The following is a 72,089-nucleotide window of genomic DNA, read 5'->3' as shown; positions in this document are numbered from 1 at the left end:
GTGTGGAGGCCTTGAGGATTTCTCTGACAATATGGGAAACCTTGCTAGCTTCATCAATGCTTCTAGCCTTATGGATATTGACCTTCAGGGTGATCCATTCACTTGGTCAAACAACAAGAAAGGCAAACATCTTATTCAAGTCAGACTGGATAGATTCTTGATTTCCACTAATTGGGACATCAGACATAGCTCCTATCTGAAACCCTCCCTAGGACTGCATCAGATCAAAACCCCCTCCTTCTCCACTGGAAAGACAAACCCTACCAAGGTCCCCCCCCTTTCACTATGAGATCATGTGGGTGTCTCATTCCAACTTCAAGGAGCTAGTTAGATTTTGGTGGACCACCCCAATCCAAGGGACTGCTATGTTCAGAATTATGGAAAAGTTAAAACTAATCAATAGGGAAGTCAAAGGTTGGAATAGGACCACCTTTGGAGACATCTTCAAAAGAAAGAAGGACTTGGGTTGCAGACTGGAACAACTTCAGAATATCATGGCTACTGGTAACCCCCCGGATCCCATTCTGAAGGAGGAGGAAGACTGCCGCAAGAACTAGAAAGATACCCTCTCCAAGGAAGAAGTGTATTGGAAGCAAAGATCCAGAATCCATTGGTTGAAGGAAGGGGACAAAAATTCTGCTTTCTTCCATAGATCAGCTTGTATCCATAGGAGAAGGAACTACATAAAAAGTATTAAGGATGAAACTGACCAAGAGATCACTGAAGATTCCCTAATTGGACAGAGTGCGGTGGACTTCTTCACTAGAGTGTATGTGGATAAGGGTGAAAGTGATACTCCACTCTAGGACTGCCTTGTTAGTAAACTTCTGAAGGTTATCAAAGAGGACGACAATCGATAACTTATGGTCCCCATCTCTATTGATGAAGTCCACTGGGTGGTCTTTGCTATGGAGGCCTACAAGACTTCAGACCTGGATGGCTTCCCCCTGACCTTCTTCTAGGATTTTTGGGACATTGTCAGCTACGATGTCACCAAAGTTATTCAAGATTTCTTTAAGACAGGGAGATTGCTGAAAAAGATCAACAACACTTTCATTGTCCTCATCCCTAAGACCACTACTCCCAGCTGCTGGAAGGAATATCGTCCCATAAGCCTCTATAATACCATTTATAAGATACTCTCCAAGGTCCCGGTGAATAGGATTAAGCCCCTTCTAGAAAAATTTATCAGCCCGTCCCAGAAAGGCTTTGTTCCGGGTCACCAAATTTTGGATGTTGCCATTGCCACTCATGAAATTATCCACTCCATGGATAGAAGCAAAATACCAGGTATGGCCTTTAAACTTGATATATCTAAAGCTTATGACAAGGTTAATTGGGATTTTCTTTTCAAAGTTCTTCTTAAACTGGGCTTTAACCAAAAGATGGTGAGTATGATTCAGGAATGTGTCACCATGGTTCAGTTCTCACTTCTGATTAATGGGACCCCTAGGGGCTGCTACAAAGTTGAAAAAGGCATCCGACAGGGTGACCCTCTATCCCCTTATCTATTTATCATGATAGCTAAGGTCTTAAGCATAAATGTGACCCATCAAGTCACCAATGGTAAACTCCAAGGGTTTAGAGAGGCCTCTACGCTCCCCCCCTCTAATACTCAATAGTTTGTGGATGACACCTTCCTATTTGGTAAGTCTTTAGTCATGGATGCGAAAGGATGGAAAGTCTTACTTGCTGATTACCCCAAGGCCTTGGGACAATGATTCAACTATGAGAAGAGTAATCTCTTCTTCTTCAACACTCCAAATGACCTCCAACTCAAAATCCTCTCTATCCTCAAGTGCAAGGTGGCGAATCTTCCGAGGACCTACCTGGGCCTTCCCCTCACGGTTAAGGAAGTCACCCCCTCCTTCTGGAACTCTATTCTGGAAAGGATGTAGAAAAAACTTGCGGGATGGAAAGGGAAATTCCTCAATAGTGCGGGGAAGCTCCAGCTTCTTGCTGCCTCCCTACAGGGAATTTCGGTGTACTTCCTTTCCATGTTTAAAATATCAGGGACCATGGGGGAAAAACTTGAGAAAATCCAAAGAACCTTCCTATGGACAGGTCTAGAAGAGAAAAAATGCCTTGCCCTGGTTAAATGGGATATCGTGTCCCTACCAAAATCTATGGGAGGTCTGGGTATAAGAAAGATGAATGCCCTCAATAAGGTGCTAATTGCCAAGATTGGATGGACTCTGGCTAAAGGTGAGGCAGACTGGTGCAACTTCATCAAAGAAAAGTACCTAGACCGGGAGCATTTCTATTATAATATGAGTACTGTTGACCTTCCCCAAGGATCCAAGCTATGGAACAACATCCTAAAGAACAGAGTGATGGTTAGAGAGTGTCTGAAATGGCAGCTGGCAGATGGCAGAAAGGTGAGATTCTGGGAAGATTTTTGGATAGAGGATAGGCCTTTGGTCAACACCCGCTTCCATCAAATTATGAACCACCTTAAAGGTGTCTTGGGGGATTATATTGTGGATTATTTGGTTCCAGGATGTTTCTACTAGAAAGACATTGTTCACTTCTTCACCAACAGACCTAACCTGGTCCCCCTGGCCTAGGATCTGCAACACATATTGTTGGAAACCAGAATCCCCCTGGCCCCGAATGAAGACAACTTCATCTGGAAAGAGACCCAATCGGGCTTGTTCTCAGTTAAATCTTCTTACAATCAGCTCCTTAAACCCCTTGTGGACATTGAATGCTGGAAGAAAGTTTGGAACCCTCAGCTAATCCCTAAAATCAACTTCTTCTAGTGGACCCTCATGCATGGTAAAACCCTCACGCTGGATAACTTAAAGAAGAGGGGATTCCATCTCCCCAATAGATGTAGTCTGTGTAAAGTAGATGAGGAATCTATTGACCACCTTTTTGTCCTATGTCCCTTTGTGGCTCATCTTTGGTCTACCACTCTTCAGAAATGCAGTTTTTGTTGGGTCTTCCAGAAGGATATTAAAAAGTTTGCTTCTGACTGGATTCCCCCCTCCCATCACCCCCTCATTATTCAGCTATGGAAACAAATACCACCACACATTTGCTGGGCCTTATGGAGAGAAAGAAACAACAGAATTTTCAGAGAAACTGAGACCCCCTCGGACACTGTGGCACACATTTGCTTCAAGATGATCTCTAAAAAACTTAGAAGTTACAAAATGGAAAATTCCCCCTTATCCTCCCAATGAGGTTGAGAAAAAAAATTTTGTTGGCTGGAAGCTCCCCCCTAGTTTTGATTGCTTCAACAACAGTACCAAGAACAAAAGAAGGATGACCAGATGGTCAACTCCCAGGTTACATTGGTTTAAACTGAATTTTGATGGTTCCACCCAAAGCAATTGCCAAGCGGGGGGTGGAGTCATTCAAGACCATTGGGGGAACACATTTGCAGCCTATGCTGGCAACCTAAGGAATAATACGGTCACTCAAGATGAAGGAATGACCCTCCTCTAGGGTCTAAAAAGGGCTAATTCTATAGGAATAAAATAGCTGGAAATTGAAGGAAACTCCCAAATCATTGTGGAATCAATTAAAGGGAACTCATTGGTGGGATGGACAGTGGGATCCATTCTGAGGGATATCAAGTGCCTCTTGGTCAGAATGGAGGACTTCACCATTTGCCACATCTTTAGAGAAGGAAACAAAGCTACTGATTCCATGGCGGCTGTTGGAAGGTTGCAAAATGGCTTACAATGTTGGAGGGACCCCAGTCTACTGCCGATCACCACAAAGTTAATCTTGGAAAAGGAGAAGGCCTTTACCTAGGAACAAACCGTCTTATCTGCTCAGTGATGAAGGAAACCATTATTCAAATTTCAAATTGGCGTGGGAATTGCGCCAATTACTATCCTAGACAACCATGTGTAAAAGGTAGGCCGAGTCACCACTACCACATCGGATGGATTTATGATGAAAATACAAACATTAGGAATGATTACTCCCTAATTACTACCCGGATGAAGCCAACTAGCGACGATAAAGGTGGTGTTGGGAACCTGTCAACTCACATTGGCTTGAATGAAGGCTCCCACGTTCCGAGTAGATCGTCGGCTTTCAATATCTATTTGATCTTAAGGGATAATAATCACTCTGATTATTATGACCGTTTATTTCAAGTCCAGCACAATTTTTTTTACAATTCCTCCCTAAGCTTGCTTCAGCTCTGTGTTTTTTTTTAAAGTTATTTTCAATCTATTAAATTGGAGGATTCAAGAATGGGGGGGGATAGGCTCAGACTAGAACCCAATAAAGTGGATGAATTCAAAGCGAAATCGGTGGCCTGGTTTGTGTGCACTGAAGGCGGTATTGACAAATTCATGGAGAGCATGAAGGGAAATGATGAAAGACTATCCAAACAATTTGTGACTTCCTTGGAAGATAGAAGGGTGACCATGGGGGGAATCTCCTTCGAAATTAACAAAGAGGTTATATCTCAGGCGACAGGCCTTTCTATGGAGGGAAAGAAGTGGAAGAAGTAGAGTCGAATTGCAGATTATACTAGCCTTAACCAATTATTCCGCCAGGGGGAAAACCCTATCAAAAGGGTGGGAGGATTCAACAGGGAGGAGCTCCCTCACTTGTGGGATGAGGTCTACTATATCGTGATGAAGTACTTTACGCTGGAGGGAAGGAATGGTATTTTCTACTACTACCATCTCCCGTTCCTTAACCATTTGAGGAATAAAGACCTCATTTCCATTCCATTCTTTTTACTACATTCCATGGATGCTAACATTAAAGATATAGTCGAAGCTAAGAAGAAAAGGAAAGACTTTCCCATCCTAGATCAGGGCCTTATCCTCTGTCTGTATAAATTTCACCTCACCCTCTGCCCACCCTATTTCATCTCTGTGCAAAATGTGAGTCCCTCGACCCACCCTCCTGCCATTATTGATTCAAGCCCTCGGTGCCCAGAAATTGGCTCCTCCAGCAAGAAAACCAAGAATCATTCCTCGGAGGAGGTCAGAACCCCCAAAAGAGTCAAAATCCAAGAGATTGACTCTGATTTGGAAATTACTGAAGAAGCCAATACCCCCCGTCGCTCTAGCAGTTTGTCCTCTAAACCCTCAGATAAATCCCTGAGAGACCCCTCCTCCTCGCACGACACGGGTAATTCATTCCCAACTGATAAAACAAACCTGACCCAGCATAATCCGACCCCTCATTCTGTGAGCTCCACCCAGATTTTTGAAAGGCCCTTATCCTCCAAGAGTCTAGAGCCATCCAATTTCCCCTCCCCAACCTTCAAGATGGAAAAAATGTTGGTCATTGAAGAGGCCAATAGCATGAAGGAGGAGGAATCCAACCTGGCTGAGCTTGAGAAAAATTGGAGGCCCTCTCTGACAATGTGAAGGTGATCACAAGCTGACTGGAAGCAGTGGAGTCCAAGATGCATGATGTTTCCATGTTTGCTCTGAATGTTACGCGCTGCTCGGCTACCATGTTGTGACTTATGCAGGAAAGCATGGCCAAAGGGAAAGGAAAGGAGGATGATGACTACAAAGGCTTGTTCAAGTTCCTCACTTAGGAATGGGCCAAAAAGTTGCTCCCTAAGAAGAGCCAAGGGAAAAAGAAATAACTTTCTGCATGTGGAGGAGTTTTTTGACAATTTTGTGTATCTGCTGGACGGTCAAGCCTAGTTTATGGTTTTGTTTATACATTGTTGTTTACTGCCCTGTGTGGCAGAGGACTTATAATCTGATTTGTAGTTTTTTATTATTGATAAACTCTCGTAGTATGGATTTTGTGTTTGATAGAGGTAAAAGGCTAGTACTTTGTTGATTTTATACAGACAATGGTTTTGCCACTGTCTTCCTAATTGTTCCTATGGGTCAGCCCCCTTGTTTTTTGGTTGCTTTTAATATCAAAAACATAATTGTTCTAAAATTTAATCAACTAAAACAACATGAAAAATTATTATTTTATTGTAATGTACTTAATCATACAATTTTTGTGTATAACATGTTGTGAAAACACATTTCTCTCATGTTTCTCTATTGGTTAGTTTTTTAATGAAATATTATGGTTTGTTATACCTCAATAGCAAAGTAAAAAATTCTTAAGCAATATTATCATAAGTTGCTTAATTTCCTACATGGAGTTGGTTATTTTCTTCTCGAACATGTTATTAATTAATAAAATATTATTGTAGATGAATGTTGTTATAGAAAGATTAAAAATGAAGAAAAGAATCTAATTTTCAATTTAGAAAGATTAAAAAGGATTGGAATATTGAAAATAGAAGCAATATTTAAAAAAAAAAAAGAATGAAAGAATCTTAATTTTCAATTTGGAAAGATCAAAAAGAATTTTATATTTCTAAATTTCAATAAAATATAATGTTTCTAAATTCAAAAATTCAAAATTATGTTCATACATAAATATTTTAAAATCTATATAATATTTCAGATATAAGAATATTTAGTATCAAAAGCTTCTAATTTATCATATAGATGTGATTTTTCTATTTTAGTTGAGTTATAACAATATTTCAAAAATAACATATGATTATTAATTTAGAAAGTTCAAAAAGAATTTTTATGTTAATTATATAAAAATTAAAATGTTAAAAGAAAATAATTTTAATTAAAGAAAAACTTTAAGCTATTTTAAAATGTTTTAATTTTATTAGAGAAAAGTTTAAAGGTATTTATTGAAAAATGTACATAGTAATGAAGGTTTTTATTAATATTTTATAAGAAATAGATAATAAGTATTATGAATGCATAATCTTGTACAATATTAACCCTAATTGTAGCATAATCTTAATGCTAAACTTAATCTTACCATAATGAAACCCTAAACTTAACTCTAACTTTAAATTTAAAAGTGAAACATAATTGGACCCTAAACTTAACTCTAACCCTAGAATTAAATGTGACCTTAGCTGAACCCTGATCCTAATTGAATTCTAGCCCAAACCCTTACCCTAATTTAACCCTAAGCCTAAAGTAATTGAATCATAATCATAATTCTAAAGCTAATTGAAATCTAATAATAATCATAGCTATCATCAACCACTTATCATAATCAAACCCTAACCTTGACAATATCCCTAATCTAGATCCAATTGAACCCTAACCCTAACCTAACCCTAAACTTGTATATAACCTTATAATTAAGCCCTAATTATAAGTTAAACTATAATTCAACAATAATTAAACTATAGCCCTATATTTAACCCTAACCGTAATTGAACTCTACCCCTAAACTTAAGCCTAACCCTAATTAAACTTTAATCTACCCAAAACCTTGATCCTAATTAAGCCCTTACCATAATCAAATGCTAAACATAATTGAACTATAACTTTAATTAACTATAACCTTGACCCTTAACCCTAAATCTAACTCTTACTTAACTATAACCCTAAACCCTAACGCTAATAATAATCCTTAGTCCTCACCCTAACTAGAACTCAAAATGTATCTCTAACCCTAACCCTAACCCTAACCTAAACATAACCATTATTTAAACCCTAACCCTAATCATTGTTTAGACTCTTATATCATAAAACTAAGGCCTAACCATAATTCTAACCCAATCACTAAACATGATGTAAACCCAAACTATAATCCTAATCCTAACACTAACCCCTAATGCAAGTCATAACCTAAACCATAAACTATCCCTAAACTTAAATCTAAACCTAATTGAATTCCAACCATTACCTAACCCTAAGCATAACTCTAACTATAGAATTAAACCCTACCTACAACTTCAACCTTAATCTAACCCTAATTGAAACCTAACCTAATCCAAACCCTAACATTTATTGAACCCTAATCCTAATTGAATTCTTGCCCAAACCCTAAGCCTAATTAAACTTTAATCTTAAATTAATTGTAACCCTAATGTAATTGAATCATAAAACTAATTCCAACCCTCATTGAAATCTTATACGAACCCTGACTATAATTAAAACTTTACCATAATCAAACCCCAACCTTGACAATATCCCTAATCTAGACCTAATTGGACCCTAAACCATAACCTAATCATAAAATTCAAACTTAATCTAACCATAATTGAAACCTAACCATATCCTAACCCTAAATTTAAATATAACCCTATAATTTATCCCTAACTACAACTTGAACCTTAACCTAAACATACTAAATCCCAACCTAAACTTAATGCTCACCCTAATTAATCTCTAATCATAATTGAACTCCAATCTTAATCTAACCCTTACCATAATGAAATCCTAATCATATTTGAACCCTAACTCTAATTAACTATAACCTTAACTCATAACTATAATCCCTCAAATTGAATCTTAACCCTAACTGAACCCTAAAGTTAACTCTAACCATATAAATAGACCCTACCTACAACTTCAACCTTAATTTAACCCTAATATGAACCCTAACCCTTATTAAATCCTTAACCTAATCTAATACTAACCCTGACCCTCAACATGTCTTATCCTAATGATAACCCTAATTAAACCTTAACTTTGATGTAAAAATCAAGATTTATTATATAATACTAGAACCCTCACATGATTTATCCTTAAACCCTAACCCTAACAACAAAGGCTCAAGGGTTTACATCATGAAATTTATTATATAACTATATTTTGAGGCTATTTTTCTTTTGAAGTTGTTTTTCTTTTGAATGTCACTAAAGTATATAATAATAATTGTCACAATAGATAAGAATTTCATTTCTAATATTAATTGTTCAATATTTTGCAAATCTTTACAATTTTTACACATTTTAACTAATGCTAAAATCAAATTTCAAATGACTTGAAAATTGTTGTTGTAATAATGCTAATATAAATCAAATAAATATAATGTTTGATTTTTATCCACTCACATTATAGAAATTTCCATAATCAAAACACTAATATTAATCATTATCATAATCAAAACCTCAATATTATTCATAATTAATAATTATAATCTTTAACCCTAAACCTAACTATATATCAAACCCTAAACCTAACCCTAACCCTAATTATAATTATAACCCTTACCCTAACCCTTTTCTATCCCCAACCCTAATCCTAACCCAAACACTAACTCTTATAGCTATAATCAAGTACTATATTTAATTGAAATCTTAACCCTAGCCCTAACCCTAATTTTATGTATAATGAATCATTATAATCACTAATGTTAACCACAATCCTAAGCCCAACACTAACTATAGCTGTAACCCTTGACGTAATTATATCATTAACCCTAATAATAATTCTAATCTTAACCCTTATACTAACCCTACCTCAAACATTGAAACTAACACTAACCCTACTTTTACTCATAATTAATAATTATAATATTTACCCTTAAACCTAACTATATATCTAACCCAAAACCTAACCCTTAAGCCTTAACCCTAATCCCTCTAATTGAATGATAACCCTAAAATCAACTCTAACCATAGATTTCAACCCTAAATACAACTTGATCCCTAATCTAAGCATTTAATTGAACCCTATTCTTAAACTTAACCATTTTCCTCAATTATAACCATAATCATATCCTTGCCCTAAACTTAACCCTAACCCTAATTGAACTCTTATCCTAACCCTAATCCAACCCAAACCCTAATCCTATTTGAAGTTTAATAATAATTTGACCCTAACCATAATGTAGTTGAATAACAACACTAATTCTAACCATAATTAAACTCTAGCACTAACTATAATTGAACCCTTATAATAACCTAACCTTAAAATTAACCTTAACCGTAATTATTATTGAGACCCTATTTTGGACCTCAACCATAACCCTAATCTAACCTTGATTGTAAATCCAACCTATGCTTGATGTTATCCCCAATCTTTATGCTAACATAGTCCATAACCCTAATTAAATTTTAACTCTAACCTTCAGATGAAGCTCTATTATATAGCCAAAAACCCAACAACATGCTTTATCCTTAAATCCTTGCCCTTCCTGACTCATAACACTAACTCTAACCTTAATTTAGTTGTAATGATAACCCTAATCCTAATTAAACCCTATCCCTAACCCTAATACTAATTCTAATTGAACCTCAACCCTTACCCCAAGCATTATCCTACAATAATGACTCTAGTCATTAATTAAAACCAAATATAACTATTATTTTATCTATAATACTATAACTCCCTCTAATCTAGACCCTAACCCTAACCCTAACCTGATAATGACCCAAAACCTAACTTTATATCTAATTATTAATTATAATCTTTAACCTAACTTTATATCTAAATATTAATTATATATTACCTTATAATCCTAACTATAGCCCTAACCCTAATCATAATTATAACCCTAACCCAAATTATAATTATAACCCTAACCCTAACCCTAACTCTAACCCTAACCCTAATTATAATTCTAACCTTGACCCTAACCCTATTCTAGCCCCAACCCTAATCCTAACCCAAACCCTAACTCTTATAGCTATCATTATGTACTATCTTTGATTGCAATCTTAACCCTAACCCTAACCCTAACCCTAATTCTAACCCTAACCCTAACCCTAACCCTAACCCTAATTTTATTTATAATTGATAATTATAATCTTTAACCTTAACCCTAATTACAATCACTAACATTAACCCCAATCCTAACTCTTACCCCAACCCTAACCCTAATCCTAAGTATAATACTAACCCTCATTATAATTATAACCCTAACCCTCATTATAATTATATATCTAATGCAAAACGTAATCCTAAGCACAAACCTGACTATGATATTAGCTGTAACCCTAGCCCTAATCTTCAACTAAAGCCCATCATAATTGTTATTCTATCATGATTGTAATGTTATCTATAACCATAGTTCCACCCCTAACCATAATCCTAACCCTAACCATAATCCTAACCCTAACTCTATCCAAGATTTAAATATTATACACTTAATAACTATAAAACAATATTATAGTTCCAAAATAAGAATATAATAGTATTATACTTATCCTATAGCACTCTATTAATATAATATTACTAATAAAACTATAAAAATAATATTATAACTAAAAATAATTTAAAATAATAATATAATACATTTAAAATATTTTAAATTTATATTATGAATATAATTTTCAATAAATTTTAAAATGATATCGTAATAGTCAAAACAATATAAACCAATAAGAATAGTATATTATAATATTATTACACAAACGAATAGAAAATAATAATAATAAGAATAATTGCAATAACAATATTACATATTATTGCAACAAACATTAATAATATAATATTATAAACTTCTATTTTGAATTTTGTTGTCTACTAGCTTACATATATTTGATTTCAATCGAATATATATATAATACGCCAAGAGATATCCTTCTCGAGACGCCTATTTTATCATGTACGCGGAACTCTTATAGGTGCCTCGAGAGGATATCTCTCGGCATATTATATATATATATATAAGCTAGTTTAGTATATAAAAACTAAAATCTATTAGAATATTCTTCCATTATGTTGTAATTAACGAAAAAAAATTATTCCTACTGTAATTAACGACAAAAAAAAATTCCCGTGTGTATAATCGAATTCCCTTGTTAACTATATAAAAACTAAAATTTATACGAATACTCCTCCATGATGTTGTAATTAAGGACAGGAAAATTTCATGTCTGTATAATCGAATTGTTTCTCGTTTTCAGCTCTCTGTGTACTTCTCCGTCACCCATATGAACATCATCGTCATTTTATTTATCCAGCAATATCATACTTCATTGGTACACTCGTAAAGCCCACCGTACAGTAAGTAACAGGGAGGCATGAAAAAATGGCGTGCTAAATTATATATATATATATATATATATATCGTCTTAATTCAATTATCTGTGACAATTCGGGTGCCAATTGTGTTTCAAGGGTAAAAGTCTGTCTTCAAACTGAATTTCTACAATCAATATATTCTTCTGTCTTTATAATCTTTTCTACAGTTAATTATATTGCTCTTTCTGCTAAACATCTGAAGATTTTACGTTGTTGATGTGCCTCGCAGGAAGTTGGGGATAAGAAGACTATAGAAGTGAGAAAATGGTGAAGTTTGAGAAGCAGCTAAAGGGCAGCCTGTTGCAGAGTGGAGAAATGCTTATGTGAACTACAAGCAGCTGAAGGAGGACATCAAACAAATGAGAGAGTTGATTAATGGGCAGGCTCCATGGGCAGAGCATGATCGAGTATTCTTTTCCAGTCTGGATTCTCAGCTTAACATGGTCAAAGAAAAAGAATACATTGTTAGAGGAAAACAGCTCAAATTACAGCTGGAGACTCTCATTGACACAAAACGAGCTCTTCCTGCAAGTAGAATATATGACCATTCAACTGGTCAGGAGATTGATATAGGTACTTCCACAAACAATATTCATCTTTGACTTGAGCCATTTCTATCCATAAATGCTTATGATTTTAAACTAATTTTCTTCTGAACATAACAGAATATGTAATGAATGACGGTGCTTACAAATCTAAAGACCTTAAAACCAGACACAGAGTTGGTCAAGAAAGAAAGAGGTTACGTAAAGCCTTTATCGAATTTTATAAAGGCCTTACTCTTCTCCAGAACTACAGGTTCCTCTACTTACTACAACTTTCACGTTTCAAATAAACTAATATAACAAATATGCCTTAAAATATCCATATTTCTTATCACAACCTCTAATTATATTATTGTGTATATATTACTTTGTAGTGATATGTTTTGTGTATGTGCAGCTCCTTAAACACTCTTGCTTTCACAAAGATACTAAAGAAGTACGATAAGGTAACGTAGAGTTTTAACAACAATTTAATGTGATAATATTTGCTCGAAATGGAATAAAGCTTATTTTTCTCTCTCTCTTTTCTATTGCACACTGTTGTATAGGTTACAGGAAGGAGTGTGATGGATACTTATCTAAGAGAAGTCCAATATTCCTATCTGTCAACAAGATCTCAGAAGGTACCAGTTGTCAATATTCCTAACTACAATGGAACTCTAAATCTAAACATAGAATTTGTTTAATTGTGTTGAAATATAATGTCATAGGTATTACACATAAAGGAGAGAGTAGAGATTTTGTTCACTAAATACTTCAGCGAAAACAAGCGAAGAGATGCTATAAACTCTTTGAGACCTTCTCCCCATCACAAGTCTAATTGCAAAAAAAATTCTTCAGGTTCATTCTACTCTGTTGCTTTTGAGAGTAACTTATTATTGGCTAAATTAATTATTAAAATTCATTAGACATGAAGAAATTTGTCTACATGGCCTTAATACAACCCTATTTTCAAAAGTTAAGTCTTCAGCTCTAATTTAGAAAGTTGTAAAGTACCTAAAGACTTAAGTTAGTCGTAGATTAATCTTTTTTAGGGGGGAGATCTAGAATTATAATCAAATGTACCGTTTTCTGTTCTGGTTTTTTTTTAGGTTGTTCAGCCGGTTTTCTATTGGCATTCGTCCTTGCGCTTTCAAAACATCACATTGTGGTCCAAGTGATAAGAAAAAGAAGACTTCCATGACGTCTATTGATTTTAGTACTTACAATCCATTCATGAAATTTAATTGGTTTTTTCATGCATTGTTTTCATAATTTTGCAAATATGAGAAGAAATTTTATGTTTTTACAATATTATATACATTAAAAATTTCACTTATGATATTTGATACTTTGATATCATATGATGATTTTGTATTAATTTTTGGAGTAATATCTTAAATTGTTTATTACATTTTTTTAATAGTATATTACAAGATATTTTGATAGTATTTGTTGAAAATGGTTTAATAATATTTGATATTTTGATAGTTTATGATGATTATGTATTGATTTTTGGAGTAATATCTTATTATGTAGGATAAGATTGTTTATTATAATTTTTTTCTAATAGTATATAACAAGATATTATAATTCATATTTTAATTGATTTTGATCATTGATATTTATGTATTTTTGTGATTTAAATAATGTAAAATATGATAATGGACATTAATTGTATGTTTTGACATGGATATAGATATGCATTTTTTAGAATTTATAATAGATAACATTTCAGAAAGATAAGCTATACATCAAATATGGCATGTTATTAAAGCTTAAGAAATCTTGCATATCCTTCTTGCTATGATTGATAGAATGATTTCAAAAAATTTACACCCTACTTAATATTTAAACAACTTTATTATATAATCTCTTATGTTCCGTTAGTTTTAAAACATAAAAGTATAATCAGTTAGTCAAATTATTTAAGTATCTTTCCTTTAAACATATTTAAAGACATCATGACCAAAAAGAATAATATAAAACTACCTTAGCAATTCATTGTCATTTTAAATTATTTTTTTAAAACTTGAATTACAATTAATATTATGCATATGGATGCAAGTTGTTATGGCAACATAATCTCTAGTGGTTAAGTTTCACTTTTATAAATGAAATGTATCTAATCTCTTTATGTATTTCAAACTCATTATCTATTATTTTATTTTATTTCCATTGTCAAAGTAAAGAATGTTATGGCTATGTGGTGACAATAATATGCTTCTTCATTAAAAAAAAAACTTTCTAATTAGTTGAATGATAGCTTGTTCTAATCTTCCTTCTAGTCTTTTTATGCATTACAAACCTAACTTTATTATTACCTTGAGATTTATTCTCCATTCTTATTCATTACTCATTAAAATCTAATTATTTTCTTTAATCTCATTGAATTCTACTAAATTTATTGTGGATATACTTTATTTTCTATTGTACTTTATTAACTACCTTAGATTTGATTATTTTTTATATTAAATTATCTTTATTATATTTAGATTAGTATTTTTAATTTTTGTTTTAATCAACCTCTTTTTTCAAAACAATAATCTTTAAACAAAGTGTATGATTCTAATTATCGTATGCATGATTATTAGTCAACAATTTTGTAAGCTAAATAGTTTGATAATAGAATAATTGGTTTTTAATTAATATAAATGGGAAAAGGGACCCCAACTCTTATAGTGTAGAATAAAAAATCATCAAAACCAAAGGGTTGGAGAGCAAGCCAACAAAAATCTTTATAGATAGAACAAATTTTATAACCAATACATATAAGAAACTACTAACGTAGAGTCCAGAGACAACATAACTCAAACAACAATGACCCAAAAAAAAGAGTAATATAATTACCATAAAGACTCTAAAAGATAGAGACCCAATCCTTGGCCATCTGGTCTAGAGTAGCCTCCCAAGCCATAGAAGCTAGAGTCTTCTTCAATTTCATCTTGGCTTCATCCTTATCCTTATGACCATTTTTCTTCACCTTTCCCTCAATTTTACTTTCCATAACAATTATTCCAATAATATTTTTACACATCATATTACTATTAAATATTACTAAGTGTTCAATGACTTTTTCAATGCTATATAATATTTTATTGTTTCTCTCATAAGCAATGCAATTATATGGTGTTTTTAAATTCTCATTTTTGACCCTGAGATCTTCTAGCTCTGTAGCAAGAACCTTCCAAATTTGAGGTGTTTCATTCTTGCTAGTAGCCCCTTTGTTTTTAGGATCCTTGTCCTCCTCTTGGCCATAACATTTTAGAATATTAAGCCCCTCCAAGATTCTTTAGAGTACATTTCATAGGGTGTGGAGTGAGAAAGTGAGTCTTCAAGGATAAGGTTTAGGTAATCATCTAGTTTTTTTCTCACTATCCTTACTTGTATCCTTTTTAGAGGTTGAATCCTCTAGTTGGGCCTCTTTTTCATTTCTAGGGGGATATTAGCAAGTCTAGCAACAATCTTAGCTTTCGTAGTGAACTTAGAAAGTTCTCCATACCACCTATCACCATAAGAGGTAGTAATATTTGCTATAACACATTTCCAATCAAAAATATCAATGGAAGGGGAGGGATGGGTTGAGATAGTTGGGTTGTTATCATAAAGAATTTCGGTAATTTTCCTTTTACTAGTGATGGTCTTTTTGTTACTACCTAAGGGATTGAGCAACATTTTGCCTTTATTATAGGTTTGTGTTGAGCTCCACAATTAATAGGGGGTATCATAACCAAGGTTTAATTTCTACTTCTTTCGGAAATAAAGAAAGGCTTTGTTCAATGAAATGGCTTTGGACGAGGAGGAAGCATCATTTGAAAACTAAAATTTTCTCTTCATTCTCCCACTCTAGGAAGGTCTACAGTTTTGTCTTGAGGGTAATTTATTGTCCCTAAGGTGATTGAGTAGAGGAAAATGATACTTGTGCATAGTGCAAAATCTACCCTTGAGAGTGAAATGCTTTATTAGATGATAACAGACCACCTCCCAAGAGGAGGCAAATCATCCCTACTAAACCCAATCTAGAGTCATTTAATTTTTTTAGCTCTCTCAAGGAATATAGTAATATAGTCTCCATATGCTTTCTTTTGACTAAGATAGGGGACCTTCTTCCCTTGTAGTTTAAATAATTACCAATGAAATGAGCTCCTCAGAAACCATAATTTTAATACTACCAAATTTGACTTTGTTTTCCTACCTGTTCATAAATTAGGATGATGATTCCTCATCCTTTCCATTCATAAACCCAAAGAAAGAGGTAATACCTCCCCTCACAAAAATATCCCAAACCTCAATATTCTTCTCAAGAGAAACAAAATAAGTGGGCTCAACTATTAGAATTTGTTCCCCCATTGTAGCTCTCTTCCTATTCATAAAGATAAACACTAGAAGAAACTTGGGACATAAATAGAAAAGACACCACAAAAAAAACACTTTTAGTAGTGCTTTTGAAAAGGACTTTAATATTAATAAATAAACTATCTTTAAGATTATTTTTTCCTGCCATGTGAGAATGTCATGTCTATATATATAAAACCTAAATGAAATAATTATTATTATTAATATAATAATCATTTGAAATTTATTAAATATTATTAATTAATTCATATTTATTTATTATTAAATATGAATAAATAAGTTTCGATTTCAATTGAAACTTATAAGCTTCCACTGTCTATTCACTTAGTAACGACTAATGAAGTAAAGACAATCAAGTTGACGAATATAAATGGAGTGCATCGAGACCTTTTCCGTGCATACTCCTCCATTTGGAATTATGTGAACCATTCAACACAAGGCAAGTTTGTATAAAACATGATCAAAGAGAAATAAAGATATATTACCAGCCATGTAAACAATGATCTATCAAAATCTAAAAGCAAGAGCCACACGTCAGTGGAAAATAGTAGAATGATACAGACATGATACACACGTATTCAAGCTTTGCACAAATAAGATGAAAGACTTATAATCTCTTATTACTATGTGAGACCCAACTAGTATCGAGAGTTGAAAATCAAGTATTCATCCTAGCCATACACTAAAGAAGAATACCAAAAAGGACATCACTATAGGTGGAATTTAGTATTCCAATATGGACAATGACTTTACCCATATTTGTCCTTTGGTGCTAATGCACTATAGGTGCTTACGGTCAGATCAAACAAATATTAAAAGATTGATGTCAAACTAAGTCAATGGCATTTCGTAGATGAGGAGCATAGCGTGCCATTAGTGCTTAGTATCGTGATGACCTTGCAATGGGACATTATAGTTTGAGTGAAAACCAATAATTAATTACTCACTCAAAGGGATGTGATGGATAGAAGAGACACATCCTTCATACTTAGTCAAACAATTGTCAATTCATCTTATAATTGGTAAATAACTAATATTTATGAAGGAGTCGGATTTAGATAACAAGATGATTGGTATAAGTAATGGAAGGGTGTGAGTAGGGAAGAGATATGTCTCTTCCAATCACATGTTGCAACTATTCCATACCAAAGGTATTTAAAGAGGATCAATACTCATTTCAAGGGGATTCAGAACTTTCATTGAGAAATATTAAGACCTGCAACAATCAATAAAAGAACACAACTCGAGTTTAGTAAAAAAGGATTGGACTTATCATATGATCTGCACACAGCGAATCATCAATCAGGTTAGATCAAAACCATTACTAAGTCATGCGCAGCAACATCCTTGTTGTTGGTGGTTATTAATTTTTGTATTAGAATACATCAGAAAGGACTCCTAAGTTAAATAAGATTAAGAAGAATATGTTTTATATAATTTTTATTATTTTTGTCAGCATTTAAGAAAGTCGGGGGATGGAGATTTGGGGCTCTGCAACCTAGGGTTTCTGACGTGGAGCATGTGTTCAGGCTTGGCGACTAGGTTTCCCTCTTGTGAGTGGAGGAGGTGGTAAGGCCTTCATCTTTCTTTCTCTCTTGCATTCCTTCTCGTCTGCATTTTTTGCACCTGGTGTAGATAGGATTTTGGTTAATGTTATTGTACATGCTGCCCTATGGGCGAGGATTTGAGTGGGCCGATCATTATTTTGGCTCAACTGTCGGTTTCAAAGGTCAAGGCCGATAGTTTTAATGGTAAAACTTTTTGAGATGCCATTATTGGCTTAGTTGCAAGTTCCACAAGTGGCAAAATTCATTCTAGTAAGTGAGACTGAACTAGAGAGCGATGGCAGACAAGGAAACCTCAATAAGGTCCCTCCCTCTCCTTTGCCTACCTTATCCATTTCTCCTAACGAATTGATGGCTAAGGCTATCAACTTGGAAAAGGCCAAACTGCAAGATATAGTTATATTTTTTGTGACCACTGACATAGATAAATGTCTGACTAGGAAATTTTTGGATGATTGGATGAAAAATGTTTGGTTAAAAAAATTAGGGTTTAATTTTTCTTTTTGTAGAATAATTCAAAAAGGTCTTTTCATTATTTTTTTCAATGATAATAAATCTCAAGCAGAAGTCCTCAAGAACCAATTCTAGGTCGTGGGGAAAACCACATTTAGGGCTCTTAAATATTGGCGCTCTCATGCCTTCGATGGATTTAAATCGAGAATTTGCCACCCGTTTTTTGGAATTTTATTTCTCAAATCGTGGAACCCATCGACAGAGTGATAAGGATTGACCATCGTCAAACCTAGTTCCCCACCTGGATCCCCGAGTTCTAGTTTCTATCAATCTTGGCATAGATATTACCAAATTCATTGTTATTAATCTTGGTCGTGAATGATACACCTGTCCTGTTGAAACCCTAGGTGGTTTAAATGCTTGATTTTTGTGTAGGAAGGAAGGACATATTAGAAGATTTTTCCCTATTCTCAATGCCAAGAAAAGGGTCTCTAAAAACCCTACTGATCATATTTCTAAACCTGATACTAATGTAGGTAACCCTTTCACTTCGATTTCCAATATTGGTGATAATCCTCCTCTATTGGGCAAACTTGACTCTCTCAAAGAAACCATAAATAAGGTTGTTGCTGGCTTCCCGAATGAGAAACCAATTGAACCCCCTTTTATTGATAACTCTATCGCTTTTGGCTCCTTCAATACCGATCCCCCTCATCATTCTGTTGTTTCAGCGACCATCTTGTAGTTGGAGGAAACAAAGGACAAGGGCTTCCAGGTGGTGACTAGGAAGAAAAGGAGGTCCAAGAGGAAAAATGCGGAACAACTTGCATTGGAAAAAAATAGAGCATGTGGGCATGAGCAGAAGTCCTCCTCCGTGGCACTCATGGAAGGTGATGCTCTTGAAGTTTTGACTAAGATTATTATTTTTGACAATAATAATAAGAATTCTCTCGTTAAATCTATTATTAGGAATTTTGAGGGGTTAAAACGGGATACCAATGACTTGGGATTGATGAACATAACCTCCCCTCCCCTCCCCTCTACAATTCCCCCAATTTTTCAGATTCTAATCAATTTCAGGCTCTTGCTAGCCAACCTGAACTAACCAAGGAATTGATTATTTCCATGGATTCCTAAGGGGAGGGAGATTGCCCCCATCCACCTCAAGCCATTGATACTATGGTGTCTACCCTCCACCGAAGCTAACATGTTGATTGATCCTGATAGTGTTTTTTATGAGATCGTCCCTACTGACCAAATGGTTGGGAAACCCAATCCTTATGATATTCCCACCCTTGTCGAGATTGGAATAACCAAGGTAGATAACTAGAATTATGGCTTATCAGTGGGAATTCATGAGTCCGAAGTAGAGACTAATTTAATTTCCAACTACTTTGTCACTAGTGGTGATGGGTTTCAGGAGAGAGGAGATTTTAGAAGAAGAAGCAAATATTAGGAGGAAAAGAGGTAGACCTCTAGGCTCCAAGAATAAAAACCCTCCGCAGCATAAGAATTACAATCAAAAATCTAGTATGCCTAAGTGTTTTAGCAGCTTCAAAGCTGCCAAGGAAGACAATTAAGATTTAATTGACCATGAAATGCATTTCATGGAATATTCGGGGGTTGGAATCTCTCGATAGGAAATACATTGTTATAAGAATGCTGAAGCAACACAAAGACTTGGATTTTCTCATGCTTCAAGAAGTCAAAGCCATTAATTTCTCATTGGATGTCAACCTGAATTTTGTTTGGAAATATGCTCTGAAGTTTTATACCAAACATGACAAGGGGAAGGGGTGAGGTGTGATCCTCATCAAACCCAAATTGAAAGTCTCAATCATCTGCTCCAGAATATCCCCATGTAACAAAGCAGTCTAGATCTACATTAAAAATGATGATGACACCTTTGGTATATGTACAGTCTATGCTCCATATGATTATAGGGAGAGAGCCAATCTATGGCAATGGCTCATGTCCTTACTGGACATCCCATGGATCATGGGACGAGATTTTAATATGATTTAGCACTAGGAAGATAAGATGGGAGGTTCTAACTTGGATTGGAAAGGAGGAGAAAAAATTAATTGGGATAGTCTAAAAGGGATGAAGAGACTATATGATCCATTAAAAGGATTGAGATCTACCCACAAAAAAATTTGGTTTACCTGGTGTAACTACCAAAAAGGTCATAGTAGAATCTATTCTAGACTTGATAGATTATATGCCAATAAGGACTTCTTCTCCTTTGCACTTGATCAATAAGGCTTCCTGGTGGGGTTCTGGACCTCCTCTCTATATGATCATCACCCCATTATTGACCAAATTTATTTCAGGGATGGTATCAAGGAGCAGATTGAGGGTGATAACAAGTTTATTCTCAACACAAAATTGTTAGAAGATCAAGATGTTATTGCTGCTATCTACATTGTCAGGCTCTTTAATAGATGGAAATCTCACTCTAGCTCCAATATTATAAGATGGAATACCTCTATGACTGATTGGAAAAACATCCTTAAGACTATGGGCAAAAAGAAATCCAAGGATGTAAGGCAAGTTGAACTTATCCTCACTTCCAATCTGCACAAGGAATAAGAACTAATTCAAAATGATCTGAGTAGTCTTGTCCTTTCCCATTCGGTGGCTATGGCTAGAGAAAAACTTAGGAAGGTACAACATGACAGAGCAATAGGAGTAAGGGAGAGAGCAAAATGCAATGGTTTCATCAAGGGGATAAAGGAGCTAAGTTTCTCTTTAAGTTTTTGAAGTAGAAACAAACTAGAGAAAGAATTGATAAGTTGTGGGTGGAAGACAAAGAGATCTCTAGTGGGGAAGGCATCATGGCAAAATCCCCAATCTTCTACCAAAAGCTTTTTTCATTTGAGGACTCACCTACCTCCCTTCTTGCTAGGGAGAGATGTCACTCTCTCATTCCCAAGTTTCTTTCACCTAAAGAATATCAGCGACTCAGTCAACCATTTATAGTGGAGGAGATCAAGAGAGCCATTAACTCACTTCATAATGATAAGGCCCCAGGCCCTGATGGGATTTCCATTTAATTCTACAAAGCCAATATCAAATGGATTGCAAATGACTTGCTGGAAGTGTACAGGGAAGAAACTAAGCAAGTTTCCCTTGGGGCTGATATTAATAGAGGGCTCATTAAATTATTTCCTAAAGAGGGAGACAAGGATCTCATAAAAAATTGGAGGTCCATCACCCTTCTCAATGTTTTTTATAAAATACTAGCCAAAATGCTAGCTATTAGACTAGAAAATATCCTTCTTAGATTCATTTGTGCCACTCAGATGGGATTCATTAAAGGCAAATACATACTTGAAAACATGATCACTAGTCGGGAGGCAATGAAATGGGCCAATAACTCAGATCAGAAGGTAGCCATGTTTCTTCTAGACTTTGAAAAGGCCTATGATAGGGTTGAACGGAAATTCATCAACATAATTCTTGAAGCATTTGGTTTTCCCGAGGTATTCTGTCACTCTATCTAGATCCTCCTCAAGGATTCCCATGCATAGATTGAGGTCAATGGATCCATCTAATAGACCTTTCATCTTAGTAGGTCTATTTGGCAAGGTTGTCCTTGAAGATGGTGAAAAGGAGGATGAGATGAATTAGTTAGCAAACATGCAAATCAAACATAAAAACATATGAAATCACAAGACATGACTTCAATCACATGAAAACATGAATGAAATGCATATACCTCACAAACATTTTACCTTCTCCTTTGGATGGAGCTAAGATGAGGTTGAACTGCGCCCAATGTGCCTCCAACTTGATGATGATTGGCTCCTTGCTTGCTTGATGTGGATGGCTCTCCAATGTTGTGCACAAATGGATGAAGATGGATCTTGAGGGATGATATGGATGAGATGATTAAGTGTGGATAAGAGATGATTTTGACATGGTAAGGATGCTATGATTTTGCACATTCTCGAGGTGGATAGAATCAATCTTCTTCATGCAAGATCCTCAAAAGAGATTCTTCATGCGCACAAGGCTAACATGGCAACACAATCTGATCTTCATTGCTATGCTAACTCATTAGAGGATGTCGTCGGTCAAGTATCACATACTTGGATGCATCAATCGAAAACCCTAAAGCTAAGACTACCAACCAGTAGTCATATCAAATTAAATCCCGATACAAACTTTGCATATACCGGTTCACCTATTCACATATACTGGTTCACATCTCACATATACCGGTTCACATCATCATACCGGTTCACTTCATATCAACATATTGACATCAATGACAACATCAATATCATCATGTCATCAAACTCTGCACATATACTGGTTCACATCATCATACCGGTTCACTTCATATCAGCATATTGACATCAATGACAACATACAATATCATCATGTCATTAAACTCTACACATATGCCAGCAGGTAAGACCCATAATAACACCTTAAACTCAAACCCTAATACATATATAGACCAAAAGAGGATGATCAAAAAAAGATGAACCAATTAAGTTAACCAGAGACCAACACAAATAATAACAACAAACAATAAATCAAATTAAGTTCACTTGCAGTGAAAACCAATAGTTGAATTCTCCTATGAACAACAATGGCAGGAGTGTGAGGAGGAGCAGAGGGAGTGATTGGTGCGACTGGTTTGAATTTGAATGGAGCAGGAGTAGGAATTTCAGGTGATGAAGGTTCTAGGGGATCCCACGTGATCTCCACCATGGGAGAAACAAAATCTCATGCTACTGATGGCAGTCTCAATAGAACTTTGGATGGGGGTAATTTGCAGGCTCCATCAAAAGGAAAAGCTGACAAAACCAACAAACCTTGTCGTGTGGAGGGTCCCAGGGATTCTTTGGAGAATCACATGACTCCAGTTCTCTAGACTACAATAGGAAATAGACTACTTTGTTTCGGTCAAAACTTAAAGGTAAGGCAATTTCACTTATTCCCCATAAATTGGACCCAGATTTTGGGTATTGTTCCCTTTCTATTCTATATTGTATCATGGAAATGAATATGGATAACCCGGCCTCTGTCCTTGTTGGTAAGTTTTTTGGACCTCGTCCTAATATTGAAGTCGTTAGAGCTTGGGTGACCTGAAAATGGAAGGGAAAGAGTCAAATAGATGTGGTTGTGATGTCCAATGGTTTTTTCTCCTTTTCCTTTGCATGTGAGGAAGACCTATGCTCTGTCTTGGCAGCTGACCCCTAGATGCTGGGAAAATCCTCATTGGCTATCAAAAAATGGGAACCAGGCTTCAACCTGAAAGAATGGGAATGTAATGAGGCACCTATATGGTTGTGGTTATCGGGTTTTCTTGTGGAGTATTGGGGTGAAGAAATCTTTTCTAGGATTGTTGCATGCTTCGGTGACCTCCTTTCAGTTGATTCAATGACTTGTGCTAAGAGGAACCTGGTGTATACCAAAAAATGTGTGAATGTAAATCAATTTGCTAACCTGCCAAATGAGATTGACCTATTCTCAAAACTGGGCAGATGGGTTCAAAAAGTGGAGTATGAATCTATTCCCTTTGCTTGCTTTCACTATAAAAAAGTTGGACACTAGGCCAGGGAATGCCCTTATAAGCCTAAGTCTATGAGGATCTAGAAAAATAAAGATGAGATGTAGGGAGTGGACCAAGTGGAACCCTTTCCTTTGGATTCCCCTCCAATCTTGGATGGAGTGAGTGATGCTTTGACTACTCCTATTGATGTGCTAGATCCAAACACTTTAAACATTGATCCTTCGAGTGACGAAGGGGTTGCAGGGGAAATATCAACTCCTGAGGAGATTTCTCAAGGGGATTAGATTAAGACAAAGGATAAAGGGGAGCTAGATATCCCCATCCACCTAGTTGTTGAAGTCAGTAATTCTACATAGACAAGGGTGCAGGCTGATGATTCCTAAGAAGATGCTCTAGAAAACTCAAATTCATTCATAAAGGTCAGAGCTAAGAAAAGAAGAAGGAATTCCCCAAATGACCATAACCCAACATCGGTATCCAGTGGAGTTAAAACTAGAAACCAACAAAAGGAGGACTATGGGTTTGATTTGAGGTGAGTGGGGAGGCCACCCAATGTGATTAGCAAAGACAAACATAGTTGGGCATCTATTTTTGGTGGAACCTAGAGAACATTACAAGACATGGGGATTGGCTCCCCCTCTCTAGTCAAATGAAAGTTATGTCCTGGAATATTAGGGGATTGAATCATCCGCACAAGAATGATCTTCTATCCAGCTTGGTTAGAGATCATAAACCAGATATTTGTCTTGTTCAAGAAACCAAAATGTCTAGTTGTAAAGTGGAAAAGATTAAATTGGTTATTTTCAGAGACAACAGGACTAATTGTGTTGATTTTTATGGGGCTTCTTGTGGAATTAACACTTTCTAGAATCCTATATTATTAAGTGATAAGATTGTCTTAACTTCTCCTAATCACATAGCTACTAGATTTACCAGTCTTAAAGATGGGTCTTCTTGGATCATATCCAATATCTAGGCCCCAAATGGGAAAAAGTCTAGAAAATTTCTTTGGTTCTCTATCATCAATGCTAGAGTGGCCTTCCCTATTGGGAAATGGATTTTACTAGGGGATTTCAACACTCCTCTATCTAATCTGGAGAAGTCTGGTGGGATGCCGATTTCAGATAACAGGAGACAGGACCTAGCGGATATGATTAAATCTCTAGGATTGTTAGATCTAGATCTCCCTGGGGCTAAATTCACTTGGTCTAACAGGAGAAGTGGTGGGGGACCTCATTCAAGTTAAGCTGGACCGGGGTATTATATCTCTTGAGTGTAATCAGGATGCTTCTTGTAGGCTAAATGCACTTTCCAGAATTGGATTTGACCACTTCCCTATCTGCCTAAGTGTGTCCCCTCTATCTGGGAGGAAAGCTTTCCCCTTCTGATTTGAGAAGATGTGGTTGTTAGCTCTGGAAATACATGACAAAATTTTTGAATGGTGGAATGTTTATATTCAGAGGGTTGCAATGTTTAGAGTGGCTAAAAAACTCCCCAATGTTAAGTCCAATAATCAAAACTAGAACAAAGCCTCTTTCGACAATTTTTTTAGATAAAAGAGAAGCTCAAGAAGGATCCGGATAATGTCCAAACTTAGAATCAAGATGCTAGGTATGATATTGTGATTATGGATAAAAAAATTGAGTTATTAACCATACTTCATGATATCATCTCCAAGGAGGAGGAATTTTGGAAGCAGAGGTCTAGAGCTTTATGGCTCAATTGTGGTGATAGAAATACACAGTTTTTTTATATGACTACTCTCAAACGTAGGGAATCAAATAGAATCAACAAATTCTTATTGGATCATCACTGGATTGATAAGCATGAGGAGCTAAACCAGGAAGCTATTAGATATTTCTCTTCTCTTCTTTTTGATGATGGTCCTCTTGATGATAATTCTCAAGATGACATCTTGCGGGAGTTTAGTAGCATCATCTCTTAGGACATTAATAAGCAGCTAACCAAAACTCCATCCCATGAAGAGGTTAGACTTGCGGTCTTCTCTTTTGAAGGTAATAAGGTTCCTGGCCCTGATGGTTTCCATATGTTTTTTTTCCAAAACTTTTGGCAGATTATTAGTTCTGATGTAGTGGATGTTGCAAGAGAATTTTTTGGTTCTAGATCGCTTCTTAAGGAGTTGAATGCCGCTATTTTTGTCCTTATCTTCAAAAATCCTGATGCCAACTCTTTTTAGGACTTTAGACCCATTATTTTATGTAATTCGATCTTCACTAAGATTCTTGTGTTTGGGCTTAAGAAAATCCTCCCTTCTTTAATTTTGAAACATCAGAACGGGTTTGTCCTTGGTAGATAGATTTTGGATTCTATTATTGTGGTTCATGAGAATATCCACTCCTTATCTATCAATAAGAAGCATAGGTTTTGTTGAAGTTGGATCTTCTCAAAGCTAATGATCGGGTCAATTGGAACTTTTTATTTAAAGTGCTTCGATCCTTTGGGTTTGGAAATCAGTTCATCCAGCTAGTTAATCAGTGTGTGTCTACTCCTAAATTTTTGGTTCTAATCAATGGTTCTACATCTAGTTTCTTCTCTATGTTGAGGGGTATTAGACATGGGGATCCTCTCTCCCCTTTCCTTTTTATTCTTATGAGTGATGCGTTCAACAAAATTATCCAAAGAGAAGTTAGAAAGAGCAACCTGTTGGGTTTATGACCCTCCTCCCAAGCTACAATGTTCTCCCACCAACAATTTGTTAAGGATACCTTGATTATGGAGGAAAGATTGATTAAAGAAGCAAAAAATCTTAAAGTTATCTTGGATATATATGAGAAAGGAACTGGGAAAAAAATAAGCCTTTCTAAAAGCTCCATTTTTTCATGAATACCCCTAAGCATAGAAAAATGAAGATTGCCAATATTTTGTGTTGTAGGATGGGAGCCCTTTCAGATTCATATTTGGGATTACCCCTATGAGTGGGACCTACCCCATATTCCTTTTGGTCTAGTTTGATTGATAGATTCCAAAACAAGTTGGCTAGGTGGAAAGGGGCTTTGTTAAGTCAAGTTGGTAAACTTCAGTTGATCAAGCCTTCGCGTTAGAACCTTGCGGTCTATGCTATGAGTCTCTTTAAAATCCTTGTCAAATTTGCTGATAGAATAGAAAGAATATAGAAGCATTTTTCTTTGGTCGGGTACTGAATCTAAGAATAGACTTCATTTAGTTGCGTGGGACCAAGTCTTCTTACCCAAAAATAGGGGAGGTCTAGACATAAGGCATTTGAGAGATTTCAATGAGGCTCTATTAGCTAAACAATTTTGGAGATGTTTAAAAAAGAGTAATGAATGGATTTATATTTTTAAGGGAAAATACAAAATTCATGGTTTCCAAAGGATGTTGGAAAATTATACCCTACTGACTTCAGCTTTTGATCTATGGAACAAATTCTTCAGTTCCAACCCCATTATCAGTCAGGGAATCAAATGGGTTATATGGAATGGGAGAAATATCAGGTTCAGGGATGATTGGTGGATGGGAGAAGGGTCGTTGTCTGATTCATTGTGGGATTCACAATTCAAAGAACAATGCATTAGATTGATTGGCACCTGGGTGGCGAATTATATCAGAGATGGAGTCTGGGTGGACCTTAGATGGTTTGATACTTCTTTGGCTCCTACACAACCTTGGCTTAACCTAATCCACATCCCCTCCTCTCAAGTGGAGGACTTGGTCGTTTGGAATGGGTCTACTTCTAGGCACTTTATGGTGGCAGATGCTTTCAAGATCATTACCAGGTCTTTTTATCTTGCCTCCTTTTGGGCAAGAGTTTGGAATAAGCTCTTAATTCCTAAAATTAACATTTTCTTCTGGCTATTTATGTAGGATAAGATCTCTACCACTGATAATCTATGTAAATGTGGTCTCCCCATCACCAAAAGATGTTTTTTATGTAAATAAGAAGTTGAAAATGTTGGGCATCTTCTCTTACATTGTTCCTTTGCTATGGATATTTGGGCTTTCTTCCTGAATCTGTGGAATACTAATTGGGCCTCCTTGATTCTATATAAAACTTTTGGTGCCAATGGAAGTTCCCCTTTGGTAACCATGCACTTGATATTCTATGGAACATCTAACCAATATTGTGTGGGGTATATGGAAGGAAATAAATAATAGGGTTTTCAGAGATATGGAGTCCACGACTCAAGTGGTGGTGATTAGAATAAGGAATGCTATTAAGGAAAACTTTCTCAATTATTGCCTTGGTAGGAAAAATGACCCTCCACTTGATTCTAACCAGGAGGAATGGGACACTATCAAAAGATGGCAGATTTGCTAGAATATCTTTGTTCTAGTCTATAAAATAAAAGATAGCAGAGTGAATGTGTTATGGCATCCACCTCCTCCAAGGTGAATCAAAATCGATATTGATGGGGCAGCCAAGGGAAATCCTAGGCTGGCAGGTTGTGGGTGAGTGGTGAGGAATCACTTGGGTTTGCTGGTCTCTATGGTGGTGCTCCCTTTGGGCATCCAGACTAACCATTATGTGGAGGCCAGCGCTGGCTACATAGGGCTAGACATGGTGAACAAGGAAGGCTTTAGATAGGTCTGGTTGGAAAGTGACTCACTCAACATTGTGAAGTGCATTAGGGGTAGTACGGAGCCAAGCTAGACTATTTTCAATTTGATGAAGGATTTTCTAGAAATGATTGTCAATCTAGAGGAGTTCAAGATTTTACACATTTTTCAGGAAGGAAATCAACCGGCGGATCATGTTGCCAACCTGGTTGTTGAAAATATGGCGGTAGATGATGGACGGGAAGGGAAACCTTCCTACAAAAATCTGTGTGACCTGGCAAGAAATGATGTTGATATCTTTGGCCTTACAAATAAATTTAATGTTGAGAGATTATGATGGGATGGGCATCGTTTAGAAGGTATTTCAAATTAGTACCACTTTGAGAAGCTCTACAAACTTCAATTGGCCTTGTTTCTGGTTTATTTTTTTTCTTATTTTGCTCCTTGTTTGTAGTTATTTGCATTGTCTACATAACAAAATGGGTGGTGACAAGAATAGGCATGAACCCACAAACCTATGATAAGTGGCGAAAGATTAAGGAGGTCTGGGGGGAAATTTTTGATGGTGGTATGGTTCCCTATCTGGAGAGATTACATGGTAACTATCCCCTGGTTACTGAAGCTTTGTTAAAGGGTGGAAAAAGGGTGTGTTCATTGTTTATGGGGTGGAATTTCATGTTGACCAAACCCTGGTTGCCACTGTTACTAGACTTGCTAGTGAGGGAAAGAAATTTTATAGAGAGAGGAAGTCCAATGAGGAGGCCATCATTGGTTTTTTTGACAAGGAAAAGGAATGATGGAGGGTGACTAAAATGGCAGTTGGTGGCTACAACAAAAAAGACCTGAATTCCCTCTAGGATGACATGGCAGAATTCATCATGAGGTATATCACTCTTGATGACAGATTTGTTAGTATTTTCTCTTATCATTTTACAATTTTAAACCATTTTAGGCATAGTAAAATTATCTCCATCCCTTTTTACTTGGTTTTGTCCTTGGAAAATAGTTTAGCCAAACATGCTGAGAACCAGGATAATCTAGTGCTTCATGAGAGGCTTATCATGTTAATCATGGAGTATGCCAAAGATCATGAAGTGAAACCTTCCCCCATGAATAAAACCAAAAAATTTATTCTTCTAACCCCGAGGTGTAGTTAGTTTCTGATACAGAGATGGATGAGGAGGACATCGACACTGCCCTTGATTGGCATGATGTCAAGGATTTGGAGGACCTTGAGTATAGACTGAAGAAAGAAGAGAGCCTATGGTGACCCCTGGAACTTATAGCAGTGGGAAAAACAATCCTTCAAGGTGGGCGGCAAGCAAGATTAATTCGAGCAATAGGAAAATCCAAGACCTGGAGCCACCCATTAGGAAGAAAACAAAATTGACCAAGTCAAGTGGGTCCAAACATAAAGACCATGATATTATGTTAGACATCCCCATCAAAGTGGATAACGAGAAACAGGGGACCATGAATAAAGAAAATGAAGGTGGTCAAAAGGGGGAGAAGGTGATGGAAGACTTGATTTTGGAGGTCACTAGGGGTGAGGAGAGATATAGGAAGTGGGTTGGTAAGGAAATTGGAACCCTGAAAGATACAATTAAGGACTTTATTGAGAAGCTCATGAGCATGAATCAAAAGTTGTCTCATGATGTTGAAACTATGAAGATCAACCATGAGCGCAAAATTGATAAGCTAGAAGAGTATGTGGATGACATCAAAGACAACCTAAATAATCTAGTGGAAATTAGTAGGGAGGTGATGAGTAATAGTGTTGAGGGTTTGAAAAAATCAATGCAATGATTGCAGACTATAGAACCAGACCCATAGCCAATGATCCTCCCTTGGGGCAAACACAAAAAATAATGCTTCGGAGGGTGGCGAGATTGTTGCTGGAGGGAAGAATATCTCGGGTCCCTATACTAGGACTAGGAGTTGGAGCCAGGACCAGGGTACCTCTAGATTCATCATGGAGGATCTAGAGAAAATCAACAAGAAGATTATTCAGAAGAATTTTGAACTAGTGCACTCTCTCAATTGAGTGTGTTCTCCTATTTTTTGGGGCTTTTTGTGTTGTTTTTGGCTTTGGGTCTATGTGGGGTTTGTCCCTTCTTTTGCTTATGTTTAATGTTTGTTTAGCTACTAGCCTTAGTCTATAAAAATTTGGGTTTCGGATCCCTGTAAAACCTATTTATCTTTATCAAAAATACTTGAATTATAAACTAGAAGACTACATAGACAATATGAATATGTCATTGAAGTTGCAATAGATTGAATAAAATTGTGGATCATTCTCCAAAACAATCCAAATAGAGAGCTTCACTATCGGCAAACTGCAACAACCAACTTCAACACCTAAACTGTTGTGAATATAAAAACCTAACAGTGCAAAATCCACAAAGCATAGACATTAAATTTAGAACCATAAGGTATCATCTTCAAAATAGGATGAATATAGAGAATTCTCCCATAAAGAATGGGTAAAAGTACAAAATTGTATCACGTTTAAAGCCAACTTATCAACACAAGTGAATTTAAGTAATTATAGCTAAAAATTAATTTTAGTCAAACATATGGTCTATAGAGTTTCATTATAGCTATCTTATTTATGTGACATAACTTTTCCAATTTGAATTTTCTACTAAACGTATATTTTATACCAGTTTGGGTCTAATTAAGAAACTTTTTTTTCTTTTTTGAAAATATTGATGTTTCAACAACTCCTACTCTTATAAATTAATTTTTTTTAAAAATATAAAAATACCCTTTTATAGATCTATAACTGAATTTTCCAAAATATATATCTTTTACTATTTTAATTAGTTTTTATATTTTATATTTTATTTTTATTGAAACTAGATCATCATCACTAAAATATAAGGTTGATTATCTTTTAAAGGAAAAATACTAAAATTTTGAAAAAAATAAATGCAGTAGAGAAAAGAGTCTATGTCAGGAGGATATAATTATTTTCTAATTTGGATAAATAATTAAGAAATAAGGTGACACCAAATGGAAAGAGATATTTTAGTACACACAACTTTTCAAATTTATTGAAAAATATATATACATAAAAAATAGTTAAAAAATATTTTTGCACTAAAGTTTCAAGTTATCAATATACACAAAAAAATTGAAGAAAATAAGTTAAATTTACTATAAAGTGTGATGGCTCGTGTAACTTCAATTTCAACATTTTTCTAGCAACAAAATTCTAGTGTTTACTTTATAAGAAAAGTATATTAAAATATTTTTTAAATTTTTTAAAAAAATTACAAACATAAATACATTAAAAAAATATACATTTTTTCAATTTACATCATTGAAAAATTTAAAACATATATTTCACTTTCTATTGATTCAATTTAAAAAGTTTAATCAGCATTGGCTATTTCCTTTATAAAAGTGTGACACAACTTTGTGCTTTTACTCGAATTTAAATATTATTTCTTGCATATTTTAGCTTCTAGTATTGCCACCTTTTGAAAATATCACATACTAAATGTCACCACCAAACATCATAACAACATCTGAATAGTCATTTTTAGACTTTTAGATATCAAGTAGCAATCCACAAATAGTAGGTTGATGACAACACTGAGCTTATATTCCTAACATCTCCCCATTTGTCATTTATGGAAATACCAATGAGAAACATAGTTGACAGCTTCCTCTTGTTAGGATAACCAGTGAACAACTGAGAGGGGTGGGTCAATCAGTTTTTAACATATTATAAATTTTAATCCACAATACAACCTTAAACAAATCAAGTACCAGTAAAGCACATATAGATGCTAGTAGGAATAGATATCGATAAACAATACAACCTAACAATTAACCAGATAATCAATGCAAAGAAAACATACCACATAACACCATGATTTGTGCGTAGAAAACCCAAAAAGGGAAAAACCACGGTGGGAAGCCTACCCACAGTCAGATGATACTTCTGCAGAAAGTATGTGTTATAATGAGGGGCTTGCACTTGCAGGAAGGCACACTACCTAGAGTGTGCCACTCATTACAAAATAGTCTCACTGACTACAGAGAGGCTATAACCATCTCAAGATAAATGGAAAATAATCCAATAGAGTGAACTTCTAGAAATAGAATCTACCATGCTTGATTACAGTCCTAGTTAAGTTTAGTGTCAGAGGAATAAATCCTCTTCTGAATCCAATTCAATCACCAATGATCGACCAAATCCTCTGCTGATATTACAATATTCGCACATTACATTCCTTGAACATGAACTTTCCAATAACCATGATACTTTACAAAGAGTTTCTACCTCTTATTTATACAAACCCTAAGGCCTAAACCAATTACGTCAGCCACCTAAAAGATATTACAATAGTATCATTACATAATTCCATATTACAATGATATGCCATGTCAGCTTAAGACCAAAACAACAACATATCCATAAATCCTCTAGAAACACCGTGGTAACGTGTAGAGTACAGGTTAGCATGATATCAGTCCATAACCTAGATAGGTACTGGACCTATTCTGGGTCCACCATGCCAAAGCAATGTCTTCAAATAGTTGTAGAATGATCAAAGAACATCTTCAACATCCTAAAACCCATGAAGAAGCTGCACCAACACCAACTATGCATCCTGTCACAATTCCTTAATGAAAGCTCTACCGGTAAAGCCTTAAACCATTGTTGGTAAGGGTTTACCGGAATGTATGATAGCATCTAATTACCAAGCCAATACCAACTGACCAAAACATGCTCATAGAGCATATAACACATGAAATCAAATGTACTTTACTAATCCAAACATACCGGAAGTGTCCAATAGATAGTCTCTTCTACCGGTAACACTAGATCTTCTACCGGTAATGAAAACTTGTATGTCGGTAACCAACCATAACAGCTAGTGTTGACATCAATGACAAAAAATCAATGCAACACATAATCAATTCATCCATAATGCCAACAATCTCCCCCTTAGCATTGTTGGCAATACTAGATGTGAAAAATATCTAAGTACCAAGAAATATCAAACAAGTCTCCCCCTATGGAAGACAACCAACAATCAATAGCTCTCCCCTTGTGAATGATATCTTTGTAAGGTTCTGAATGATTTTTCACATTTCTATCACTCCCCCTTTGACATTAATGCCAGAAATATGACAAAAATATCAAAGCAATGATATAAACCTCCAAATCTCAAAGCTGACTACTCCCCCTGAGTAGTAGCACCACTCATCAGTATCAGAATGAATAATGTCTCTGGTAATGCATGTTAAAATGATGTCAAACTTCATCAATCAAGTCTCTGTCGATGGGGTAGAAACCCTTAACTTGTCTCTCAAATAATCAAATGATTCCTTATATAGTGGTTTAGTGAATATGTCTGCAATCTGTTCTTTAGTGTTCACATAAACCAATTTGACTTCCTTTGCTTCAACCTTGTCCTTTAGAAAGTTATACTTTATTGAAATATGCTTATTCTTATAGTGAAATACCTGATTCTTAGACATGTCAATAGCTGTAGAGTTATCACAGTAGATAACTACCGGTTCACTACAATTTACCCTAATATCCTTCAACATTTGCTTCATCCACAAGACTTGAGTGCAATTAGTTGTTGCAACATACTCAGCTTCTGTAGTAGATACATAAATGCATGATTGTTTTTTTCTTATCCATGAAACCAATTTCTTTCCAAGAAAGAAAGATCCACCAGAAGTGCTCTTCATGTCATCAATATCACTTGCCCAATTTGAGAGAGTATATGCACATAAAGTGAAATCATCATTTCTGAAATACCATAAACCATATTCTGTTGTTCCTTGCAAATACTAGAATACCCTCTTTACTGCACATTCACAATTTTCGTTAGGATTACTTTGATATCTTGAAACAATACATACTATATTCATAATATGAGGTCTAGTCTAAGTTAGATATAATAGACCACCAATCATAGACTTATACCTTGTCGGATTTACCAATGTAGAAGTATCCTTGATAGATAATTTCTCACTTGTAGCCATAGGAGTACTTACCAGTTTGAAATTCTCCATACAAAACTTCTTCAATGATTCCCTCAAACTTAGTTTGACAGATAAAAATCCCTTTGTCAATTTGAGTAATCTGCAAACCTAATAAAAATTCCATCTCACCAATCATGGACATTTCAAATTCATTTTGCATGTTGTTAGCAAATTCCATGCATAGTTTATCTTCTCCTCCAAAAATGATATCATCAACAAAAACATCAATAATCAAAATATCATTATCAATAATCTTATAATATAGATTACTATCAGCACTTCCTTTAGTAAAACCAAGCTTCAAAAGATATTTATCCAACCTTGCATACCAAGCTCTAGGAGCCTGTTTCAAACCATATATAACTTTCTTCAATCTGCAAGCCATATCTTTATCATCTGTCTGTGAAAATCCATCAGGTTGCTAAATGTAAACTTCTTCCTCAAGCTCACCATTCAAAAATGCACATTTAACATCCATTTGATAAACTTTATAGTTCTTATAAGTTTCATAGGCAAGAAATAGTCTAACAACTTCACTTCTAGCTACAGGTGCAAATGTCTCACCATAATCAATTCCTTCCATTTGAGAATATCATTTACAAACCAATCTAGCCTTGTTCTTATAACTTTACCATCCTCATTCATTTTATTTCTAAAAACCCATTTAGTTTCAATAACATTCTTATTTTTAGGCCGGGATACTAAAGACCAAGTTTCATTCTTCTCTATTTGATCTTATTCATCTTCCATAGCCTTTAACCAATGTTTATCCTTACAAGCTTCAATAACAGTTATTGGTTCAACTTGAAAAATAAGACATACCTCTTCATTTGCCATTTTTCTTCTTTTCATAACTCCCTTGTTTCTATCTCCAATAATTTGATCTTCAGAATGATTTAATATTACATACCTAGGTGTCTTTTGAACTTCAGGTTCATTGCTCTCATCATCAGTCATAGTTGAAATTTTTGATTGTGCTGATGTAACTGTCTCAGCTTCTTATACTGGTTGAGGCATTGCCAGTTCAGTTATGATAATTTCCACTATTGGTTCCTTGTCATATGATATAGAATGATTTTTGTACTATTCATCCACTTTCACATTAGCACTCTCCACAATTTTGTGCAATCTTTTGTTATAACATCTATATGATTTACTCTGAATTGACTAACCAAGAAATATCCCTTCATCACATCTAGGATCAAACTTTCCAATTGAATCATCTCTTTTTATATAACATTTACTTCCAAAAATTCTGAAATACTTAACAGTAGGTGTATATCCAAACCATAGTTCATAAGGGGTGTTACCGGTTTCACCTTTGATGTGAACTCTATTGAATGTGTAGACTGTTGTACTCACTGCTTCTCTCCAGTAGATATGAGGCAATTTGGCTTCCATCATCATAGATCTAGCTGCATCCAAAATGGTTATGTTCTTTCTTTCAACTACTCTATTTTGCTGAGGAGTCCTAGTTGCAGATAGATGTCTCTTGACTCCATTTGTCTCACAATAATTGTTAAATTCATGAGAAGTGAACTCACCACCATGATCTGATCTTAGACATTTGATTTTCAATCCAGTTTTTGTTTTAACCTTTGCTTTAAAGATCTCTAATTTCTCAAAAGCTTCAGACTTCTCCCTTAGAAAAGTCACCCACATCATTCTAGAATAGTCATCAATAATCAGCGTGAAATACCTATCACCTTGAAAGATTCTAGTCATTGTTGGACCACATAAGTCAGTGTGAAGCAAATCAAGTACATCATTAGATTTATCATGTCTTCTCTTAAAAGAACTTCTAACTTTCTTACCCAATTGACATTTCCTACATACCGGATTATGAGGCTTCATAATCTTAGGTATATCTCTAACTGCTTTAATTGAACTGATCTTAACAATACAATCAAACTTAACATGACACAACCTCTTATTCCATAGCCAACTCTCATCAATAAGAGCAATAAAACATGTCTTATTACCAGTGTTCAAGTGAAATATATTACTTTCTATCTGAATATCGGTTGCAATCTCCAAACCAATCTTGTTAATGATTTTGCATTTTCCATCTTTAAACTGAAGTTGAAAACCCTTATCAACCAATTGAACAACACTCAAAAGATTATGCTTCAAACCTTCTACATAATAGACATTATTAGTTTTATGCTTGCCATCCAAAGAAATAATACCTCTACCTTGGATCATACATGCCTTGTCATCTCCAAATCTGACTTGACCACCATTATATTCTTGTAGGGGCAGAGATTTCCCTTTATCTCCAGTCATAAGATGTGAGCATGCACTATCAATTACCCATTCATCCTTATTTTCAACTTTTGCTTTGAGGGCCTTTTCTTCATTCTTGATAGCCAGTTCCGGTTCATCTTCCTTCAAAGAATAGAACACCCATTCCATTCCATTACCGGATCCACTAGCAGAGTCTTCTATCGGTTCATCTCCAGAGTCATTAGTTACTCCTTCCTCATCTACTATGTAGCATTGTTTACTCCTTGAATCTATATCTATTTTGGTTAGGCTTAAAATATTTCTTAAGTCTTTCCTCAAACCTTGAATTCCTTTCAGGACATCTAGATGCAAAATGACCAATCTTATTACATAAAAAACATTTAAAAGGTGCTTTTCCTTGATACTTACTTCCAGTTGGTCCTTTAGGTATTCTTCTAGAAAATAAGGCTTCAAGTTGCTCAAGTTCTTCATCTTGTTTCCTCATGTCTTCCAATTCTTTTGCATATAGGGCTTTCTAATCACTTTTGCCAGTAGATGTTGATGATGATGCATTAAAAGAAGGTTTAGACTTTACAGCTCCTGAAGATCCAAATTCTTCAAGCTCAAAAGTAGATAATTTCCCGATCAGAATGTCTCTGTTAACTAAAGTGTTTGCCATTATTATTAACTCATTAATTGCAGTTGCCATTATCTTGTAAGCTCGTGGAAGGGCTCTCAAGACTTTGGAAACTATTTCATCTTCACTTAGAAATCCTCCACAATATCAAATTCCCATAACAATCTCATTTACTCTTTCCATAAACACAACAATTCTTTCATTATCTTCCATTTTCAAGTTTTCATATCTTACCCAGTAACCATCAAGTTTAGCAATTTTGATAGTAGGGTCACCTTCATTTAGAGTTTGCAGTTTGTCCCACATCACCTTAGCCGATGATTTATCAGTCAATCCCATAATCTGCTGATCAGTAAGTGCACACAAGAGGGATTCTCTATCTTTGCAATCATTTTTAATATTCTTATCTAGGTCTGTAGGAGAAGGATTGCCAGATGTTGGATCATAAGGTGTGTATCCTTTCTCAGTGATCTCCAAATATCCTTGCCAAGACATCTAAGATGAGTCTCCATTCGAATTTTCCATATCCCATAATTTGTTCCATCAAGCTTAGGTATTGCTCTTCTAAAAAATAGTTGTCGGTGGATTAGAAGTGTTAGTTGCCATAGAATCTACCTCAAGCAGTTAAGCTTCTGCAAAACAGGATGAAAGATCTAATACCAATTGATGGGATAACTAGTGAACAACTCAGAGGGGGGGGGGGGGGGTGAATCAGTTGTTAACAGATTATAACTTTTAATCCACAATACAACCTTAAAAAAATCAAGTATCGGTAAAGCACATACAAATGCTAGTAGGAACAAATACCGATAAACAATACAACTTAACAATTAACTAGATAATCAATGCAAAGTAACCATACCACATAACACCATGATTTGTGCATTAAAAACCCAGAAAGGGAAAAACCATGGTGGGAAGCCTATCCATAGTCAAATGACACTTCTGCAGAAAGTATGTGTTACAATGAGGGGCCTACACTTGCAGGAAGGCACACTACCTAGAGTGTATTGCTCTTTACAAAAGAGTCTCACTGACTATAGAGAGGCTACATCCATCTCAAGATAAATGGACAACAATCCAATAGAGTGAACTACTAGAATAGCATCTACCATGCCTGATTATAGTCTTGGTTAAGCTCAGTGCCGGAGGACTAAATCCTCTTCTGAATCCAATTAGATCACCAATGATCGACCAACTCCTCTGCTTGAATGATATTATAATATTTGCACATTACATTCCTTGACCATGACCTTTCCAGTAACCATGATATTTTACAAAGAGTTTCTACCTCTTATTTATACAAACCCTAAGGCCTAAACCAATTAGGTCGGCCACCTAAAAGATATTACAATAAGATCATTACATAATTCCATATTACAATGATGTGCCATGTCAGCTTAAGACCAAAACAACAACAATAGATCCATAAATCCTCTCGAAACATCCTAGTAACGTGTAGAGTACATGTTAGCATGATACCGATCCATAACCTAGATAGGTACCAGACCTATTTTGGGTCCACCATGCCAAAGCAATGTCTTCAAATAGTTGAAGCATGATCAAAGAACATCTTCAACATCCTAAAATCCATGAAGAAGCTGCACCAACACTAACTATGCATCCTGGCACGATTCCTTAATGAAATCTCTACTGGTAAAGCCTTAAACTAGTGTCGGTAAGGGTTTACCATAGTGTATGATAGAATCTGATTACCAAGCCAATACCAACTGACCAAAACATGCTCATGGAGCATATAACACATGAATTCAAACATACTTTACTGATCCAAACTTGTTGGAATTGTCCAACATATAGTCTGTTCTGTCGGTAACACTAGATCTTCTACCGGTAACCAAAACTTGTTTGCCGGTAACCAACCATAATAGCTAGTGTTGACATCAATGACAAAATATCAATGCAACACATAGTCAATTCATCCATAATGCCAACACCTCTTATTATTCTCCTTTTTCATTAATACACACAAGTGTGACAACAATGACAACACATTGCAAAGTACCAAAAAATCTATGGAAGGATAAAATCCATGCTTCCACTTACAAAGGGAGAGAAATTTCTTCAAGCCCTTATCAAAATCCCACAAGCCACCATTGAGAACTTTGATGAGATCATCTTTGGACATGAAACTAAAGAGAAATGAGCCATTGGCCATATCACTAGCATTGACACTTCCTTTTTAACTTCCAAACATTTCTAGTCAATTGTCTAGCTTGGTCAATGTTGGGTTTATAAGATAGGAATTCACCAACAAGGTACAGATCCAAACCTACTATGGCAACATTTAGCAAATCATCTAGAACCTACACTTCCAATCATTAATCAATTTGGAGATCTTGAGTGTTGTATTCGATGAAACTATTGATTTCATGGACAAGACCTAAATCCAACAAAATTTCCCACAAAGGAAATGGGGTCTTCTTTGCTAAAGTAGTCAAGGCCAATAGTTATGGACATTGTGACCTTGAACTTTTCATGACCACCCTTCACTTTAGAGAAACGAGAGAGCTTGATTCCTAATATAACAAGCCAAAAGTGGTAGCATTTGGTAGGGGTAGGGAGTCTAAAGCTATAGCATTTGGTAGGGGTTGAGAGTCTAAAGTGACAATATTTGGTAGGGGGTCTCACTTGGTTTAAGGCCATTGGCAGCAAACCCCAAAAAAGCAAGAAATTAAAACTTGTAGAGTGCACAAAGATTCAGGCCTATGATTGATATTGAATGTCTCATCATAGATTTATAAATATTATCTTTTGTTGTTATTATTGTGATTAGTAAGAAGATTTAATAAATTCTTCTATGAAGCTAATGAGCTCAGTCAAGTTTACTTTAGACAACATGGTAGAAACCTTGGGTTTTCACAATGTTTTTATGATTTTATTTTTTCAATCTTAAAATATGTTTGAAAAGTGTCAGAATGTTAGGAATTAAGATGTTTTGACTATTGAATGTTCTTTAAATAATTTATTTATAATTGAGAATTTGAAGAAATATATTTGGACAATATGTTGTTTAATATTTATGTTAGGGTTTGGACATTGTTTGGGCCCAAGATAATTCCTTTTGGTAGTACTTTTGGGATTTCATGAATCTATATATTGAGTGATTGAGATAGAAAAATTAAGGATATTTTATGTAGGGTGAATTTATCATTATTCATCTAGAGAAGAAATATGTAGATCTCCATGTTAAGGTTTTGAGTTTGCAATTATATTGCAACATGTTTATTGTTGTAGATTAATATGTTATATTGATAGAGAATTTCACGTTTGTAAACTTAGATTAAATAATAGATATGCCACATCTCCTAAGAGGAAATAATTTACCAAGGTAGAAGATGACTGCCCCAACAAGTCTTAGCCTACTATATAACTCAGATTATTTTTCTAGTAGCACATGATGCGAGTTTTAGAATTATGCTACTAGATTCTTAAATGAGGGCCAAATCTATAAGGTATGAGAATTTACACAATTCCTAACCATAAAATTGTTTCCCAACCTTATAATCTATAAATGCTTTATAGAAATAATATTTTTTTATTAAATATTTAATGCTAGTTCTTAAAATAATCATTGGTCATAAAAGTTTACAAAAGAAACCAAGGAAGAGAAGGGTTTACAAAGATCTTAAATTTTAAGCATCAAGTTTGTTTCTTACTTAACCACATAGCTAATAGTATCATAAGGAAGTGAAATCTTAACCACATAGCTAATAGTATCATAAGGAAGTGAAATATTCAAAGGTTTTTATGTCATGAAGTAAGAATCATTAAATACAAAAGTCTTGTGTAGTTTAACAATATACTCCCTAGGAATTTACTAAATTATAATATATTCCAGCTCTTGCCCTTTATTGATAATTAAAAAATAACAATATACTCCTCAAAAGAAAAGAAAAGTTCTTAATTAGAAAATGTGTATTGAATACTATGAACATGAGATTCTTATCAAACATCCACAATATAGAATTAAACTAATATAGATAGAAAACATGAAAAAAAGTATAATGTATTTGACTATAAATTTAGGAAAGAATAAAATTATTGAAACTGTTATATTTGTTTTTATGAAGTGAAGATGGGTTATAGAGGCCACCACCCATTAAAAAATGAAACAAAATAGAACTTTATGAGAGCTAGAACTAGCATAGACAAATAAAATAGAAACAACATAAACAAAAACTCGACAAATATCACAATCTACCGAGAGGTGGAGACATTACTTATAGCTAAGCAAAGAAGGAAGATCGTTGGGCAATAGCTATCTAGCCAAAACATCCATGCGTGGCTCCACCCATATGCCATACCATATCATCCCATGGGTTTTATGTATGTGCACAGGTACGACCGTGCCATTTTTTTGACAGGATAGTCCTCTCTAGATCATTGGGACTAGTCATCATCTCCAATATATATGTCATCAACTTCACCTTATTCATGAATCAAGTGGTATCTACCTCATTCATTATCTCTCTAGATTCTCACAAGATAGCTTTGCCTTTGAAGTTATCATAAAGATAAGATTAAACATGTTAACTTTGTCAAGCTTTGAATGAAACATCATAGAACTTCATATCACCTATTTGCTAAAAACAATGATAGTGCAATTCTCCAATATAATAAAATATAAAGATTAAATATTACTCATAAAAAATTGATTAAAAGACAATTATACGAATGCTCCTCCATAATGTTGTAATCTACTACAAGAAAATTCAAGATGTCAGTATAATCGAATTGTTTCTCGTTTTCAGCTCTGTGTACTTCTCCGTCGCCTATATAAACATCATCGTCGTTCTACTTTTCTAGGAATATTAGAAGAGATATATATTATATTATACTTTGTTGGTACCCTCGTAGATCCCACCGTACTGTAAGTAACGAGGAAACAGTCCTAGGCATGACACATGACGTACTATATATTGTTTTCATTCAGTTATATGTGACAATTTGGGTGCCAATTGTGTTTCAAGGGTAAAAGTCTCTCTTCAAACTGAATCAGTTTTCCATTTGTACAATCAATATATTGATCTTTCTTTATAATCTTTTCTGCAGTTAATTATATTGTTCTTTCTGCTAACACTTGCATATGTCTTTTTAACATGAAAAATGTCCATCATGTTACTTAGAATTGTCAGCAGATCTTGGCTTCCTGCGCAATAATATTTATATTATAGGCAGATCAGCATACATATTATTGTACTTTAAGCATATTTCTAATGGACTAAAAGAGAAAATAATGGAGACAATATGTAGATCCTTAAAAAATCTAAAAATTTAGATTGTTGATGTGTCTTGCAGGAAGTTGGGAATAAGAAAACTATCGTTTCAGAAGTGAAAAAATGATGAAATTTCAGAAGCAGCTAGAAGCCCAGCTTGTTGCAGAGTGGAGAAATGCTTATGTGAATTACAAGCAGTTGAAGAAGGACATCAGACAAATTAGAGAGCAGATTGCAAGCAAAAAACACCATTTTGTCACCAATAGAGTTGCACCAGAGCACGTAACAGCATTCAATAAACCTTCTACTTGATCTTACCTGGTAAAAATATATACAAACATGGAACTTCAAATGTTTCATAAACAACATATATAAGGTGCATCTATATCTATAAAAACACTAATATTTTATTGTGTAGATTTGTACTCATATGAATTCAATTTATGAGCAGATTATACATCAACATAAAATCCAAAGCAACATTGGCAGTGGTAAGGAGATTGTGTACGAAACAGAGTTGATATATGGGCAATCTCCATGGGCAGAGCATGATAGAGTATTCTTTTCTAGGCTGGATTCTCAGCTTAACATGGTCAACAAGTTTTACAGAGCCAAAGAAAAAGAATACCTTGTTAGAGGCAAACAGCTTCAAGTGCAGCTGGAGACTCTCATAGACGCAAAACGAGCTATTGCTGCAAGTAAAATATTTGACCATTCAACCGGTCAAGAGATTGATATAGGTACTTCCACATATTCAATTTACTTAAATAATACAGCTAAATTATACATTGTTTACATCAATGTTTGATGTCAATATCAATAAATTTTTACAATCTATTTGATTGATAGTGTATGTTTCTGGATTCGACTGTGTAAGAATTTTTGCATCAACATTTCAGATCACACTCTATGATCCATCATCAGGATGGTAGAGAGCATAAGAAGAAAATCATAAGCATTTGTACATAGAAATGGCTCAAGTCTTACACATCAAACATTGATATTGTATGCTTCTAGATTGAATTGTGTAAGAACAATGATTTTCTCCTTATGCTCTCTATCATCCTGATGATGGATCATGCAGTGTGATCTAAAACGTTGATACAAAAATTCTTACACAATCGAATCCAAAAACATACACTATCAATATTAGATATGTTTGATGTGTAAGACTTGAATCATTTCTATATACAAATGCTTATAATTTTAAGCTATATTTTTTCCTGAACATAACAGAATGTGGAGAGAAGGATGGTGCTTACAGATCTAAAGGCCTTAAACACAAAGTTGGTCAAGCAGAAAAAATGTTACGTAGAGCCTTTATTGAATATTATAAAGGCCTCACTCTTCTCCAAAATAACAGGTTCCTCTACTGACTACGACTTTCATGTTTCAAACAAACCAATATAGCAAATATATCCATGTTTCTTATCACAACCTCTACCTCTAGTTATATTGTTGTGTATATATTACTTTTTAGTGATATATATGTTATGTGTATGTGCAGGTCCTTAAACACTCTTGCTTTCGCAAAGATACTAAAGAAGTACGATAAGGTAATATAAAGTCTTCACAACAATGTAATGTGATACTATTTGCTTGAAATGGAATAAAGATTATTTTTTCTCTCTTTTCTTTTGCACTCTGTTGTATAGGTTACAGGAAGGAGTGTGATGGATACCTATCTAAGAGAAGTGCAATATTCCTATTTGTCAACAAGGTCTGACAAGGTACTATTTCTCAATATTTTTAACTACAATGAAATTTAAGTCTAAATAGAGAATTTGTTTAATTGTGCTGAAATATAATGTCATAGGTGCTACGCATAATGGAGAGAGTAGAGATTTTGTTCACTAAATACTTGAGCAAAAACAAGCGAAGAGATGCTATGAACTCTTTGAGACCTTCTCCCCATCACAAGTCTAACCGCAAAACTCTTTCTTTAGGTACATTCTGCTCTGTCGCTTTTGAGAGTAACTTATTATCAGCAAAATTAATTATAATCAAATGTAAAATTTTCTGTTGCAGGTTTTTTCGTAGGTTGTTCAGTGGCTTTGCTATTGGCATTTGTGCTTGCGCTTTCTCAACATCACATTGTGAGTTAAGAGATAAGAAAAAGCAGACTTTCATGACATCTATTGATTTACTTTAATATCCATTCATGAAACTTAATTGGTTTTGCAATGCATTGTTTTCATAATTTGTAATATGAGAAAAAAATTGATACATATAAATTGTTATTTATAATATATTTTGATAGTATTTGATACTTTGATATCTAATGGTGATTATGTATTAAGTTTTGGAGTAATATCTTATCATCTTAGATAAGATTGTTTATTATATTTTTTCCTAATAGAACATTATAAGATATTTTGATAGTGTTTGCTGAAATTGTTTTCATAATATTTGATACTTTGATATCTTATGATGATTATGTATCTTATCATCTTGAATACAATTGTTTATTATGCTTTTTCTAATAGTATATAACAAGATATTACAATTCATATTTTAATTGATTTTGATCATTAATATTTATGTGTTTTTATCATTTAAATAATGTAAAAAATGATGATGGATATTAATGTACGATCTGATATGGATACTGGTATGCACTTTTTAAATATATAATAGATAACATTTGAGAAAGATAAGTGAATACTATACATAAAATATGTCATGTAATTAAAGCACAAGTATTCTTGCTATCCTTCTTGCTAAGATTGATAAAATGGTTTCAAAAAATTTATACCCTACTTAATATTTAAACAACTTTGATATGTGAACATATATTATATTTGAGTGGCCTTTCATTTATATAAAATGATGGCTTAATAAACCTCATAATCTAAATTTTCAGGTGTAGTTGTCATTTCTATTATAAAGTCTCTTTTTATCTTATTTTATAACTTCAATTATAAGAAAGTTGGGCCTCTTATATTAAATTAGTTTTTAAACTTAAAAGCATAATCAGTTAGTCAAATTATTTAAATCTCTTTCCTTTAAGCATGTTTAAAAGGCGTCACCATCAAAGAGAATAATATATAAGTACTATTGCAATTCATTTTCATTTTAAATTATTTTTTAAAACTTAACTTAGAATTAAGATTATACATATAAATGCAAGGTGTTTTGACAACACCATCTCTAGTAGTTAAGTTTCACTTTTCTAATTCAAATGCATCTAATTTCTTTATGTATTTCAATCTCATTATCTATTATATTATTTAATTTTTTCATTATCAAAATAAAAAATATTATAGTTATGTGGTGACAATTTTATGCTTCTTAAACTAAAAAACATTCAAATTAATTGAATGATAGCTTGTTTTAGTATATCTTCTAGTCTACTTATGTATAACAAACCTAACTTTATTATTACCTTTAGATATATTCTCCGTTGCTTATTGAATTTATAATTTTCTTATTTATTGCTTACAAAAATCTGATTATTCTCTTTGATCTCAATGAATTCTATTAAATTTTTTATAAGTACTTTATTTTCTATTGCACTTTATTAACTAGCTTAAATTTGGTTATATTTTAGATTAATTATCTTTATTATTTTTAAATTTTTTATTTTTATTTTTTGTTTTAGTCAAGCCCTTTTCTAAAAAAAAAATCTTGTAAACAAATTTATCTCATTATTGAGGTCATGATTCTAGCTACCCTATGCATGATTATTAATCAATAATTTTTGTGAGCTGAATAGTTTGATAACAAAATAATTGATTTTTTATTATTATAAATGGGAAAAGGGCCCCCAACTCTTACATTGTAGAATTAAAAACCATAAAAATAGAATCCTTGTAGAGAAAGTCAACAAAAAACATATAGATAGAACAATGTTTATAACAAATACATACAAGAAACTGGTAATGTAGAGTCTAGAGACAACATAACCCAAATAACGATAACCAAAAAATAGAGTAACATAAGAACCATAAAGACTCTAAGATCGATAAAGTCCCAGTCCTCAACCATTTGGTCTATAGTAGCCTCCCAAGCCATTAAAGTTGCAATATTCTTCCCTTTCTTCTTGTCTTCATCCCTATTCTTAAGGCAATCTTTTTTCGACTTTCTTTTAGTTTTACTTCCTATAGTGACCAATCCAATAATAGTTCTATGCATCATGTTATTGTTAAACTTATAATATTTCATTGTTTCTCTCACAACCAATACAATTCTATGGTGTTTCTAAATAGTCAACTCTAACCTTGAGATCATGTAGCTCTGCAACAAGAACTTGCCAATTTTGAGGTGTTTTCTCCTTGACAGTAGCTCCTTTGTCTTTAATTTCCTCATCCCCCTCCATGCCATATCCATTTAGAATGTTAAGCCTCTCCAAGGCTTCTTTAGAGTGTGTTTCATAGGGTGGGGAGTGAGAAAGGGAGTCTTCAAGGATAAGGTTTAGTGAATCATCTAGGATTTTCTCACTATCCTTACTTGGATCCTTGTTAGAGGTATAACCCTTTGATTCATGAGACGTTTTAATTTCTACAGGTAATTTTACCAAGAGTAGCAGTAATCTTAGCCATTGTAGTGATCATAGAAAACTTGCCAAACCTCATATCACTACAGGAGGTAGTAATATCTTCTTTAACACATTTCAAATCAAAAAAATCAATAGAAGGGGAGGGATATGGTGAGATAGTCGAGTTATTTTCACAAAGAATTTTGGTCATTTTCCCTTTACCAATGATGGTCTTTTTGCTACTACCTACAAGATAATCAAATTTTTGCCTTTTTTTGGGGCTTTTGTCGAGCTCCATAATTAAAAAGGGGTATCACAACCAAGGTTAAACTTATATTTATCTAGGGGAAAAAGAAATGTTATTTTCAATGAATTGGTTTTGGACAAGGAGGGATCATCATTTGCAGAGGAAATTTTTTTCTCTGAATTCTACCACTCTAGGAAGTGTTGAACACACCATAGGATTGAGAGGGTAGGGTGAATCAATTCAGATGTTCAAACATGTAAATATCGATCTTTAAAATTTAAACCACAAGAATAAAATCTTAGCAGAAACAAATCATGAAAGAATGAAGCACAACAAACACATGAACACTAGATTTAAGTGGAAAACCCAATTAGGGAGAAACAACGATGAGAATCAAATTCACAAAATAAATATAATCTATTAAAATGTTGCCTTGGGAACACTGTACTCCTAAGAGTCTCACTGTCTTCTAGTAGAGAAATGAATAACTGAATTAGAATGAACAAGATCTCGTGATCATGAAATTTACCTTGAACCACTATGTAAAGCGATCAATATCATAACAAACTATTCTGATTCTAAAATATAATCTCTAAACTCTGTCACACTGAAAAATATCACCATCAAAGCTCTTCACAATATTCTTTTACACTTGTCTACTACCAAATCCTCTTGTACGTCTTTCGCACCTTTAAAAAATTAATTCACATCCATTGTACACACTCGGTAATAAATTCACACTCCTTTATATACAAGATTAATCATCAACACCCTTAATTAGATCAACTACAAATAGAATATACATTATTACATAAATTCAACCACCCAAAACCTGAAATATTAAGTGTTCCACTTAGGAGATAGATAGAATGCAAAAACATTACAATACAACATTTCTAAATGATTCCAAAAAACCGCACGCACTAGCACATCCTCCAAGGTTGGTATCAAATGAAACATGTAGATGAATAATGAATCAGCCAACTAGTGAGCCTAAAAACATTCTCCAATGCATGAAACTCAATGTAGATCTACACATGCCACGATAAGACCCATAACAACATCCAAGCTCAACCACCAAGGTATCTAGACCAAAATAATATGATCCAAGTAGAATATACAACATCACATTTAGTTAGAGACTAGAATAACTAACACACAGAACTTACAACATCGTAACTCCACTTGTCGATCAAGTTTCCACCTAAAAAAAGAAATGGAACACTACATAGACCACATGATCAAATCCTCCAAACTGTGGCACCTAAATCCATATATATGGAAGACAACAAACATAGTCCAAACCTAATCTGATAAATAACTTTACTATCAGAAGAAAAAACAACCAAGTTTGTCAACTAAGCTATAGAGAAATTGTAAAATAGATAGTGCAATATACACATAACATAGACATCATATTCAAAACCATAGCATATAGTCTTTACATGTCAGAGGAATTGATGATATTCTTCCACTGAGATATTAAATAGTGTTTCCTACATATTGATGCTTCTATTGTACCACCCTTCCTAAAATACATCAATATTTGCACAAGGTAATTCAATAGTACCAAAACAAATAAATATTCCTTCTTGCATATTGCAACTTCCACTACATCATCCTTACTTCAAAATAATATTGTAACCCACAGGTACATCATCCATACTTCATCATCATAATGGAACCTATAAGTACTCGTTCCTACATATTGGAACTTCCACTATATCATCCTTACTTCAATATCTATGATAACTTATATGACAAGTTGACTTAATGACAACACAAGACAAATTGACATCAATGGCAACACAACACCACAACTCAAGTTTCCAACATTCGCCCACTTTATCATTGATAGAAACACATGTGTACCACAAATAGTAAAGTCAACTAAAAATAACCTATATATTTCTCCCCTTTTGACATCAAGATCAACAAATCATAATATTGAATAGCTCTACTCAACATCACATCAGACAAAAACTTGAAAAATATTACAAGAGACTATAATACTCCCCCTAACAAGGATGTACAATAGCATATACCTTTTTGTCATCAAAACTTATGTTGTCTTGTTGGTATTTGGCATAAGTGATACAAATGCGATGATGCAGGTGATGTAGTCAAATGTGGATGACTGAACCGGTAGAGGATAGAAGACTGAGATTTTGTGGTTAGATGAAATGATCATTTATTTGTGTTGTCATTGCTGGTAGCTGATGTGAACTGATGTTAGATGATGATTTTTGATGTTCTTGATGTTTTGGTTTGTCATCTAGGTGATTCAATTTACTGGAGACAAGGTTTATCGGCAGAGAACTAAATTCTGTGAATTAGGACTTTAACTAGTAAAGCGAAGATATTTTGATTGAATTAGGTGATCGGTAATGTTTGGTGATTTGTGGTTTGAAATGTGAACTTGTATCATGCAAAGGAGTATATGACTGAAACCACATCTTGTGATGATTACCGAAAGGCATGTTTCAAATCTTTGATGAAGTTTTGCTAAGGTTTTAGTAGGGTTTAAGGACTGGTGAAGAAATCATTAAACTGGTAATGATTGTGGCTATGATGGTGATCAACAATGAGTCTACATGAAGGTTGTAACACGACACAACCTGCATGAATGATTTACATTATGTTTTTGGTGTGTATGATCGAGGAATTTCTTGGGAATATGCAAAGTGCTTAGCAGAGTGAGCTAAGGGTTTAACTATGGTGTAGATCGGATTTCTGTGATGAGCTACAATCAACCAACAATTGATATTACATTTTAATTTGATGAAATGATTTGTATATTGATCTCTTATGATCTGTATTAAATTCATGATGTAATTTAGGGTTTAAGGTCGACCTAGTTGAGATGGCTATTTAGGTTGACATAGTTGATGTTCATTGTATCGGTGGTCTTACAGAATGTGTTAAGCCATCCAAGTGAAGTATAAGATCTGCCTGAGAGTTGCAGAGAATTGTGCATAACTGGATCTGATCAAGCAAGCAGATAAGTGCAAGTAACAGATCATTTTTCTTACTATTGTTCCCTAACAGTTGCAGCAGGTTAAATCCCTTAACCGGGTAGGTCCTAACAGACTTGAAAAAATTTAAGTCCCCTAGCAGGGCATCTCTCAAAAAGAGCAGTAAGTCCTCTCACGAGGTTGATCCTAACAGGTCATCAAGATCCTAACCAGTTTGATAGGCAAATCCCTTAACCAGGTGACTCCTAATAGGGCTTGCTCCTAATTAGGCGTATTGTAAGCTCCTAACAAGGTTTACTTCAAAAGAGTAAAAATTATTCTGGGTACCAACTCCCACCGTAATTTTTTCCCTATTTGGGTTTCCACGTCAAAAATTATGGTGTTCATGTGTGGAATGCTTTTCTTATGATGTTCATGTTTTATTTCTGATTAACAATTAAGACAGTTTATTTTTTGTTTATAGGAGATCTTAAAGTGGTTACTGGTATTGATGGTTAAATGGTTGATGAAGCATTCTGATCAATTAATAAGTTAATTATAGTGTTTTTTGATCTAATATTGAGTTGATGACTAATCAAATTAATAAGTTTGCATAAGAGGAAATGATTGTCTAGATCCAATAAGGGAAGTGAGACATTTGTTATGAAGAATTGTTTTAAGTGTTAAATGATTTCAGATCTGATATAAGTTTTATTTTCAAGTTTTTAGTTTCAGTTGGTGTTAATATTGATTTACCCCCCCCTCTCCCCTCTCAGTATTAATCGGGTCCTCATAGGATTAACAATTGGTATCAGAGCTTTGGTCCTCTGTGTTCAAAAAGCCTAACCATTTGAGGAAAAGATTCTGAGGAAGTCAAGATGATGAAGAAAGAGGGTCCTAAGTTCAACAAGGATAACTACAAGATCTTAAAAGACAGGATAAAAATCTACATTAAAGGTCTCGGTGCACAATATTGGAAACATGTGGAAAACAAATATATTGCTCCTACTACTACTCCCTTGACACCGGATGAACTCAAAGAGAAGCAAGAGAACATGTAAGCCTTAGAAGATATTGTAAGTACATTATCTGATTCAGAATATATTTATGTTCAAGGAATTGAAACTGCACAAGAAGTATGGGAAATTCTAGATACAATCTATGGAGGAGATGAGCATGTACAAAGAGCCAAAGAGGAAAGCTTGAGAGGAAAGTTTGATGACATGAAAATGCTTGAAGGTGAAAATATTGCATAGTATGGTCAGAGAATCAAAGAAGTTGTTGGTGGCATAAAGAGTGTTGGAGGCAAAATAGAAGATGATGCAATAGTAAGTAAGATGCTTATAACTCCTCAACCTCAGTCTTCTATAAGAGTATCCGCAATCCAAGAACTTAGATCTATTTCAAAGGATGAGGTAACTATTAATGATTCATTGATTGGTAAACTTAAAGCTTTTGAGTTAAATAGTTTTGACAATAGTGTGATAAAATCTACTAAATCTACCTTTAAAGCTTCTGTTACCGATTCATCTTCTAGAAAAGGAAAAGAGATATTGCCAAAATCATGAGTGTAGGATAAGTCATGGAAGTAACCAGGAAAATAAAGACAATGAAGATCAAGTGATGGAACTTGAGGCACTATTAGCAAAAAGATTTCCAAGAGGTACTGGTGAGTATAAATGAAAGCTACCTTTAAAGTATTTCTCTTGTAGTAAAATTGGTCATATTTCTACTAACTACCCTAACACCGACAAGAAAGAAAGGTTCAATAAATTCAAAGGAAAAGGAAGGAAACATTGTTATGTTGTAGTGGATGAAGGTGTGACTGATGAGGAGTCTGAAGATGAAGAAGACAATGAAGAAATTATGTTTGTAGTCGTAAAGGAGGAACTGTCGGATGAAAAAGAACTAGTATCTCATATGGAGAATAGTGATGAGTGGATTATAGACAGTGGTTGCTCACACCACATGACCGAAGACAAAAGTAAGTTCTTAACTCTTAATGAATTTGATGGAGGTGTTGTTAGATTTGGAAATAACTCTCCCTGCATGGTGAAAGGTAAAGGTTCTTTCTCTTTGAATGGGAAGAGTAATATTGATGATGTATTTTGGGTTGATGGTTGTAATGGTGGAAAAATGATGAATGATAAATCAAGAAGGAAACTACTCTTTTCCTTAAAGAGAGATGAGATTTTCACTATTAATTATCATTCAATAAATTTTCACCATTACATTAGGAAGTAGGAAGAGGAGAAGATAATTCACTAGATTCAATCTCTCCACACAAAGATGGTAGATTGAATTATTAATGAATTGGGAATGTTAAGTTGATCCCCTCTTCCTTGTATGATTTAGAAAGACAAAGTCACCCTGCGAATTTGAGGAAAAGTTGCTCGGAACGTGAAGGGAATGTACATGGTCCTCCGAAAAATCCGCGAAACAAAAAAAGTTTTTCCGCCTCTGCAAATGGAGCTTGAATTTGAAAGTACTGTTGTGCACCTACAACATACACACAAAAAAGAGAGGAAAATGGGTTGGGATTGGGTTTTGTCCTTTAGGTCAAACACCAATTTTGGAATTAACCAAGTAATAAAAGAAAGTACTTGCAAGTAGATGTAAATGAAAGACTGAATTGTAAATCACCTCAAGGGAGGTTGTGATAGAAATATTGATAGAAATTATTGTGTGGAATTGAATTTTGAAATCAATCTCCTCTTCAATGGTTGAATCCTTGACTTGAATTCAACACCTAGCCTTGACGGGAGACTTGAGAATGCAAAATGCTAGAAAAGAATGCTTGAATGCTTGAATGCTTGAATGCTTGATCACTTGGACATATCCAACTTCGACCTATCCAACTTATCAAACTTCCACTTATGAAAATAAGAGGACGAATTCCCCCTTAAATACATGTTAGTGGATTTGAATTTCATCACGGGCCAGCATTGAGGGAGTTTCCTGCCCGAGATACAACCCACAATGCATGCTCTAGGAAGGATCCTGCCCCAAAATAGGGCAGGGACAGGGGTACCATGCCCTTGTCCTAGGAGGACAAGGGTGCCACGCCACTGTTCAAGGGGGATAGTGGTGCCACGACCATTTCCTACCCCTTTCTCCAAGGCAGAATGCAGTCGAGGTGATGCAGAGGCCAATGAAGAAGTTGTTTCTACAAGCCAAGCAATCTTCGGTCTCCAATCAGGCTAGAGGATTTGAGTTCGCATGCATGAGGACCCTAATGCAGTCAAAAATTGTTAGGATCACAATTTTATGACACTACATTTAATTCAAATCATAGGTCGGCCTAAACATGAAATTAAGATCTAGGGTTTCATACTTAAGATCTCTCTTTCTTCATTTGAAGGGGTCTTCTTCTAAGAATCTAAGAGTAGGTTTTTGGATTATTAGATCCTTCTTTGCAGCGAAAGAGTAGATCTTTGAAGTCTTCAACAACATTAAACATTCATCAAGTATAATTTTATCAATTGGGGGCTTTTGAAGATGTAGAATAAAAATAGGAGATCACCGACTGACGATTGGCTTGTACATCTCCCTTGGGGTTGGGTATGGTTTCATGTTATTTTCATGTATTTACATAAGCTTAATTTTGATTCATATTCATGCTTTAGATCTATCTCTTTAAACGGGAAGAGTAATGTTAATGATGCATTTTGGGTTGATGGTCTAAAGCATAATCTTTTAAGTGTTGGTCAACTCAATGATAAAGGTTATTTGCTTGAGTTTAAAAGTGGAGTCTGCAGAATTATTGGAGGTAATGGTGGACTGGTTGCTACCGAGAAGCAAACTAGAGGTAGGTTATTTCATTTGAATGCTAATATTAATAATTATCTGGTTGCAAGAATGGAAGATAACTAGTTGTGGCACAACAGATGTTGTCATATTAATTTTTATAACTTGGTGAAGGTAAGCAACTTAAGTATTGTAAGAGGATTGCCACAAATTGTTAAACTGGATAATGTGATCTATAAATATTGTCAAATTGGTAAGATGACCTCTATTTCTTTTAAGAGAAAGAAGTATACATCTGAGTATATTTTAGATTTGGTACATACTGATCTTTGTGGCCCTATGAGAACAAAAAGTTATTTTAGTGATAGATATTTCATTCTTTTTACCAATGACTATTCTAAGATGATGTGGGTTACACTCTTAAAGGAGAAATCTGAAGCTTTTATTAAGTTCAAATCATTTAAAGCTCTAGTTGAAAATGATACCTTTAAGAATTTGAAATGTTTAAGATCGGACCGGGGAGTTGAATTTACATCTGATGAATTTGTTAAGTATTGTGATGAACAGGGTATAAAGAGACAAATATCTGCTCCGAGGACACCACAATAGAATTGCATAGCAGAAAGGATGAATAGAACAATAGTTGAAGTTGCAAGAACTATGTTATTATAGGGTGATGTATCAAAAATGTTTTGGAGAGAAGCGATCAATACTATTGTATATACTTTAAACCGGGTACTGATAAAGAGAGGTAACAATAAGACACCCTATGAGCTTTGGTATGGAAAAACTCCATGTGTCAGTTATTTCAAAAATTTTGGTAGTCAATGTTTTATTAAGAGAGATAACTACACTGAGAAGTTTGATGCAAAATCTGATGAAGGATTGTTTCTTGGTTACTCTACTAATAGTAAGGCATATAAATGCTACAATAAGAGAACTAAGAAAATTGTTGAAAGTGCTAATGTGAAGGTAGATGATCTATCTAGAAATTCTGAAGGTACCAGTAGATCTGAATCTGAAAAGAATGATAATGCTGAGAAACTTGTGATTATTTAACTAAGAGAATAGAACAATGAAGAACTCACAAATGCAAAATTAGGTGCTCAACTAGTAAGTGATGACAACGATGAAGAAAATCAAGAACCTGGTGTAGAAGATGCATAGCCAACATAGGTATTACCTAGATATGTTAGATTAAACTATTCACAAGATCAAATAATTGGTGATAAGAATGCAGGTGAGAAAACCAGGAGGAAGATCCAAGACAACTCATGCTTAATATCAACAATAGAATCCAAGACAATAAAGGAAGCACTAAAAGATGATGATTGGGTTAGTGCAATGAATGAAGAATTAGAATTGTACTCAGGCATAGGAGATGTTTTTCTTGCAGTTCATTCTTCTTTTTGGATTGTAGTCTGAAGTTTTCTTGTAGTTAGTGAGGCTCCTTTTGTGATTAGCAGTGCGCTCTAGGATGTTGGCCTTCACGCAGGCCCCTTATATGTAATATTTATTCATTTGATCAGTGGATAGATATTGTGGATCTCCAATCCCTCCATGGTTTTTCCTCATTGAGTTTTTCCATGTATAAATCTTTGTGTTATGGTATTCATCTTTGTGGTTTCATTATTACTTCTTATTATTTGCTTTTATGTATACGGTTTTTGAGTTGTGTTAATAAGATTAAATTTAATCATTCCAGGAGAACATTGATTTACCCCCCTCTTAGTGTTCTTGGATTCCAACAATTGGTATCGAATCTTGGTGCCTTGGAATAAATCTAACAGCTTGAGGAAGATCTTGTATCCAAAATCTATGGAGGTGAGTTTGAGAAAATAACTTCAAGTAGCTCTTGAGGACTATGATGATGAAAGATTGAGGAACATGAAATTGCAAGATGAGATGAGATATGCAAAGGAATTCATCTTTACTCTTCAGGAGAGGTTATCATCTATGCAAGCTAAAAGGAAAGAACTTTGTTATCAATTACAAAATCCGGATGATGGAGAAAAGAATGCTCTTAAAGAACTATGTCAGAAGTTGAGTCCGGAAAATGGTGTCATGAAGAATGAAATGCAAGCCCTAACCATGAGGATGTCCAAGGAGATTGAAGATTAGAATAAGAATGAAGGAAATCTCGCTAAATCTCTAAAAGATAGATCTAAAGAATGTATTAGGTTGGCGCATGAGAATGATATATTAAGAGCTGAATTAGTACAATCTCATGAAAACTGAGCATGAGTTGGAAAGAATGATAACAGTCCTAAGATGTGATTTGGATGCTATAAATGAGTACAAAGATAAGTTCAAGGTCAATTATATAAAGATTGATGAATTATTGAAGAATCAAAGGGACAATGGAGACACTAGAGGTCTTGGATTTGAGCATGGAGAAATCTTCAACACTACAAATCAGGATGATACATCTGGTCAAACAAACAATCAGGAGAATCTACCAGTCAACCGGAAATAGAGGTCATCAGTAAAACAACCCAATAAACATAAATTTAATGGTATATGATTTGTTTGCATTAAGTTTGCTCATATGGAAAGTCAATACATAAATAGAGTCAATCAGAATAATAATTTAGGTACCAGCCAATGTTTCAATTGCAAAATGTATGGTCACAGGACAACAGATTGTAGAGAATGTAAAATGTCATGAACATAGAAATTTTGGACATATGGCTAATCAATGTAGGTCAAGAAATGGTCAAGGTTACAGCAAGGCAATTCAAAAGAACAATATCACTTGTTATGCATGTATCAAAGTAGGATACATTGCTAAATTTTGCAAAAGAAAGAACGTACCGATAGAAAATGACAAATATAATGAGAAGGGAAAGAAAAAGGTTAATGATATTTGGAAAGAGCATAATTAGAAGTGGATTAGAAGGTCTGAGGATCAATTGGCTAAAGAAAATACCCCGGTTACTCAACCGGTAGAGCAGAATGTTCCTGCACCAGTAGCATGAATTTCATCTGGTAACTAAGGCAGATGCCTTGGGGGAGGCAAATTGATGACATATCTTTCATTGCCCTTGGTAGTGGTCTGAAAACCTATTTCAGACTATGCAGAAGTCAATTTGAAGGTTAATCGACAAAGATTTGTTAGATCTTGGATCTAGTTTGGTTTACCGGAAAGTCACCATGTGAGTTATGTTTTGGTCATACTTCTACAGCTAAGTTTTTTAGAATCTTTGGTATTGAATTGGAAAGTCTAATCCTAGATGAGATGAAGGGATATTTCTTGGTTATTAAATTGAAATAAAAGCATATAGATGTTATAGTAAAGGATTGCAGAGAATTGTGGAGAGTGCTAATGTCAATGTGGATGAGAAGTACAGAGGTAAAAAAAAGAACTTATGGAAGAGAACCAGAGTGGAAATGATCATAACTGATCCAATAATTCCTATACCAGAACAAAATGTTGAACCAATTACTCCAGCAGTATTAGAAAATTCAATAGTAACTAAAGATCTAGGCAAAGAAATAGAAAGTAAGAAGACTCCTAGGTATGTAAGGTTGAATCATATAGAAGATCAGAACATTGGAGACAAGAGCAAGGGAGTGATGACAAGGAGAAGGTTGGTAGCTAATGAGGTATGCTTAATTTCTCAAATTGAATCAGCATCCGTAGTTGAGGCATGTAAGGATGAATGTTGGATGAAAGCTATGGAAGAGGAATAGGATCAAATAGAAAAGGACAACACATAGGTTTTTAAGAATAAATTTAATGAAGATGGACAAGTTGTGAGGAACAAGGCTAGATTGGTTTACAATAGATATTCTTAGAAGGAAGGAATTGATTATGTTGAATCTTTTTCTCTGATAACAAGGATTTTTTACATATGGTTTATGGTTGATGATGACTTTACACTATGTGCATATACAAATGTGGATTGGACTGGAGATATAGATGACCAGAAAAGAACATCCGATGGAGTTTTCTTTCTTGGAAAGAAACTTGTTTTGTGGATCAGCAAGAAACAATCATGTACTTCTTTATCTACTACTAAAGCTAAGTATGTTGTTGTTTCTACTAGTTATGCACAAGTCCTATGGATGAAGCAAATGTTGAAATATATAAGGGTAGATTGTGATGAACCAGTAGTTATTCACTGTGATAACTCTGATGGTATTGACATATCAAAGAATTTGTTATTTCATTCTAAGACAAAGCAAATATCAATCAAGTATAACTTTTTGAAGGAAAAGGTGAAAGCAAATTAAGTCGGATTGGTTTATATGAACAGTAAAGAGCAGATTGCAGATATTTTTACTAAACCTTTTCCAAAGGAATCGTTTGAGTACTTTAGAGATAGATTGGGGGTCTTTGCCCCTCTAGTTGAGACTTAAGTGATGTTGATTGACATCAGTCCAATATTAATTATCAGAACTATCATTCATTCTGGATTGATGAGTTTGTGCTACTACTCAAGGGGAGTAGTTAGTTGTGTGATTAAGAGGATCTATGGTTTTTCTTTGATGTTTGTTTCAGATTTCTCGCATTTATGTCAAAGGGGGGAGATATACATGTGAAAAATAGAGCTTAACAAAGATATCAGTCAAAGGGGGAGGAACAAAATTTCAGATTGGTTGTACCCCACTAAGGGAGTTTGGTTCAGGTCTATGGATGGTTAATTGGTACAGAGGTAATTGGTTCAGAACTTCATTGATATATCATTTGTTGGATGTCTTCCATTGGGGGAGACTTGTTTGGAATTTCTTGGAACTTGGATGTTTTTCACATCTAGTGTTGCCATCAATGCCAAAGGGGGAGATTGTTGGAAATTTGGAGGAATTGATTATGTGTTGCATTGATGTCAACACTATCTTGTTTGGTTGTCTACTGGGTTATAGTAGAGTGGTTGGATTGTGATGTTGAACTAGAGATCATCTCCAGTATTCTCCAATATGTTCAGTTTGGTGGAATTGGTTTGGTTCGGTCATTCATGTCATTTAGATACGTGTTACATTTAGTTGGTACAGGATTTGGTGATCCAGAATCTATCATATGTTCTAGTAAGCCTTTTGGTTACTAGTAAGGGTTTTACTAGCATGTCTTTGTTGAAGATCTTTTGATGGATTTGATAAGTGGTGTTGGTGCGTCTTCTAGAAGGTTTTCAGGACGTTGATGGTTATCATGTTCATGTTCCAGTTGATCAGTGGTGTTGCATTTAGCACTGGACCTAATGCTATTATGTTAGGTTATGGATTGGTTTATGTAACGTGTTGATGTATGCTCCCGATGCGTTATCGATTGGATTTATTATTTGGTTAATGTTGTTTCGGTCTTAGGTTGACTTGGATTATCATTGGTTTGTGGGTTTATGTAATGGATTTATTGTATTATCTTTTAGGTGGCCGACCTAATTGTTTAGGTCCTTGGTTGGTATAAATATGATGTAGGATCTCTTTTGTATATTGTGGTCATGGGTTATGGGATTATCTATGTGCGAATAAAGTTATAATCATATGCAGAGGTTTTGGTCGATCATAGGTGATCAAATTGGGTTTTATGTAAGAGGTTTAAGACCTCTAGTATTGAGCTTAACCAGAATTTTACTCAGGTATAGGAGATGTTATTCTTGTAGTTCATTCTTATTTTCAGATTGTAGTCCAAAGTTTTCTTGTAGTCAGTAAGGCTCCTTTTGTGATGAGCAGTGCATTGTAGGGCTATTGGCCTTCGTGCAAGCCCCTTATATGTAATGTTTAGTCATTTGATTAGTGGATAGTTATTGTGGGTCTCCAATACCACCGTGGTTTTTCCTCATTGAGGTTTTCCATGTATAAATCTTTGTGTAATGGTGTTCATCTTTGTGGTTGCATTATTACTTCTTATTATTTGGTTTTATGTATACTGGTTGTTGAGTTGTTATGTTAATAAGGTTAAATTTAATCATTTCGGGAGAACACTGATTCACCCCCCCCCCCTCTCAGTGTTCTTGGATTCCAACAATTGGTATCAGATGCATTGATGTTGTGTTGCATTGATGTTTGTCATTGATGTCAACACTAGCTTGTTTGGTTGTCTATCGGGTTCTGGTAGAGTGGTTGGATTGTCATGTTGATCTAGAGATCATCTTCGGTATTCTCTGGTATGTTTAGTTTGGTGGAATTGGTTTGGTTCGTTCATTCATGTCATTCAGATTCATGTTACATTCATTTGGTTCAAAATTTGGTGATCCAGAATCTGTTAAATATTATAGTAAGCCTTTTGGTTACCGATAAGGGTTTTGCCAATAGAGCTTCATTGAAGATATTTTGATGGATTAGATAAGTGGTGTTGGTGAAGCTTCTAGAATGTTTTTGGGATGCTGATGGTTATCATGTTCATATTCCAGTTGATCGATGGTGTTGCATTTAGCATCAAAGCTAATGCTATTGTGTTAGGTTATGGAACAGTTTATGTAAAGTGTTGATGGATGCTCCCGATGCGTTACCGGTTGGATTTATTATTTGGTTAATGTTGTTTCACTCATAGACCAACTTGGATTATCATTGGTTTGTGGGTTTATGTAATGGATTTATTGTATTATCTTTTAGGTGGTTGACCTAATTGTTTAAGTCCAGGGTTGGTATAAATATGATGTAAGATCTCTTTTGTAGATCGTGGTTGTGGGTTATGGGATTATCTATGTGCGAATAGAGTTGTAATCATATGCAGAGATTTTGGTCAATCATAGGTGATCAAATTGGGTTTGTGTAAGAGGTTTAAGACCTCCAGTATTGAGCTTAACGGGAATTGTACTTAGACATAGGAGATGTTATTCTTGCAGTTCATTCTTCTTTTGAGATTGTAGTCTGATGTTTTCTTGTAGTCAATGAGGCTCCTTTTGTGATGAGTAGTGCACTCTAGGTTGTTGGCCTTCGTACATGCACCTTATATGTAATATTTATTTGTCTGATTAGTTGATAGATATTGTGGGTCTCCAATCCCACCATGGTTTTCCTCATTGAGGTTTTCCATGTATAAATCTTTGTATTATGGTGTTCATCTTTGTGGTTGCATTATTACTTCTTGTTATTAGCTTTTATGTATACCAGTTGCTGAGTTGTTGTGTTAATAAGGTTAAATTTAATCATTCCAGGAGAACTCTAATTCACCCTCTCCCCCTCTCAGTGTTATTAGATTCCAACACAAAGAAGACAAGTTATCTAAAAGAGAAAAAAGAGAAGGAAACAAATCAAGAAGAAGAAGAGGAAGATTCAACAAAATTTCCTACTAGGTATGTTTGAAAGCATCATTCAGAAAATCAGGTAATTGGAGATAAGACAAAAGATGTTCAGACAAGAAGGAAAACTGCATAATCTCAAGAACAAGCCAATTATTATTTTCTATTAATGACTACACTGAAGAATTATGAGGAAGCTAGTAAAGTTGAAAGTTGGGTAAAATAAATAAAAGAAGAACTAAATCAAATCCAGAAGAACAAGACTTGGGAGCTAGTATCTACATCAGTGGACAAGATTGTAATAGGAACTAAATGGATATTCAAAAATAAGTTAAATGGGCAAGGACAATTTATAAGGGAAAAAACAATATTGGTATGTAAAAGATATTCTTAGGTGGAAGGCATAGACTTTGAAGAATATTTTTCTCTTGTAGCAAGGATGGAAACTATATGCATGTTTCTTTCATTTTCTTCTTACAAGAACTTTAAATTTTATTAGATGGATGTCAAATCATCATTTTTGAATGGGTCTAGAAGAAGTATACATTGAGTAACTAGATTGATTCAGACTGACAAAAGATTTGGATATGGTGTGCAAACTGAAGAAAGAATTGTATGGACTGAAATAGGCAACTAGAGCCTAGTTTGCAAAGTTAGACATGTTGGTATGATTGGCATAACTGATGCAGATGAATTGATGACTGTACTGGTAGAGGAAAGAAGACATGATTAGTTACCTGTGTTTTCATTGATGTAAACCAGTGTCAATTGATTTTTGATGATGTTTACAGATGGTCTTTGATGTATGACTTGTTGGATAAGTGATTTGGTCTACCAAAGTTAGAGTTTCTAAGTATGGTAGGGTTTACCGACAAGACTAAGAATTAGGACTTTAATTGGTAAAGCAGAGATTTTGATGGAATCCATAAATCGGTGATGGTTGGAGACTTGTGGTTCAAAAAATAAGATTTTATGATGGATTTGTGTATGTGACCAGAACCACATCTTGTGTTGATTATCGGAAGGTATGTTTTGAATTTCTGATGAAGTTGTGCCAGGGTTTTAGTAGAGTTTAAGCACTTGTGAAGAAATCATCAAACTGGTAATGATTTTTTTTATGTTGGTAATTGATGGAAAGTCTACATGAATGTGGTAACTCAGCACAACCTGTATAAAATATTTGCATTGTGTTTTGACATGATTGATGGAGGAATTTCTTGGGAATGTGCAAAGTGCTTACCAGAATGTTCTAAGAGTTTGACTTATGTATAGATTGAATTTTTTGGATAAGTTGTGATCAATTAATGGTTGATATTGTATTGTAAATTGTTGTAATGATCTGGATAATGATCTGATATGATCTGTATTGTAAATTCAAGATGTAATTAGGTTTCATGGCCGACTTAGCTGTGATGGCTATTTAGGATGACACAACTAAGGTTTTATGTGCCAGTGGTATTAGGAGAGTGAGTTAAGTCATCCTAGAGAAGATAGAGATCTTCTTGAGTGTTGCAGACTATGAATCATAACTGGATTTGATTTAGCAAGCTAAAAGTGCAAAGTAATAGATCACTTTTCACTATTGTTCCCTAACAGTTACAACAACATAAATCCCTTAACCCGGTAGGTCCTAATAGGCCTTTGTCACTTAATTCCTCTAATAGGGAAACTCTCAAAAAGAGTGTTAAAATTATCTCACAAGGTTGATCCTAACAGATCATTAAGCTCCTAGCTAGAGTGACAAGCAAATCCCATAACTGGGTGACTCCTAATAGGGTCTACTCTTAGCCGGGTGTATTGTAAGCTCCTAATAGGATGTACTTCAAAAGAGTACAAATTATTGTGGGTACCAAATCCTACCGTGGTTTTTCCCATTTGGGTTTCTGTATCAAAAATCTTGGTGTTCATGTGTGGAATGTCTTTTCATATTGTCTATGTTTTCATGCATTATTTCAGAGACACCAATTATGTTATTTTATTTAAAGTTTATTAGAGATTACTGATACTGATAAGAAATGATTAGAGAAAGAATTTGATGAAGAAATAAGGTCCTAAGTTCAACAAGTAAAACTACAAGATCTAGAAGGATAGAATGAAGATATATCTTAAAGGTCTTGGTACTCAATATTGGAAATAGGTTGAAACAATATATGTGGCTCCTTCAACTACTCCCTCTACATTGGATGAACTTAAAGAGAAACGAGAGAGCATACAAGCCATGGAAGCTATTATAAGTACTTTATCTGATTTTGAATATATTGATGTTCAAGGATTGGAAACTGCACATGAGGTTTGGGAAAAGCTAGAGACAATCTATGGAGGAGATGAGCATGTAAAAAAAGCAAGAGAGGAGATATTGAGAGGAAAATTTGATGACATGAGAATGAAAGGAGGAGAGAATATTGCATAGTATGGTCAGAGAATTAAAGAAGTTGTTGGTGCAATAAAAGGTGATGGTGGTAAAATTGATGATGATGAGGTGGTAAGCAAAATATTGAGAACTCTACAACGTCGCTATTCTATTTGAGTATCATCAATCCAAGAACTAAGATCCATTTCAAAGGATAATGTAGTTGTTGACTCTTTGATCGGTAAGCTTATAGCTTTTGAGTTAAATAGTTTTGACAATATTGTAACAAAATCTACTGAATCTACTTTTAAATCCTTTCTTACCAATTCTTCAACTAGAAAAGAAAAAAATATATTTCTAAGTCATGAGTGTAGATCTAGTCATGGAGGTAACCGAGAAAGTGAAGACAATGAAGATCAAGTGATGGAACTTGAAGCACTATTAGCTAAGAGATTTCCAAGAGGTACTAGTTAGTATAAAGGAAAGATGCCTTTAAAGTGTTTCTCTTGTAGTAAAATTGGTCATATTGCTGCTAACTACCCTAACACTGATAAGAAAGATAAGTACAAGAAATTCAAAGGGAAAAGCATAAAACATTGTTATGTTGCAGTGGATGAAGGTGTGACTAATGAGGAATCTGAAGATGAAGATGGCAATGAAGAGATTGTGTTTGTAGCTATAAAGGAGGAATTGTTTGATGAGAAGGCACCGATTTTTCATGTAGAAAATAGTAATGAATGGATTATAGACAGTGGTTGTTCACACCACATGACCAGAGACAAAAGTAAGTTTATTACTCTTAAAGAATTTGATGGAGGTATTGTTAGATTTGGAAATGACTCTCCCTGCATGGTGAAAGGTAAAGGTTCTATTTCTTTGAATGGAAAGATTAATGTCGATGAAGTATTTTGGGTTGACGGTCTAAAACATAATCTATTAAGTGTTGGACAACTAAATGATAAAGGTTATTTGCTTGAGTTTAATGGTGGAATCTATAGAATTATTGGAGGAAATGGTGAACTGATTGCTAGCGGGAAACGAGCAAGAGGTAATTTATTTCATTTGAATGCTAATGTCAATAATTTTTTGGTTGCAAAAATGGAAGATAGCTGCTTGTGGCACAAGAGATGTTGTCATATTAATTTTGATAACTTGGTGAAGGTAAGCAAGTTAAGTGGTGTAAGAGGATTACCACAAATTGTTAAACCAGATAATGTGATATGCAAAGACTGTCAAATTGGTAAGATGGCCTCTATTTCATTTTAGGAGAAAGAAGTGTTCATCTGAGAATATTTTGGATTTGGTTCATACTGATCTCTATGGCCCTATGAGAGAAAAAAGTTATTTTGGTCATATATATTTCATGGTTTTACCAATGATTATTCCAAGATGATGGGGGTTACATTCTTAAAGGAGAAATATGAAGCTTTTAGTAAATTCAAAACATTAAAAGATCTAGTTGAGAATGAGACTGGTAAAAACTTGAAATGTTTAAGATGAGACCGAGGAGGAGAATTCACATATGATGAATTTGTCAAGTATTGTGATGAACAGGGTATCAAGAGACACATGTCAGCTCCAAGGACACCACAACAAAATCGCGTATCAGAAAGGATGAATAGAAAATTATTGATATTGCTAGAACAATGTTATTACAAGGTAATGTGCCTAAGATGTTTTGGAGAGAAGTGGTCAGTACTACAGTCTATACATTAAACTAGATACTTGTAAAGAAAGAAAACAATAAGACACCTTATGAGCTATGGTATGGTAAAACTCCTTGTGTAAGTTATTTTAAAATCTTTGGAAGTCAATGTTTTATTAAAAAGGATAACTATGCTGAGAAGTTTGATGCAAAATCTGCTGAAGGAATCTTTCTAGGTTACTCTTCTAAGAGAAAAGCATAAAAATGTTACAATAAGAAAACTAAGAAAATAGTTGAAAGTGTTAATGTGAAGGTGGATGATTTGCCAAATGAGTCTGAAGGATCAAATAGGTCAAAATCTGAAAAGGATGATAATGAAAAAAGACCAATGATCTTTGAACCAGAAGCACAGAATAACGATCAACCAGAAAATGTAGTTTTTGGTTCTCAACCAATAAGTGATGACAATGAAGAAGAAAATGGAAAATCGACTGGAGACTCAGAAGAGGAAGATGTTGAATTGCAATAGACTATACCTAGATATTTTAGATTAAATCACTCACTGGACCAGATAATTGGTGATAAGAATGCAAGTGAGCAAATCAGGAGGAAGATTAGAGAAAAATCTTGTTTGATCTCTACAATGGAACCCAAGGCAGTTAAGGAAGCACTGAAAGATGATGATTGGGTGAATGCAATGAATGAAGAATTAGATCAAATTGAGAAAAATCAAACATGGTCACTTGTTCCTAGACCGGAGGATAAGAATGTGGTTGGAACTAAATGGGTCTTCAGGAATAAGTCGAATGAAGAAGGAAAAGCAGTAAAAAATAAGGCAAGGTTAATTTGCAAAGGATATGGACAGGAAGAAGGTGAGGACTATGGTGAAACTTTTGCACCGATTGCTAGATTGGAAGGAGTAAATATGTAGATAGTGTTTGTCGCATATAAGGGATTCAAAATCTATCAAATGGATGTCAAGTCAACCTTTTTGAATGAAATTTTAGAAGAGGAGGTATACATTGAACAACCAGATGGTTTTTCCTTGACCGATGATAAGTATATGGTATGTAAATTGCATAAAGCTTTGTATGGTCTAAAGCAGGCACTGAGAGCATTGTATCAGAGATTCCATGCACATTTGATCAAGATTGGATTCCAATGTACCAGTGAGGACAATAATATCTATTTGAAAACTAATGGAGACAAGATGCTAATAGATGAAGTATTTGTAGATGACATAATTTTTTCTGGCAATGATGAAATGAGTATGGATTTTGCTAATGGGATGAAAAAGGAATTCGAGATATCTCTAATTGGTGAAATAAAGTTCTTTAGTGGATTACTGGATCAACAACTAGATAATGGTATCTTTATTTGTCAAATCAAGTATATTAAAGAGGTGTTGAAGACTTTTGGCATGGAAGACTGCAAACTGGTAGGAACATCGGTGGTAATACGCTGCAAGTTGATTGAACAAGATGATTCACCTGATGTTAGTGAAAAAGAATATAGATCTATGATTGGCAAGCTACACTATGTTGTACACAGTAGACCAGACATTGCTCATGTTGTTGGATTAGTTGCTAGATTCCAAAAAGAGCCCAAAGAAAGTCACATGGTGGTTGTTAAGAGGATTTTTTGGTATCTTAAAGGAACATTAGACTATGGATTATGGTATCCCTACAAAGGATATTTCACTTTAGATGTTTTTACTGATGTAAATTGGGCAGGCAATGTGGATGATAGGAAAAGCACAACCAATGGATATTTTCTACTTGGAGGAAGACTTGTAGCATGGACAAGCAAGAAACAAACATGTGTTTCTCAATCTACAACAGAAGCTGAGCATGTTGTTGCATCCATGAATTGCACGCAGGCCATATGGATGAGATATGTGCTTGAAGGATTCAAGATATATATGTTTGAACCATTGACTATCTATTGTGACAATACAAGTGCAATAAATATTTCAAAGAATCATGTAATTCATGCAATAACCAAGCATATAGAGTTGAAGTATCATTTCTTAAGAGAAAGAGTTTAGGAGAAGCAAGTAAAGTTGGAATATGTGAAGAGTAAAGATCAATTAGTTGATATCTTTACTAAACCATTGCCAAGGGCTACTTTTGAGTTTCTCAGAAGTAAATTAGGGGTTAGAACTCTACACCGGAAGAAATAAGATGCTGGAGTTGCATCAATCCTATGGATTTCATGTTTATTTTTTCACTAAGGATTGATGAAGATGTGAGATACTTTGTAGGGGAGCAGCTCTGATTCATTTTTACCTTTGGCATTACTGTCGAAGGGGGAGAAGAAAAGGAAAAAGAAAAGTTGATGATCAAGCTTGAGGAAAAGAAAAGAGAGAAGACTAAAGGAGGAGTTCCGACCGATAATATTGGAGAACAAGTTGCAGATGATGAACATGTTGTAGATGATTGGCTTAAATTATTGGCTTATATGATCTCTCTGATTATATATCTGATTGGTGTTGCCATCAATGCTAAAAGAGGGATAATGTTGGTATGATTGGCATAACTAATGCAGATGAGTTGATGACTGTACCGGTAGAGGAAAGAAGACATGATCAGTTACCTTTGTTGCCATTGATGGAAACCAGTGTCAATTGATGTTTGATTATTTTTACATATGGTCTTTGATGTTTGACTTGTTGGATAAGTGATTTGGTCTACTGAGGTTAGAGTTTATAAGTATGATAGGGTTTACCGACAAGACTGAGAATTAAGACTTCAACTGGTAAAGTAGAGATTTTGATGGAATCAGTAAATCGGTGATGGTTGGAGACTTGTGGTTCGAAACATAAGCTTTTATGATGGATTTGTGTATGTTACCAGAATTGCATCATGTGTTGATTACTGGAAGGCATGTTTTGAATTTATGATAAAGTCGTACCAAGGTTTTAGTAGGGTTTAAGGACCGGTGAAGAAATCATCAAACCGGTAATGATTTTTGTTATGTCAGTAATCAATGGCAAGTCTACATGAAGGTTGTGACTCGGCATAACCTGTATAAATTATTTTCATTGTGTTTTGGTGCGATTGATGGAGGAATTTCTTGGGAATGTGCAAATTTCTTAGCGGAATTTTCTAAGAGTTTGAGTTTTGTACAAATCGGATTTTTTGAATAAGTTGTGATAAATCAATGGTTGATGTTGCATTGTAAATTGTTGTAATGATCTGGATAATGATCTAATATGATCTATATTGTATATTCAAGATGTAATTAGCTTTTGCTGCTGACTTAGTTGTGATGGCTATTTAGGATGACACAACTGATGTTTTATGTGTCGATGGTATTAGGAGAATGAGTTAAGCCTTCCTAGAGAAGATAGAGATTTTATTGAGTGTTGCAGACTGTGAAACATAACTGGATCTGATTTAGCAAGATAAAAGTGCAAAGTAACAGATCACTTTCCATTGTTATTCCCTAATAGTTATAGCAGCATAAATCCCTTATCCAGGTAGGTCCTAAGAGGCCTTTGTCACTTAAGTCCCCTAACAAGGAAAATCTAAAAACAAGTGTTAAAATCCTCTCACAAGTTTGATCCTAACTTATCATTAAGCTCCCAGCTAGAGTGACAAGCAAATCCCTTAATCGGGTGACTCCTAAAAGGGTCTACTCTTAACCGGGTGTATTGTAAGCTCCTAAACGGGCTAAGCTCCTAACATGGCATACTTCAAAAGAGTACAAATTATTGTGGGTACCAACTCCCACTATGGTTTTTCCCATTTGGGTTTCCACATCAAAAATCTTGGTGCTCATGTGTGAAATGTCTTTTCATATTGTCTATGTTTTCATGCATTATTTCTGAGACACCGACTATGTTATTTTATTTAAAGTTTGTTAGAGATTACCAGTACTAATAAGAAATGGTTAGAGAAAGAATTTGATTAGATTGATAAGATTGATTAGTTGGTATATGATCAAAATGATATGACTGCTTAAGAGGCAAAAGTATTGATGGTTGTGATTAATGTTTTAAGCAAATCTGAATAAGAGATTGTTAGATCTGATTATAGAAGTTGAGATATAGGTTAAAGAGGTTTCAGATCTGATTTAATTTTGATTTGACCTCAATGTTTTAGTTGATGTTAATACGGATTCATCCCCCCCCCCACTCTCAATATTAACCAGATCTTCATATGATTAACAAGACAGGTATTTTCTTCAACAAAATTTTAGGAAAGTTACAATAGACAGTATGTAATATTCCCACTTATTTTTTTCAGTTTTCAAGCACAATGAATATTACAATAGACCCGTTAAAGTTAGGAAGCATAATCCCAATGCTACTAAAAAGTAACCCTTCCACTTTTTGATCACCAAGTGCCCAATGTAGGAAGGTGAGAGCATATGGTGATGATGGGTTCATTAGCTCACTAATCCACTGGAAATTACAATGCAAATACAATAGTGGGCAGCAGTCCAGCCCCTTCCAATTTTCAGCAGGATGAAGAACAAGACTTGGTGGTAAACCAGCCAAGGTAACAAGAGCATAATAGAACAAAATCACTCTACCGCTTATGCAGCGAGAAGACTTTTACATAGAACTATCACTCAACCACATATCTCAGTAGGAGGACAATATCACTCAACCACTTTCTCAATGGGAGGAAAAAACTAAATTACAAACATATAGGTGCCTAAGCCATCCTCTTCAACTTGTTTAGTGGAAAATGCAGCATAGAATGAATTGGTTAGTACTACTGAAGTAATTCTTACAAATATAGAGATGTGAAAGAAGATATAATGGAGTACATATCTCAAGAATTCACTAACACACTCTCACCATAAACACTACTTCTTGTTCAAAAATCATATACAAAGAAAACGTAGAACTAGTCATCCCAAAACCCACTAAAATGCTTGTAACTCTCTCAAAACTGAATGGAATCATTCAAAACCAAAAGCAAATGAAGCGTATGACATAAAAAAACAAATCAATACCTTAAAACTAGGACTGGAGAGCAACAACTGTAAGGTACACAACCTAAGGCAATTTTGGAAATGATGTTTTGGCTGAATAGTTCAATTTCCAACTGTAAATTGGGGAGTTCTCCAAATGCCACACCAATGTAGGAGAATTATTATCTCTCTGATACACTTCCAACAAGCCCTCACCCAGAATGATGCGCTCAACATGCCAGCAGATATGAGTAAAATACACTTCCAACCAACACACACTAGCAACTCCCAAAAAATGAGCAACACACAACTCTTCACCAACACACCTGAAAAAACACCAAAAATCTCACAACTTCGAACCACAGCTAGGAGTGATGTCTCACACTCGAAACCGGAAGGAAAGATCTAGGAGGTATTCACCCTCGAAGAAGTCTGGAATCATTGTGATAGCATAATGATATATTTTCTTTGGATGAACAAATGAGGAGCCAAACACCTGTTTGTATAGCTTTTCAACTATTAAATTCAAATGGAACTGCCTCCAAATTCACCTCATTCAAACTGTGTTTCATTTCATGTGGTGGACCCAAAGTGGCACCCACTTCCCAAGTCCAAAAATCACACCTAGGAAGAAGACCACGATTTTGGCATGATATAACTTTGGAGTATATCAAAAATAAAGTTTCCTTATATCCATTAAATAATTCATCTAGGCAAGACTAAGGAAAAATATCAATTTCTACACAATTCCCCATAACATCAATCAGTAAAAAAATAATTAAATAATAACCTTAGGATAAGGAATAATACTTAATTAAATCACTTATAACTCCAGTACCGATTATCAACAGAATCCGAATGAGGTTGAGTAATGAGGATCATTGAATTGTGCTGGAACAAGACCAAATCCAGGGCTGCCAAAAATAGAATGCCCTAAACTACCACTTACTAAAAATAGTAAGTCATGAAATAATGCTCTGAAAATCATTATCTTCACAACCAGAGAAAGAGTTTGGCGAGCTTAGCAACTCTATACCATCTCGACGACCAAACCCTAACTTACTAAAAATAGTAAGTTCACATTCCACCCTTGACAAGTCTAGTTGGAACTCCAAGGAACATGGGAACCCTTAATTCATCTTTCCACATAGCCTACGGGTCTCTAGAAGAGGCCAATGGACCATTGAATCCAACATCACAAGGAAGGGGACATTATAATCTGCCCTTCCCAAAATTGCTTGTCCTCGAGCAATCACAATCCAAGATGCTCTAAAACCTCCTCGTTCTCCCATGTAGCATCCTCCACCGATAAGTCCTTCCACTTAGCCAAATACTCTCAGATGGTCCTCCTCCTCAATAGTGATTCCTTGACATCAACAATGGCCACAGGAAGTAGCACCAATTCTCCCTCTTCATCCAAAGGAGGAAAATCAGAAGAGACTATCACATTGTGCCCAAGTGCCTTTTTGAGGCGTGACATGTGGAAAACATTATGTACTCGCCTACTCAATGGTAGCTCCAACTCGTAAACCACTACTCCCACTCTCTTGATGACCATGAATGGTCCATAAAAATGTGGCTTGAGTTTTTTTGCTCCACTCTTCTTGAGAGTAGACTATCTAAAGGGTTGAAGTCTTAGGTAGACCATATCATCAATCTCAAATGAGTGCTCAATACACTGTTGATCAGCATACAACTTCTACCGATTATATGCAATCTGAAGGTTGTCCTTCAATGCCTTCAAA

At 34.7% G+C, this 72,089-nt stretch overlaps 1 protein-coding gene across 1 annotated transcript; it reads left to right on the top strand.

The window, feature by feature from the left end:
* Window positions 1–42,940: 42,940 nt before the first annotated feature.
* LOC131063746 (phosphate transporter PHO1-3-like) lies at window positions 42,941–65,947 on the top strand. The gene is made up of 8 exons (XM_057997647.2): window positions 42,941–43,099; window positions 43,269–43,515; window positions 44,054–44,180; window positions 44,325–44,373; window positions 44,473–44,547; window positions 44,634–44,763; window positions 44,846–44,913; window positions 65,732–65,947. Exons 1-8 carry the CDS (start codon window positions 42,941–42,943, stop codon window positions 65,945–65,947), a joined length of 1,071 nt encoding a protein of 356 aa, XP_057853630.1.
* The last annotated feature ends 6,142 nt before the right edge of the window (window positions 65,948–72,089 follow it).

Source organism: Cryptomeria japonica, chromosome 5, assembly GCF_030272615.1.
Source record: "Cryptomeria japonica chromosome 5, Sugi_1.0, whole genome shotgun sequence".
In the NCBI taxonomy this organism is placed as follows: domain Eukaryota; kingdom Viridiplantae; phylum Streptophyta; class Pinopsida; order Cupressales; family Cupressaceae; genus Cryptomeria; species Cryptomeria japonica.
The sequence above is the reverse complement of the archived record's forward strand: the minus strand, read 5'-3'. Positions and strand labels throughout refer to the sequence as shown.

Bases quoted from the DNA above. Each gene is read 5' to 3' on its own strand.
- LOC131063746 (XM_057997647.2), top strand. From the start codon at position 42,941: ATGATGAAATTTCAGAAGCAGCTAGAAGCCCAGCTTGTTGCAGAGTGG. The intron at 43,516-44,053 runs GTAAAATATTTG...TGAACATAACAG, and splicing joins AAAACGAGCTATTGCTGCAA to AATGTGGAGAGAAGGATGGT. The intron at 44,764-44,845 runs GTACATTCTGCT...TTTCTGTTGCAG, and splicing joins CCGCAAAACTCTTTCTTTAG to GTTTTTTCGTAGGTTGTTCA.